The sequence below is a fragment of the Leuresthes tenuis genome, unplaced genomic scaffold (genome assembly GCF_036924035.1).
Source record: "Leuresthes tenuis unplaced genomic scaffold, fLeuTen1.0.hap1 SCAF_10, whole genome shotgun sequence".
Taxonomy (NCBI): Eukaryota; Metazoa; Chordata; class Actinopteri; order Atheriniformes; family Atherinopsidae; genus Leuresthes; species Leuresthes tenuis.
This window is the reverse complement of record NW_027325364.1, coordinates 31,948,310-32,020,398: the sequence shown is the minus strand read 5'-3', so window position 1 is coordinate 32,020,398 and position 72,089 is coordinate 31,948,310. Positions and strand designations below refer to the sequence as shown.

The window sequence follows — 72,089 nt, the reverse complement described above, 5'->3', positions numbered from 1 at the left end:
AAGAATGATTAAACACGCAACTAAATTTTTGAATCAGTTGTCATAAAGGGAACATGTATAAAGTGAATAAGGCAGGGCGAAGTATGATCTCTGAAAAACCACACAATTCAGTGGTGTCAAGGAAGAAGAACCATGAATATGGAAAGAAATCTGTCATCGGATTTTGAAAGAAAAAAGTGATTGAATTTCTAGCACTGAATATTTATGCATTGAAATGATGTATTATATGCCATCAGTGGGGTTATCTTAAAGACAAACCACACTGATACCATAAAGAAGAGTTAAAACTGTCTGTTAATGTACAAATGTCAGCTGTCTATTACTGAATCTAACAGACACAAACCACACTGATGGCATAAAGAAGAGTTAAAACTGTCTGTTAATGTACAAATGTAAGCTGTCTATTACTGAATCTTATACTATCTCATACTTATGGCATATAATAGAGTTAAAACACTCACTGAAGCCCCATTATAATTGGACATGGCTAAAATCCGGTCACCTTCCTAGCCAACAAGCTGAAGTTGTACTGGGGTGACTCATACATGCTATTTTCTCCGATCTTGAATCTAGAGTTGAATTTTTGCGGTTGAATTTTTTGAGGTTGAATATCTTTTACAGTTGATTGTTTTGCAGTTGATTTTTTTGCAGTTGAATTTTTCTAGGTTGAATTTTATTTGTTTAGTAGATTTTTTTTGTGTAGATTTTTTTTAGGTCAAATTTTTTACAGTTGAATTCTTTGAGGTTGAATTTTTTTTTTAAGGAATAATAGATCCTTTTTTTGAAATTTTTTTTATTCTTATTTTCTTCTCCTCTCTGTGTCTGTAGTTCCTTCTATTGGAGCAAATATCGTTATCAATACAGGGGGTAAAGTTGATACTATGTGAGGATTTGGACTGAAGTGGGACAGAGTTTTCAACAGCAGAGAATCAAATGTAATTCAAATGTTTAACCCCTTAACGTTTTTATGTCCCCCCGGCGTTGCATACTTCAGGACAAATCAGGGGTTTTCCTCAGCCCCCTTTACATGTACCTAAATATGTTATACACCGTTGGAATGCTAAGGGTCTTGAGATTTCAATGATGTATGTGTTTGGGTGGGTTTTCCTCCATAGATGGCAAAAGTAATGCGTAAAGAGCGTCACATAGAAGTAGGGTCTTGCTGTGTGAGTTGCTAATCTCGAACTTTTGTGCATAATTTCAGATTCTGCAGTTTAGTTGTTTATAGATAGATTCAATTCAATTCAATTCAGTTTTATTTATATAGCGCCAGATTACAACAATTGTCATCTCAAGGCACTTAAGTAATATAGTCCAATTCAAGCCAATTGGAATTCAATTCATTGTAATCATAATCCAATTAATTCATATAGAGCCAATTCAAAAATTAATATCCTAGCTAAGGAAACCAACAGATTGCACCGAAACTTGTCTTCTGTCCAATCTCCCGTCCTGAGCGTCCCTGTGGCGAGTGTGGAAAGGAACGACTCCCTTTTAACAGGAAGAAACCTCTGGCAGAACCAGACTCAGGAAGGGTGGCCATCCGCCTCGACCAGCTGGGGTTTGAGAAGACAAAAAAGAGGGAAAAGAGGGGGGAAAAACACCATAACATCATTCAAAGGATACCTGTTGGAACAGGGAAACACAAGTTAATAACCACAATAATGTCACATGTACATAAAATCAATTGAGAAATTAAACAGGGGGAAAAAGAGAGCAAAGTGAGGAAAGGTGTGACAGATGAGGTCCCCCAGCAGTCTAAGCCTACAGCAGCTTAACTATGGGATGTTTGAGGATCACCTGAGCCATCCCTAACTATAAGCTTTATCAAAAAGGAACGTTTTAAGCCTAATCTTAAAAGTGGAAAGGGTGTCTGCTTCCCGGACATTTACTGGCAGCTTATTCCACAAGAGAGGGGCCTGATAACTGAAGGCTCTACCTCCCATTCTACTTTTAGAAACTCTGGGAACAACAAGTAAACCTGCAGTTTGGGAGCGAAGTGCTCTGTTAGGAAAACATCTTACAATGAGATCTTTAAGATATGATGGAGCTCGGTCATTAAGAGCTTTATATGTGAGAAGAAGAATCTTAAATTCTATTCTGAATTTAACAGGGAGCCCATGAAGAGAAGCTAAAACTGGAGAAACATGATCTCTCCTGTTAGTTCTCATTAGAACTCTGGCTGCAGCATTTTGGATCACCTGGAGGCTTTTCAGAGAATATGTGGGACAGCCCAATAATAAGGAATTACAGTAGTCCAATCTTGGTTCCTTCAGGGAGACCTTAGCCTTGGAGTTTGCAGAGATGGGGTCTACCACCTCAGTTGGGCCTGGGCCATCTCTTGCCAGTCATCACAAACCTTTGCACATATCAGGACACAGCACAGCTGGATGCTTGAGGGGCAGACACTGCCAGACCAAGACTCCTGTGAAGTATGCCACGTGTGTGATGAGCCTTGTTGTTAATGCAGGTCAGGTTGAAAGGGGAAATTCAGCAAAAGAGATCCAGCGAACCAGAAGGTGGTGAGCCACCCAAAGAAATTTCATTAACCCAGATCCTTTGACCGCTGAGGACACCAGAACATGATCCACTTGTGGTAGGAACGTATCCATCAGCCGGATTGATACCAACGCTGAATCTTGGATTGGGGCAGAGTGCACTCTGATTAAACTAATCGGTCGATTTTATTCTGATTAAATTACCTGATTGATTTGACTCTGACTAAACTGAAAGATCTAACTGACCAGACTTACCGGTTAACTGTCATTTATCCATCTCTGACAAACTGAGATTTTACCCAGCAAACCTGAACAACATAAACTTTTACCTTGACACTCAAGGTTTGGGAACTGAATATATAACCACTGGAAAGATAATCTTCATTCAATTTACAAAGGTCTCAATTTTATTTTATTTAAATTTTTTGCCATAATGTAAATGGTTGTTAATGTTTATGGTGTTGATTGACATTTAACTAAAGTTGTAAAACAAAAGTTGTGTGTGTGTTTCTATGGTTGTTACACTCAACAAACTTATCTTTTCACGAACCCAGAGCGTTAAGCTATATTCCTAGAAGTGGTAAATGGTAAATGGACTTGTACTTTTATAGCGCTTTTCTAGTCTAACTGACCACTCAAAGCGCTTCACTACTTGCCACATTCACCCCACTCACACACATTCATACAGCATGTCTTAAGATACTTAACTACGTGCTTTTTTCTAATCATCCATACACATTCATACCCCAGTGATACACTGGGAGGCAACGTGGGGTTCAGTGTCTTGCACAAGGACTCTTCGACATATAGCCCGGGGAAGCCAGAGTCAAACCACTGACCTTCCGATTGGTGGGCGACTGGGTTACACAAACTTTGAATTGCCTTGTGTACAAATCATGCTCTACAAATAAACTTTCCTTGCCACAAACAAAAAATGCTAAATGTAGAAGACCTTCATGATGTGTCAGTCGCGAACGAGCCAGTTCAAAGAGCCGGCTCTTTTAAGTGAACGATCGGAGCCGGCTCACGGACATCCACGAGCCGTTTTTTCTTAAATTGTCTTTGAACCGGCTCGTTAGCGACTGACACATCACTAGAGTGAAGAACGACAAACAAAATGGCAAACATAACCATTTGGTCGCTGAGATCACAAGAAAGTGGCCATGACTCTGTGGTCAGTAAGGTCACAAGTTTGCGACCAGGAACATGTGTTAACCAAAGAAAATTACGGCAATGGCAGGCAAGTAGTCCAATTTATGGCTACAGCAAGCTATAGCACATGTGGTCCAGCATGGCAAAGGAAACACTTATGTGTGTGACTTATGTTTAAGGTGTCAGGTTAAACAGAGTAGAATGGTTAGTTTGCATGCAAGATCAGTAGTAATATCAACTCAATTCATGGTACACTTACAGTTTTAACATTATGACAACACAAACCTCAAAAGAAATAAATCAGTACAGTGCACCTAAAGTCAATTTTTAAAAGTCTTGTGTGTGGCATTACTGCTAATGCTAAGACCCAATGTGTTTGTTATTGCAGACGATTTATTGCAAACCCATTTCGGCCGCTTGTATTCGCGATCTCGTCTTTCAGTCACTACCCACAACTCGTGACCATAGGTGAGGATGGAAACGTAGATTGACGATTCAAGAACCGGAGACAGTCCTGTGTCCAATTAAGTGTTATGTCCAGAAATTCACGGGCTCAGGTAGCTTCAAAACATGCTGCTTTGTTCAGCTCAACAATCAACACACTGTGTTTCACACACAGGTCTTGTATAGGCTCCTACTTTTTGTCGAAGGGTCATTTCATTTGACCCTGCCGGCTGGCCACCCTGGGACCCAATGATGTTGTTGCAGGAGTTGCTCGGTAGTGCAGCAAGCAGAGTAAGTGTGCCCTGATGCCATTCTTTGGCGTCTGATTGAACGTCTGTGCCACCGTTGGCCTCCAGATGTGGGCCATTATCTGTAGTGTAACCCCACCTGGCAAACAGTGAAGAAAAGACATCTGTCACCACCCAGGTTGCGACAGATCCCATGGCCATCACTTCTGGCCACTTAGAATGAATGTCATGCACCACCACATGGAAACGCTGATGAGGCATTACACCATGGAGCTCACCACATATGTCCACCTGGATGTGCTCCCAAGCAGCATCTGGTCACTGCGCTAGTTGTTGTAGCAGTGGTGGTGGTGTGCCAGTTTTTCCACTAATGAGGTAGGCTGTGCGGTCTATCACCATGGATTCAATATCCCTGTCAATGCCCAGCCACCACACAAGCTCCCTGCAGCATTGTTTGACCTTCACAATTCCCAAATGACCTTCATGGGCTATGAACAAAATTCAAAGCCCACTGGTTGTTTGGATAACACTGCACCGACAGCCGTATTGGAGGCAAGACTTGTTGGGCTCTCAAGGTCAAAATGAGACAGGATAGTCAGGAAGGTAAGCTGCCCCTTAAGCTGGCGAATTGCTGCAGCAGGATTCCTAGGAAATTTTCAAAGCACACTGCTTTAATCAGCTCTTAATACTCAACACACTGTCTCACACTCACGCCTTGTCTCATACTGCCACCTAATGTCCTTAACTGTCACTGTGTGGCTTATACATAACATTAAGGGCCAGTCTTTGTTGGAATTTTTTTTTGTGCTCTCAAGAAGAAAGATGCTTGCTGCTTCTGTGTTCTGGTGAAGTCAGCACTCAAGCTAAGTCTGGGTCATTGAGGAATCTCAGCTCTATGTATGTCATGGTTTGATCAGCTGATGAAGGAGCCCGTTCAGGCTTTGCGTTATTGCTACAAGCGAGAGAGACTAAAGAGACTAAGGGGTGTAAGTAAAGTGTGGAACAAAAAAAAAAAAACTTGCTCTCAACTCAATGTCACATGATGGACCAAAATCTAACGCATTGTACATAGTTACACTTACAATAACCCTTCCTTGCACTGGTTTGTCATTCTCCGCGCGCTCCAAGTTAAGCTTGTTTTATAGTTGTCACATCGCTCACGGCGTGGACGGCGCATGAAGTCAAAATTAAGTATTTCAGCCTGGCGCGAGCCATGAAAAGGTGGCACGGCGCGTAGTCGTGCACCAGTCAAAATTTATAACTTGGCATGTGCGAAGAACGACAAACCGGATGGACAAATTCGAAAAAAGGCTCAGCGAGGAAGTGCGTCTGTACAGGCACTTATACGACACTGCACTGAAACAACATAAGCAAGTAAGACAACAAACAGATCTATTATTATCATTATTATTGCATCCTGAAAGGCAACGATAATTCCCCAGTGTGTCCATTGAAGCACACCATTTCATAACAAACAAAGAAAAGGTAACACAACACACTTAAAAGTCCTATAACAATATTCTAAGTACTAATTCAGACTATAGCAGTGATAACACACCTATTGAAATTTCACCTTCTGTAGGCTCTTCAGCTAGTATGTAAGCAGAGGTGAGAATGCTGATCATTGATGACTACTCTTCCTGCATTTGACGGGGGCATTGTTTTCTTCTCCACTTTCGTTGCATCGACTTGCGCCACTATATGGCCAGCATGACACCGTGATGTCATCGCAAGAGCCACTGCGATGGCTCGCATGTGTGGTGTACGACTACACGCTGTGCGTCAGGCGGAAATACATCATTTTGACGTCATGCGAGGTGAGTGACGCATCAACTATAAAACAAGTTATTTGGGGGCCAGATTAATGCCTTTCATCAGTGTTTTTGCTAAATAGGCTTTCTTAGGGGCTGCACGGTTTTACTGCTGTAATATCGGGTATAATTCACTCACCAGTATCAAGTAAAATATACTTGCCACTAAATCTAATATTTTTGAGGATATTATGTCTATTTAGTTACAGTAATCAAGTTACTCTCGTCCTAATACTAAGTAAAGCTTCCATGCATTTAATGATTCCTTTTTTTAAAAAAAAACTAAATTTGTTACAAACAAAATTTGTTAAAAAACTTTACTAGGTTTTTGGTTAGTCTTCACCTTTGAAATAATTTGACAAGGATCCCAACGCAAGGTTCACTTATTTGCTTAGCCTTCAAAAGGCTTTATTGGTAAGTGAACTGAAAAAGTAACTGAATTTTGATGACATCCATCACTTGACAAGCAAATGCAAACAAGTGCCTCAACACATTTCAGAGAGACAACATGACAACAAGTACCACTGCATTATCTGAACAATCACTTACCATAAGTGAACCATAATGCATTGATTCAACAGTTTCAAGACCATCTTCCAACCAACAAGTGTGAAACAAAGGGAACAGATGAATGGGTGGGCATGTGTGTGTATTAGCACCATTCAAGACAGCATCTCAACCCTCAAAGTGTGCACTTTTGGGGAGAGCTTGATCCCATCCAGTTCAAGGAAAAGTTTCTGAAATGCCTCAAAAGTGTAGCGCAGTGTTGCTGGGTATGCAAGATTGAGGGCGTAGACCAGCCCCATAAGCAGCAAGCACGCATTGGCAGTGTTGCGACATCCAGACAGCATCTCCACTCCTTCAAGGATGATGGATGCATCCACCGGGTCCTCTCCATCAGCACCATGGATGACCAGGACCTTGACTATATGTACAGTGACATCAAAGCGGTTGTCCTGCTGCATACAATTAACAGGAAAAATTACAAAATTGTATTAAGAAACAAACAATAAATGGTTTCAATCATTTAAAAAATGAAAACGTTTCAATCATTTGAAGTTACGACTCTTTCATCATATGGGCACAATGAATATATATGTAGATAGACCATCAAAGAGAGAAAATAGGATACTTTCGATCAAACTCATTTTGACAGGTGACCTCTGACCTCTTATCGATCAATCAAATTAATATGACAGGTGACCTTTGTTTGACATCCGTTTGCTGACATCTGGGGATATGACTTTTGACCTCTTATCGATCGATCAAGCTATTTTGACGTGTGACCTTTGTTTGACATAGATTAGCCATCTGTTGAAGAGGTCTTTGACATCTAAGGAAGGGGGTGTTTATGGCTAGGGTTAAGAATGATTACAGCTAAAGTCAGGAGGTTGTGAGAAATATATTAGTTGAATGTTTAAATAAGAGAAAGGGTTAGGGTTAATAGAAAAGGTTCATTTGTAGAAGCGGTCAACATTTTAACAGCTTCAAAGACCGGTCCCTGTAAGGTAAGATGGGAAAATAATTAGATGTGTGGGGGGTATTGTTCGTCCCCAGGTTTGAAGGCCAATGGGTGGACAGGGGAGGGGTTTCGAGTAAAGGATAAAAACCCTGAGACAGTCAGTGTGTAGAGAACGACTTTGGAGTGAAAGATAGCTGATTCAAGATGCCCAGGACAAGAAGCAGAGTGAGTGTAGAGGAGAAATCTACGCAGGTCGTAGAGGACGTGTGCTCTGCGGTCTCTCATTTGTGAGACTCCGGTAACGATATTTGAAGATCAGCCCTTGATACCAAATGCTCCCAAGAAAAGGATGGTGTTTCTGTGCAGAACTCAGCAACCGCCGCCCGTGTCTCTACGGGAAGAATAGTCACTGGAGCCTTATGGACTGCGGGGAAGATGGGGCTATGTGTTCATGTATGAAACAGGTGACCTCTGTCTGTATCAGCTTGACGAGGGTGGTGAGAAGCCGGGACCTCTGACCACTGTGGGTATGCTAACTTCCAACGACTGGGGAGTGTTGAAACTAGCGATACCGCGTCATATAGAAGGAGGCAAGGGCTCGGCTGAGGAGGTGTTAACAGTGAAAGAAGAACCCGAAGAAATCCCAGCAACGTCTGCAGCCAAACGACAGAGATTGGAGAGTCCGAGACTGAAGAATCTTCTGGATGATGCTGAGCTGGCCAAAACAAGGATGGTTTTCACTGCTGTGTGGCAATCGAAAACAGGCGTTACAGGCCGTTGGTTCTTCCGTGCGAGCCACTGGAAATCTAATGAGAATGAAGAGGGGGATCTTTTTGTTCTTGAGTGCTATAACTCTGACTGTGGTGTGTTTAGGATGCTGTTAGCAATACCTCATGCAGCCTGGGTGGAGAAGATGAATGATATAGCGGATCGAGTTTCCATGCTGTTCCGCAGTTGCCAGAACTGGTTGAGATTCTAGCAGTCAAGAAAACCCTGGCTGTGTAGACCTCCCTCCGCTGAGAACCCTCCTCCTCAACCTCAATAACCACACCCCCTTCAGGTTTATAAGGACACACTCCAGCACAGGTCATACACCGATCAACACTAGGAACAGGATGAGAACTAGCGTCCAGAAGACATTGTGCGAGGAGATCACTGACCGCGATCTGGAGAATGCTTCTCCGTCGCTATTGATGCATACAGGGACCCCTTCTGCAACATCCACATCACAGCGACAGATACTACCTGGAGCCGTATCACCCTCCTTCACCAGCGACTTCGTCTGAGTCTTTCTTCTCCTCCAACTCCTCCTCTTCTCTCGAGATCGAGTTCTCAAATTCGGCGCCTGATAACCGCTGCTTAACGCTCTACCCGATAGGATCCACCGTGGCCGTAACAACGGAGGAAGCTAAATCTAACGAAATGGAGGACTCTCAGCTTCCACCAGGCCAGGGGTCCCCTGCAGACACTCAGGATGGCGGAAGAGAGGGCGAAGACGAATTTGATGGATGGGTCCCCTCAGGTTTCATCAAAGTTGTGAAAACTGCAGTGATACACCTCTTGAATGAGACCATCAAAAAATTTATGATTGAATCATGCTACGGGTGTAGTGTCGTTCACCCTAGTTTACGCCAACATCAGTGCAAGGATGTCCTCGAGGACGACTTTTTTCATGACCATTACTACACTCTGATGCGGAGACTTTATAATCAACGATTTATTGCTTCCATTCAACATCTTCTAACTGCGCGTAACATTTGTGAAGATGATGCCAGAGTCAGGGCTGTGGCAGAAGCTTACTTGTACGAACTAACTCTGGTGAAACAAATCAACACTTCTATACATGATATGTATGAGCAGTTGATTGGAGAAGATGTAAAGAAATTGCAGCAGCTTCAAACCATGACAAAGTTCTGGGAGGGTTAAAAGAAAGGTGTAACATTCCTTCTTTCCATCAGCCGGATGTGTTTAGACTAATATTGTAATCATGTGATGTTGTTATAAAATTTTTTTCTTAAATCCTATATTACTAGCATTCCTGCTTTTTGTGATCATTTGTATGTGTGTGTGTGTGTATTATCACACATTAGAGAAAAAATAAAAGGTTGAAATATACTTGCGTTTTGTGTTTTCTGTCATTACAAGCCAGAGTTTGTATAAGGTGAGATGAAAAAGGTTTTCTACGATCCTATCCACTCTGGTAGTTTTGGGGGAGTAGAGAGGTTGCGTAAAGCTGTACAGGACGAAACGGGTAAGAAAGTCACGTATGAAAATGTGCAAGACTTCTTATCAGAGCAAGATGCATATACTCTACATAAACCTGCAAGAATACATTTTCCGAGAAACAGAGTTTTTGTCACCAGCCCCTTGAAACAATTCCAAGCAGATCTCTGCGACATGAAGGCCTTGGCTGAGTACAATGACGGATATAATAATCTATTAACCGTCATTGACGTGTTTTCAAAAAAGGCTTACGTTCGCACTATGAAGAGAAAAACCGCCGCAGAGGTGGTAAAGGCTTTTGAATCCATTTTTAGAGAGAGCGAGACCCCTAAAAAACTTCAAACTGATGCGGGGAAAGAATTTTTTAACAAAAAATTTAAGGCATTATTAGAGAACCATAGATTTGTGCATTTTAACCGCACGTTAAAAACCAGGATGTGGAGATATTTTACTGCTAATAACACACGTCGATACCTCGACGTCCTGCAGGATCTCCTGGAAAGTTACAACCACAGTTACCACACAAGCATCAAAATGAAGCCTGTAGAGGTGACTCTAGAAAACACCTTTAAAGTTTTTCAGAACCTGTACGGCTCTGCACGCGATCGACGCTGCAAGGACTCAAGGATAAAGTTTAAAAAAGGAGATCTTGTAAGAATATCTAAACTGCGAGGCGTGTTTGACAAGAAATATGAACAAAGTTTTACAGATGAAATGTTTACAGTGACTGAGCAGCTTGCACGATCTCCCCCTGTGTACAAACTCAAAGATTTTGATGGAGAAGCTATTGAAGGTTCCTTTTACGCGGAGGAGCTTCAAAAAGTTAAACTGAATAAAGACAAGATGTATCAAGTGGAGAAGATATTAAAACGACGCAGCATCAGTGGTGTAAAACAGGTTTTTGTCCGTTGGAAAAACTGGCCTGAGAAATTCAACAGCTGGGTCAGAGCCAGTGACCTTCACGAGGTATAAAGGGGGCCATCGCTACTCCTAGCCCGCTACATTACACCATGAACCGAACGGTAGAGGATGAGGGGTTTTATATCACCCTGCCCTCCAACGCTAGTCTCAACGTCTTAAAGAATAATACCAGTTCCAGTTTCCGTGTGGATTTAGCCCAGCATATCGATTTGGAAGGTTCGTGGCAGGTTGCCTTGACGGAGATTTCTTATCCGTACATATGGTATAACGCCCCCAGGGACCAGGCTTTTTTTGAATGGAGGAAAGCGGGGCTGGAAAACTTCTACCGCCAGAATATAGGATGGGGACATTTCAAGAATTTGAATCAGCTCAAAGCCGAGATTGAGGGTCACCTTAGAAAAATAGGTTCTGATATTTATTTAGTCGTGAACACGGTGGAAAATAGACTCGTGTATCAGGCAGGTGCCCTGTACCACCTGCGTTTTTATCCACTACTGAGCTACATGCTAGGTGTGGAGCCTGGCAAATGGATCGTATTTGATAAAAGGAGTGCCCCTTACCCGATGGATTTAAAAGCAGGTTTCTACCAGCTTTACTGTTACAGCGATGTGGTTGCTCCTCAGATAGTCGGCGATGCTTATGCCCAGCTCTTGCGAACAGTTAGAATAGAGGGTAAGTTTGGCGATATAATTACGCATACTTTTAACCCGGTCCACTATCTACCTGTAGCAAAGAGGCATATTGAAAACATCCACATAGAGATTAAAACGGATCAAAACACTTTTACTTATGGGAAAACCTTCCGACCCATGATATCACAACGCGTAATGAAATGATGGTCATTCACTCTGATATCACAGAGAGAGTAAGAGGGAATATATATATATAAAAACGGGTTGATCACAGACTCATTAGTCACTATCAAGCAAACGTTCAGTCAGAGGTCACCTCAGTGTCTGTGTCTGTGTCAGGAGGAGGACAACAAAACCAAGCAACATGGTTCAGATAAACATGAGGGATGATCCTCACCGCTTCGTAAACTATTACCAGAACCAGGTCGGAGGTACCCTGCCTGGTTTTTATGGAGCACCTGTAATGTACGGTGGCGGAATAGGTTCTATATTTTCAAAATTATTTAGCTTCGTAGCCCCCCTTGTTAAAAAAGGTTTTGCTATAGCTAAGCCTCATCTGAAAACAGCAACTACAAACATTGCCTCAGATGTCATAGGCAAAACCATGAGAAGGATCTCTGGTCCTGCAGAGACGGGAGGACAAGAAGGATCGGGTATTATGGTTCTGTCACGAAGACCAAGAAAGCGGCCGCCGGGTGAACGTGTGAGGAGGTCACAAATAGTGAGGCCGCTCGAAAGAAAGAAGTCAGTTGGAAGGATCAAGCCTAAAGGGAGGAAGTCTGCACGGAGCAGGGATATATTTCACTGAATCATAAATAGAGAGAGAAAGAGAGTGAAACATGGCTCTTTTGCATCACAAATCCCCTGAGTGCACCCTGGCAGAACTGGACTTATTTTCAGTCCCTATGACCCAGCTTTCTATCGAGGATAAGATCTACACGGAAATTCTGCCTCTATCCGCTATTACTGAGAATGGTCCGATTGAGTTTTTTATACCGGGAGATGGTGAAAAGTATCTGGATCTCAACGATACCTTGTTACATCTACGCGTGAAGATCACCAATGCAGACGGCGAACGACGCAACATCAATTATCCTCTCAATACACTATTCAGTCAATGCGATGTTACTCTGGGTGATAGATTAATTTCACAGTCTAGTGCCACCCACCCATATAGAGCTATGATCGAGACTGCTAAACTTTTCTGAAGACACGTTAAAGAGTCAGTTCAGCGCTGGTCTTTATTGTAAAGACACAGCCGGCGCCATAGACTCTATAGTAACCAATAATGGGCCAAACAGAGGGCTAAACCAGAGGGCTCTCTGTACAGCTAATCCCAGAGAAGTACACTTATTGGGCCCCCTCCATGGGGATATTTTTTTCTGCGAAAGGCTCCTGCTGAACTCTGTGGATATGAGAGTTAAACTAACCAGAGCCAGCGAGGCTTTCTATCTCATGGGAACCAGAGACTCGACTTACCGATTAATGATATTAGGAGCCTCTCTTTTTATCAAAAAAGTTTCCGTCTCCCCCGCTATTCGTTTAGGCCACACATCGGCCTTAATGAGAGGAAACGTTCTCTACCCACTGTCACGAGTGAATGTAAAAACATACTCCATCCCTGAAAATTCGAGGATATGTAATCAGGAGAATCTCTTTTTGGGAGCGATGCCTAAATATATTGTTTTAAGTATGGTGCACCGCGAGGCATTCACGGGAAGAAGGGACCTGTCACCCTTTAACTTTAAACATATGGATATAGAGTATCTAGCTCTTTGTCAGGATGGTAAACAAGTTCCCGCCAAGGCATTCCGTTCAACCAAGGCATTTCAGTCTGGGAATTTTACAATTTGTTCACAGCGACAGGTCGTCATTTAAAAGATCTCCCTCTGAGTATCACACGTGAAGAATTTAACAACGGTTACTCGCTGTTTATCTTTAATCTCAATCCTGGTGAGGATAGCGACGCCTTGTCACCTGTTTCTAATGGGAATTTAAGACTGGAGGCGAGGTTTAGAGTTCCGCTACCTCACACCACAACCCTCATTGTCTACGCATGTTACGATTCCATTTTGGAGATCAACTCAAGAAGACAGGTGCTGGTGGACTATTATTAAAAGAGTAAGCATGAATAACCACCAACTGGAGAGCCTGTTGCACCATCTACTGGGAGACCTATTTTGTGGCGTGTGGGCTAGTGACCAACTCCCCTTGCTCACACAAACGTTTACAAAACCGGCTTACTTTATTGTGAACACACATCCTTCTCACATGCCTGGGGAGCACTGGCTAGCTCTGACTCTGGAGGAGAACGGTCAAGCCACCTTTTTCGACTCTTACGGGCTACCGCCAGATTTTTCTCACTACCCCTCAGACATTGTGTCATTTCTGAAAGACCGATCCCTGAAGATAACGTACCATAATCGCCAACTTCAGAACACCTTGTCCACCGTATGCGGTCAGCAGTGCGTTTATTACCTCTGCCACCGGGCGTGCGGAATGTCTCTGCAACAAGTATTATCCTCCTACAGTGATGATGTTCTTAAAAATGATGTGATGGTATCTAACTTTGTGAAAAAATATCAGAGATGCATCAGAAAGCACAGTGCTACCTCATTTCATCACGGAGCCTGTTCTTTACAGATGTTCAAAGAGTGCTACAAATTGTGAATGCATGAAAGTGATGACTCTGTAGACTCTGAAAATTGGAATCAATAAAAATTTTTATTGAGAACAAATGACGGTATCATTTTATTCATTTCTTACAGAAATTTATGGTGAAAAGGTAACCCAGCGCGGAGGTTTTATCTTTTTATGCAGACTATGTTCATCTGCACCCTCGTCTCGCTCACCATGTCCAGATCTTAAAAAATGTGGGGAGAGGGTTATCTTCTTCTTCGGTTTTACAGATGGTATTTTCTCCATTCCGCTCGGCTCTGTTTTGAGACGACGATATTGTTCACGGGCTTGCGGATTATTCACAGAGGATAAAGGTATGTTCAGTTCATTCAGGACATTGAGAAAACTTGTCCAGCCTGCTGGTTGCATGGTTTGGGCTTTTCTTTTAAAAGGGAGCAGAAGGTTTTTAAGTAAATCAACCAAATGTGATCCTCTCACAACCTGCCCCTGATAAACAAATTCTCCTCTGGTGGTCCAGCCATTTCTCTCAGATAATTTCCTCAAGATGTATTCACCATTTCTGCGATCGCACTTTGGAAGGATTTTTAATACCTAACTCGCCGTTGCATCCAATTCTAGCTGATCGGGCTCGTGAACACGATCCGTCTCACGGGAATCTGATTCAGGTATTGGATCATTAAGACTGTTTCGCTGAAGAGTCATAGTCATCCGCGGCTCCTCCATCTGACCTTGCTTGATTAGGGTGAGGTATCTTTGCAGCAGGGCGTCGTATTTCTTAATTTTTTCATAAGAGGTCATTCCTGACTCGTCGAGTATCACTCTCATTTTATTATCCAAATCACCCTCCGCCGTCTGTCTGATAGAAGTCGCTGACTGACTCAAGTGTTTGAACTGATGAGGTGAGATGAGAAACATATTTTGTGCCGTCCTGAGCGACATCTTATCTTCTAACGATTCCGGCCACTAGATCCCCAATTACGGGTGCAAGAGCTGTTAGGATGGGGAGAATAAACCCACCTCCTTGACTTTTGAGAGCCAGCTGCTTACGTTTTAAACCGGTTCTCTTATTAGCCAGCAGTCTGATAACTTTCTTTTGCTTTTTCAAACTCCGATACTGGGGAAGGGGATAGCTTAATGTTACCCTTTAAAATATTCAGAGCAATCTCACACAAAGCTTTAAGAAAGTCGGGTGAACAATGGCCGAGAATGTCCCTTTCTGAGGTGTGGCGTGGTACAGAGCTCTGAGTAACGGAGCATTCCTTTTTATACGGGCTGACATGATAAATTACTATGCTTTCGGAACATAGACAACTGGCCACTGACTAGGAAGTAAACCCGTTCTCAGTCTGTATTGTTCTGGGCATGAGTGGGTCAGGTCGACGATTAAATACCCGTGCGGCTCTCTGGTGGCATCCTCAAAGCTCTCCAGGAAAATAACTTTCTCTGAGGGGAAGATTTGACGGGCTAGTATATTCACCTGCAATCTGTCTCTGGGATTCTTAAACAGCACCAGGTAGTTACTGTTCAGGCTGATGGTGCGACTGTATTTCCCTTGATGAAATACATTTTGAGTCAACATCATGACACTCATATTTCTGTGATGTCTGTACTGTGTGAAGATTTTAACCACTTCAGGATGGTCTGAAGCCTGAAAAATGACATCGTCCAGAATAACCAAGTGCTTACGATCAGGAGGGAACAGATTTTCATCTTCAAAAGAATGAGGCAATCCTTCCACAAATTTGATGTTTTTATTCAGCCGCTGCAGTTCAGCGTACAATGGTTGGAAAGAGGTATAAATCCAAACAATATTATTAGGTATATCATCCATTACATGGTTACACTTTTAACAAAAAATTATTTCCCACATCCGCTGGGCCCCACAATCAGACATGAAAAAGGAGTCTTTAGTCTGGGGTCAAAATCAATCTCCTTCATATCAGAAAATTGCGGCATTTTTTTTTTCCCCCCTCTTAACCACATTAATACCTTAATAACTGAAAGGCAGAGTTGTACCGTCAGGAAAAAGGCGTCTCTTGTCATACACCACCCGGAACTTTTTCGGGAATGTCACATTTTTTAACAGAAACCCCTTTTTATCTCTTCTGATGGTACGCTGAGGGGTCTCGATCACCGTTTCTCTGGAGACAGCCAAGTATCCCTCCAGTAACTCTTTGACGCTGTCAAAGTTGACCTTCTCGCTGCATTCATGCGTCTGAGTGATGCCTTTAACGCGCATCGATACTTTTTTCTGATTTCTGGTCTGGTAGGCGTAACTCTTGGGTCCTGCTGCAACAAATTCCTGAATTGTGTCACCCCCCAGCTCATCGGTCAAATCACCCAGATAGTTTCCCAGTTTCAGAGGAGTCTCACCTTTTTTCACAACATAGATCAGACTGTCTGTGTCTATGTAGAGAATTTTGTCCTGCAATAATTCCAGACAGCTGTACAGTTTTAAACGTGCATATGCGGTGGTAAATGCTGCAATGAATACATTGTTTACCTTGTTGGGAGGAGCGATGCACCGTTTGTTGTAAGTCCACTGTAACATGCACATGTCAGGGTTTAGAAAGTGGAAGTAGGCTATCTTGTATTTACCCGAGAACATGAAATTAAAAAATTCATTCGGGTCTGTGACGATGGTGGTCTGATGGAGGTCGTTCCTCTGCGCAAATTTCCCCCAGAAACTGTTCAGACACAGTTTAGCCACCTGTCTTTTAGCAGGGTTCACTTCTATTTTGCTGGTATCCAACTGAATACCTTGATGGAGTTTGTAATCTCTGACGTACCTCAGCTTACTCTCTTCATCAAGTGCGTCTGCGGGATATCCTGAAGCCTCTTGTTTACCCTTAAGAAATGTGTGTATGTAGTATACAAAGATTGAGCTACTGGTCCTGTCAAAGTGCCACACCTCAGTGATTTTAGCAAGACGATAACCAAGCTTTAACGCCTTGCTAAACTCCACACTCACCCACACACCTGTTAGTGCTCTCTCCTCATCGCTGTGGTTGCATGCACCTGCCTGGTTATTCATTTAAGCACAGGTGCGACAGAGAGTGAATACAAGTTTTCCGTGAGATGACTGATGTAAGGTAAAACTGGGAAAAACAGTCCACGCGGAGGATAAACAACAGCTCTTATGAAACCAAAGTAGCTGTCAGGGTCATCAAAATCTTTGCAGATGATTCTGGGATGGCCGAGGGGGTAAGGAAAGCTGCAATTTACATAGGGGTAAAGAGATGTAAAGTCAGCGTAGTGCACAGTTTCATCTACCCCCGCACTGTACCTCAACCTGAGTGCGCAGGTCCGACCACCGTACAGTGCTTGTCTGGGAGAGAGAGGTTCAGGGGCGTTAAAGCTCTTGAGAAATTCAATCACCTCCGGATGGGACTTTTTCATCTCAGTCCACTCGTGCTCCCACATGATATGCAGACGAAGACCATACACTGACTGAAGCACTCTCTCTCTCTCATGGGTCTCTGCATAGAACTTTTCAAACGGCTCCTTCCTCAGCGGACATGTGTCCTGAGGCAGATAGCAGATGGGGCAGCCGCGAAAGAAACAGCCGTAAAACTCAAAAGCTACCCTCACACAGTCAATTTCTGCATACCCATCTACGTGATAAGGACCGATTCCCTTTTCCCCTGTGTTTAACGCGTGGCTAATCTCAATCCCTCTGCTAAACGCTAACCACTCCAGCCACTGGATGGATGTGTTTGAGAAGGTCTTACTCTGCTGACTGTAATCAACGGGTGAAGGTATGGCCAGGGTTTTAGGCTGCAGAAAGTTGGCGGTAAAAACCTTCATACAGGCCGACACGATCGTGATGCATTTCAGGGGGTCCACGCGCGTCTCGTTAAAGAATTGCTCGCGGAATTTGACACACCCCTTGAAGATGTCTACGTCATTTTTGCAGTAAAGCATGCTCTGTTCACGAAAGTTAAAGGTGCCTTTACATCGTACCATCTGTAGAACTCTCCCTGCTCACTGGGGCTCATGAGTTCTACAGAGTAGTAACTCGGTGAAGGAAAAGGCCCCACATATTTCAAATTCTGTTCTGAAGAGAATCTGTGGGGAAAGAAACCTTTGGTATGATCACTGAAACCTAATGCTTTCGGCATCATACTCAGAATGACAGACTATCGATGAATCTCAAACCATAATCACAGTCTGTAAAACAGAGAATTTTACTCCCCTGTGTGATGAGAGAGGGCTTCATACCTAGTTGCACCATGACGTTAAGGATTAGATAGCTATCATAACCTCGTCCGTTGTGAGCAATAAACGTGTATCCACGGTAGCGTGGTCTCCTGAAATGGAGGAGGAATATCCTGACACAATCCAATCCGTAGGCAGACCACTCAACACCTTTCAGCGTTTTTGCACAGACCAGAAAGGGGACATGCACATCGTTCTGACCGACTAAGGATTCAAAATCATAAAAGATCAGTTTTTCGTCAAGCCGTTCGTCGGCGCTGCTAGGCTGAATGTAGCACTGATGTTCACCGAGAGTTGCTGTAGAACCGAGGGTCAGTTTCTCACCACAGATTGTACATTTTAAACCTTCACACACGTGGGGGGTTTTTACCTTAGTCATCGCAACGCGATAAAATCTCTTACACGTCGGACACCTTTTTATCAGATCACAATCACTCACTCGCATTCTGGCTCGGGGTCTCTCACGAGGTTCTTTGTGTCTGTTGAAGCACGACGAGTTACGACAGCTTCTGTTGCAATCACCACAAAATACAGGACTGAGCTCTTGATTTGTAGATGACGAGTCGCAACACACAGGACAGTAACCAGGACAGTAGTGTGAGTGTGGCTGATTGTAACTGGTGTAGCAGTGCACGCAAATGTACCTCGACCCTAAAAATCCTTTGAGGTTTTTTATTCCATAGTAATGGTTTTGGAGTAATAACAGAAAGAGAGGGCTTGATCGATCTCTGAAATCAGTCTCAAATTTACTCAGAGCTTGGTTCTGTGAAACACCACAATTTTTCTGTTTAGGATTTTTTCGAATTTTCCAACATCACTGAAAGATACGGGCGTCTGATCAGTCAGCCCTGCCTGACGCTGCCACTCTCTCGCCTGGGCCGAAGCCTCACTATCGGTAAATTTAGAGCCGGAGACGTGCGCGAGACTGATGGCGAAACAGAGCTGATTGTCACAGTTATCTGTAATGTACAAGTGACGTTTTTTCTTATGGATTAATTCGCATTCTAAGGTTTTTGAAGCCTTCCGTTTGGCGCCCCCTGTAGGGTTTCTTACTACCTGGAGGACTAACTCCATGTTAGTATCAGAGGCAATCTCTGCGTTCGATTGAGTTAACTCGTCTAAAAAGTCCAGAAAGGCTTTCAGGATTACATCAGACTCGTTTGTGACAGAAACGGTAATGTGTTGAGAAATACTCTCACCTACTAATTCTAGCTGGACGACATCATTACATCTGGCGTGTGATCGCGCTGTTTCGGCCACTTCAATAAGATTGCTCAAAACAGCTGAAGTGAACTCAGCGATGTTGGGCATTCTATCAGGGCACGGACGCGGTATTGTGACGGGACGTCTTATTTCAAGACAATTGAAACATTCACGCTCAATCGGTGGAGGTGTAGCTCTCTGATTTGGTTCAGGGATGGCTACGTTCTCCTGATTCAACCCCCTACCATGCTGCCGAGTTTGTTCTGTTGCAGCTGGAGAAGGTAAAGAAATAAGATTTGGTAAGACAATATCTGATGCTGAAGTTTGAGAAGCACTAATCGCTGAGGATGTATCTAGTGATGTGACACAAGGAGCTGGTTTTGATGACAATATTCTGTGACTCATTTTGCAAACTCAGGGCGGGTGGCGGAGGCCCGTTTAAATTCAGGATTGATGATTCTAATTCATGTAACACATCAATTTCATCATTTTCATCTTCTTCAATATTCATAGGAGATGACTGACAATCGACATTAAGGAGCGCATACTCCAGTGGTGTAAAGTAATTCCACACATGAACCGGTATGGGTATGTTTTCCAAATTTCCCACAGCCTCGGATATTACAGCCGGCACAGCTCTGCCTGCTTGATTATCCATCTTTACACAGAATTGAGAATGGCTAAGAGGGGTTAAGATATCTACTTATATATATACACACATTTACTTTACTTCGAAATCAACTTCAAGTCACGGTTAATTTTCTGTATAAGAATCTCGCTACTTCTCATGAATGCCCGAGCGCTTGATTTTTCACGTCGGATGGTAGCGTTTCTTTTCCTCCACAGACGAAGGTCGGGCCGAGTTGTAGGACTTATCCGTTCTATCGACAGATCGGCCTCTGTGGGTGAAGGAGAAATAACCATAAAAGTATTTTAAATATACCTGGTTCAGTGATTGTGAATGTTTTAAAAATAAATAAATAATAATTAAAAATGTTAATAATAATAATAATAAATTAGAAAAGAGAAAAAGAAATAAAGAGGAATAGGCTGTACCTTGCATTAACCCTCGGACAAGCGACAGTCTGTTGCGCACTCTATTGCACCGTCGATTCTTTACCACGGACCTCACAGGAACTACAACATCAGATTCTGTCAAATTGAAACAGTTTAATAGCATAAAAATAGATAAATAAATAAAAAACCTTGCTTAAGTATACACTATGTGAAATTTGCATAGATGTTACCATGTAATGCTCCCGTTGAATGCAGCACGGATAAGTGGACAGAGCAGTAATAATATATCAACTGGCTTGTTTTACAGGCACTTCACATGAGTTCTACTGAAAAAGGCTGTGCTCTTTTAACCCCTCCCACCCTCACTCTCTCCCTATGCGTCACATCCGTGTTGATGACGTATGACGCTTACGCGCTCACGTGAGAAAACAAAAACAAAGAGTGATGAGTTTGTTGTTTTTTTTTTTAAACTTACCCCGCAGATCAGGCTGTTTAGCGAGGGGTCCGTCCTCCCCGCGAACAATGCCCGGCGCCTCTAATAGCTGCGCCGATATGCAGCCTAGTAAACCGACAGCCCGTGCCCCCTCGCCCTCAACCGTATCGGTATTGAGGCCGCTCACAGGCGACTCGGGCCGCGGTATTATTCGAGGGGAGAAACGTATGCTCGGTGGTGTGTGTAACATCGATGTTTCCTGCTGTCCGTCCTCTGTAGTAGCACTCGGACACTCCGTTGAAAACTGATTGTGCTGAACAGGGAGCAGTCTTCGTCGTAGCCGGGATTTATTCAGGGAAATTCCGTTTCCCCCGCTCAGTGTGATGAAAGTCAAATCACCCTCAAACACGGCTGGGTTCTTCTTTCGGGGAAGCCCTTGCTCCACACTGTTTAATAAATCTGTAAACAGTTACATCTGATGTTATTTCATTGAAACATTTCACTTGTTAAAGGTTATTAAAGTTAAAGAAACATTACCATAATCGGCTTGCGTCTATAAGAAGTCATCCAAATCCTTCGCGTCCAACTCTGGAAATTAGCACTCTGTCATGGTGTGGTAATATAATTATACACCCATTCATATGTTTATCATCAGATCTTTTTTACTCACCGTTGAATACTCCTAAGAGTGCCAAAGAACCGCCGGTTGGTTGTGTATGGATGTCAGCTCTTGTTTTCCGTCCTAAAAAAAAAGTTGTTTGTTGTTTTTTTACTATTACAAGTACTGACCTAAGAGATCTAAACTTTTAAGGAGACTTTTGCGTACCAGAGTCCATGATTCCTGTCCTGCCTCGGTTGAGCCCCCGACGTAAATGCCTGAACCATTTTATATAGTCTTACATCCCCCTCCATAGAAATAAGGGAGTGTTTTAAAAATTTCTTGAAGTGCTAATTTCAACCCATTTGCTCTTCACACCTGGTCTACATCCATCCTACGGTTAGTAACAGATGTATTGATTCTGTTTACTTGTGAAGTAAGACATAGGATGTTTCCCACACAGCGTAATGCATTCTAGTGAACATCATATATGTTCATTTGTTTACTTGCGAACTAAGACAACGACACAGACTGTTTACCACACTGTACTTTGCATTCTTATGAACCCCTGGCCATTTCTTCCTACTGCCCAGTGCCACAGCATGCATGCAGTTGACTCTCATAGTATGAGTTGATCAGTCAGAGAGAACCAGATGTCTGTTACCCCCCACCCACACCCAAATCCTGGCAGTGCTGCATTCTTGCGACCCCCCACACATCTAATTATTTTCCCATCTTTACCTTACAGGGACCGGTCTTTTAAGCTGTTAAAATGTTGACCGTTTCTACAACTTTTCTATTAACCCTAACCCTTTCTCCTATTTAAACATTCAACTAATATATTTCTCACAACCTCCTGACTTAAGCTGTAATCATTCTTAACCCTAGCCATAAACTCCCCCTTCCTTAGATGTCAAAGACCTCTTCAACAGATGGCTAATCTATGTCAAACAAAGGTCACACGTCAAAATAGCTTGATCGATCGATAAGAGGTCAAAAGTCATATCCCCAGATGTCAGCAAACGGATGTCAAACAAAGGTCACCTGTCATATTAATTTGATTGATCGATAAGAGGTCAGAGGTCACCTGTCAAAATGAGTTTGATCGAAGGTATCCTATTATCTCTCTCATCAAGATGGCACAAAGCAAGCTTAATGGAGTCAGAACTATTTTCAAATGAACCAGCATCATCTGGCCAGTTGTGCTGCAGATGCATGAAAAATCAGATGGCTAGTGAGATGGGTTGCCATGGCCATTAGATGGCGCCAGACTTATGGCGTCACTGATGAATGACATGCCAGATGAGTGGCATCTGTCTGTACACCAGCTGCCTTCACTAAATGTACTTGTGCCTGTTAAAAAAATCATCCTTTACCAAGCAAGCTTCAAAAAGGTCCTCCTCCATCTCGCAGAGGTACAGTGTGACCACAGATAACTGCTTCACGTCTTGCTTCAGTGCTTAGGTTCTGTGGACAGATTAATATTGTGTCAATACTTAATTATTTTTCAAATACAATGCACTGTTGGGTGAGTACATAGGAGCATGTGCCATGATTTTCAGGGTGGAAGAACAATGAGTGGCAAATGGGAGCACAGCAGCCATCGAAGCTAATGTGTGCCAGGATTGGCCATTTCAGTATACTGTACGTATAGGGCAATGTGTTCTGTGAGTGAGTGAGTCAGTCAGTGAGTGAGAGACGGACACATAGAGGTTACACACCTGACTCAGTTTACTCAGGAGTGGCCTCAGCCTGGTTCCCATGCGACCTCCCTTGGTCTTCACCAAGGCAATGAGCTGTGGTGTGTACAGGTCCAGTTTGGACAGGAATCTATGCTTCAGAGGAATAGTTGTAATCCTCCTAAACTCATCCTTGATCTGAAATGACATAAGATGACAGACAGGCAATGATGGGCAGACATGACAGAAGGATTTACAAGGTTTAAGATCATAATGAGGAACTGTATAGATATCAACGGACCAACACTGCCAATTTAAGGAGTTCATTAGGTATAGTAATCAGGAATTAGGTTGTAAGTCACACCTGAGAACACTTCACAAGTGCCAAACACAACAATTACAATCAGGGGATCACACAAAAATACAATGATAAAGTTTTTTTGGGAGCATATTCAACAGTGTGCAGACGTATCCTTTTTTCTCTCTTCTCGTATGTAATTTTTTTTTTCAAACGATAACAAGGTACCCATACTACCCACTTAATGTAGGCCCCATGTCAAAGACACTGAACCGTGATGATCCATCAGTGTATGAATGTGTGCTGTGTGAAAGTCCTTTGAGTGGTCAGATTGAAGAGAAAAGTGCTACACAAATACAGTCTATTTCATACTAGAATGGTATGAAATCAAGATTCTCAAAACCAGACAAACACAAGCGTATAATTCAGCTGTGGTTCAAATCACTCCTGCATGTATTCACTTACACACACTTATACAGGGGCCCTGCACATTCTCTGATTTTTAATTTTTTTTTTTTTTTTTTCAGGCTGCTAAAAGAAAGTATGAAAAAAAGCACCCCATTCAGACAATGTGTCAACTTGTGGTCACTTGAAGTATGTCCAGACTGTTCTAACAAAATCATCATTAAAGTAACTTAAAGGCATTTTTTGTGCAGTGTATTCGGCTGGTCTTCTTGTTGGTCACTGTGCTAGTAATGATGAAGTCACCGTCTTAATCATCTTATTCAAAACCTTTTCTGCAAGTCATTCTCTAGTACAGGTTGCACTTCTCTACTTTGTCTTTGGCATTATTTCTCATTTCCTGCATTGCTTCCTTCTGTCTGGTGAATCTGGCCAGGGTATTCATGAATTTATAAGCCTTTGCTCTTGACATTTATTTTAAACTTCATGTATTTCATTTAAGTCTTTGGTTCAGGTTCTGGAGTTAGGTATGGGGTGTAAATCCAATTAATTAATTTCAAAATAATCCAATTCATTCATGTAGAGGCAATTCAAAAAATAATATCCTAGCTAACGAAACCAACAGATTGCACCGAAAGTTATCTTCAGTCCAAAGGTGGAAAGGAATGACTCCCTTTTAACAGGAAGAAACCTCTGGCAGAACCAGACTCAGGAAGGGTGGCCATCCACCTCCATAAGCTGGGGTTTGAGAATACAGAAAAGAGGGGGGGAAACACCATAACACCATTCAAAGGATACCTGTTGGAACAGGGAAACAAGTTAATAACCACAATAATGTAACATGTACATAATATCATCATATGAGAAACTAAACAGGGGGAAAAAGAGAGCAAAGAGAGCAAAGTGAGGAAAGGTGTGACAGATGAGGTCCCCCAGCAGTCTAAGCCAATAGCAGCTTAACTATGGGATGTTTGAGGATCACCTGAGCCATCCCTAACTATAAGCTTTATAAAATAGGAAAGTTTTAATCCAATCTTAAAAGTAGAAAGGGTGTATGCTTCCTGGACATTTACTGGCAGCTTATTCCACAAGAGAGGGGCCTGATAACTGAAGGCTCTGCCTTCAAAGTGCTGCCTTCTGTTAGGAAAATATCTTACAATGAGATCTTTAAGATATGATGGCGCTCGGTCATTAAGAGCTTTATATGTGAGGAGAAGAATCTTAAATTCTATTAATTCATTGAAGAGAAGCTAAAACTAGAGAAACATGATCTCTGCTGTTAGTTCTCATCAGAACTCCGGCCGACCAGATGCATTAGCCGCATTCGGACATAGAGTTCTAAGAACACAGAACTAAATTCAAGGTGGACAGTTCTTAGAACTAAGAACTGCCCTTCCCCAGGGGAACTGTTTCATTTTGCATTCGCATATCAGTCAGGGATCTTGACAGGGACTGATGTGATGCAACCGTCTGCGACAGACGTGTTACTCTAGCACCACTCAACAACGAAACAAAACCCGCGAAGAGTAAGGAGTGAAGAAAACAACACCACCAAGAAGCTAACATGGAGAGCGAGGAGGCCACCGTGTTCATGGTCTGCATGACGGTGATATCAATCATGGACGATCACATCAGGCGTCTAAGATCGAGGCTGGAAGAGCACACAGCGAGAGTCAGGAGACGAAGAATCAAGCAGCAGGCGATACTTCATTTCATGAAGGAAAGAAGAAGAGCAGAGCGGCGCAGACAAAGGCGACAACGTGTAAGTTTAACTTATTAAACCTGTGTCCGTGTCGCATTAGTATGAATAAATTTAAACATTTCAGACAAGAGGCGTAGCTACCAACCACCAAACACCTACGTCATATGTGTTCCTATGGAACCCAGAAAAGACCCTCTCTCGGAGAGGGAGCTGAAATGGTTCTAGGAACTGAGGGCCATGGTCCCTAGTTCCTATATGTCCAAATGCGCGAAAAAACGGCCCTGTTCCTGAAAAGGTCATATGAACTACAAAAAGTTCCTGCAGTGGGAATGCACCTATTATCTGGTGTTCATGATCATGCTGGTCATCAAGGTTAGCCCCGCACACTTTCGCTGGCATGATATGGAGAAGGATGTCCGCAATCATGTGACGAGCTGCCATATATGTGTCCTCAGCAAGACCCCTGACTTTTCTGCAAGGGCCCCACTGGAGAGCATTAAGACCTACGCTCCTCTGGAACTCGTGTGTTGACTTTTGGTCAGCTGAGGACAGTAAAAACAAGGCTGTGGATGTTCTTGTGATCGCCGATCACTTCACGAAGCTGGTACATGCTTTTCCCCGTCGGGACCAGACTGCCAAGAGGGTAGCCAAGAAGCTGTGGGACAGCTTTTTCAGCATTTATGGCTTCCCTCAGCGCCGCCATTCCGACCAGGGAGCAAATTTTGAAAGTGAGCTGAGCTTTTGAAGTTGTCAGGGGTTGACGAGTCCCATACCTCGCCATATCATCCTATGGGGAATGGAGGTATGGAGAGGTTTAACCACACCCTCGGCAACATGTTGAGATGTCTACCCCTTTGTTCCAAACAGAAATGACCACAGATGATCCAGACTATGACCTTTGTATACAACTGCACTATTCATGAGACCACCGGCTTTGCGCCTTTCTATTTGATGTCTGGGAGGGTCCCTAGGCTACTGGTTGACCTTCTCTTCAAGAACATACTCCATGATGTGACTGTGTGTGACTACAATGACTATGTTAAGTCCCTTTTGGAAGACCTGCATTGTGCCATGGAACTGGCTCAGAAGAACAGCACAACTGAGCAGAGACATCAGTGTGACTGGTACAACAAATGGGTCAAATGTCAGGCTCTGTCTCTCGATGACCAGGTGCTGCTGGCAAACAAGGTGTCAGGGGGAAATGTAAGCTTTCTGACAAGTGGGCGCCTGATGTTTACACCGTGGTGGCCTCAAAACCTGCACTGCATATCTACAGGATCAGAGATCAGGAGAGAAATGAATGTGTTGTTCGCTGGAACCTGCTGCTCCAGGTCAACTTCCTGCCCCTGGATCTAGCCTTGGATGGCAATGCTGCTCCTGTGTCCGTGCCTGCCTCTGGCATGACCAATACCCCTCTTGCATCTGATTGGCACAAGACTGGGATGTCTGGATTAGAAACTGCAGCTGCAACAGGTGAGCCACCCCTTGCTGGTTCCTTATCGAGTGTTGACGACTGGGATGATGGCCGCACCGCCTCATGGGTCCGTGTGCAGTCCTCCATTGATGAGTCCCCCGATTCAGACTGTCCACCACCTCCCTCTGAGATGCCCTCCCCTGCTGCTGATGGTCCTATCACCGCTGTAGATTCCCCAACAGCGGTCCCTTCTCCCCCACCGCAACCATCGCTTGCCCATACCAATCTACCTCAGGCATCAAATGTAGATAGCCAACTTACCTCACGAGTCATTAGGCCAGTGTGTCGTTTGAGTCCATGGCACAACTTGAGTCGATTCTAGGGGTTGAGCCATGCTCACGTGCGGTTATTCATGTGTGAGATGAGTCAGTGACTGGCTAGATGTGTTTCTTTTTAGAGTGTGTTCTTGGGAGACTCTTTATGTTGTGATAGTATTAAACTTTTTTTTTTCCTTGTCTCATGTACCCAGATTGTTTGGCCTGAGTGTGTGTGGTGTATAAGGCACCTCACTTTATCTATTGAGTGTCATGAGTTCTTGCTAGGCACCAGGCAGATCTCTAATTCTATTATCCTTTAAATAGGAAACTCATTTTGCTGGTGCATTCGGCTTTATTCTGTGTGTGTTTTCTCAATGGCAACTGTGTTTGGGAATGTGGATTGTTTTACAACCCAAACTTTTGCGTAATTCCAGGGGGGTGAAGTCAATTATACAGCAGTAATATGTAGAATTATAATTACACAAGATCTATTCTAATAGTTATAACCTGACATGTCCGGTCTCCTGAGACAATATGTGGAACATTTGAGACTCAGTTTCTGTACCCCAACGTTCACTTTCGAGGGTCCCTCCTATATACGCTTTTGCCTCTCCCCTTTTGCTGTTGTACTCCTTGGGAGAGGTAAGCGACACTGTGATCATTTGCGCATGAACAAAATCATAATAGATGTGTAAGTATACCAACAGTCTGCATGAGGATGTGTCAAACACTGTTGTTACAGGTAGATGTGTGCTCCTTAGATGAGTGCTCCTTAGATGAGTGCTTGTGCATTTTAAAGGAAATTGAGTGAAAGTTGCACTGTATAGCTCAAATGATTGAGCAGGTGCTCCATATACAGAGGCTGTAGTTTATTGATGCAGTTGACCTGAGTTTGAGTCATGGCTTGAGAAGCAGAGGAAACACTTTCCTTAGTATATGAGAAAAAGTTAAACCAATAAAAACATAGCTGGATAAGATTATAAAAATGGTAAATGGACTGTACTTGAATAGTGCTGTTCTAGTCTAGCTGACCACTCAAAGCGCTTTTTACACTACATGCCACATTCACCCATTCACTCACACACCCATACAGCACGTCAGAGTGTAGGCTACACAGGGCTTTCTTCTAGACATTCACATACATTCATACACCAGTGGACGCATCAGTAAGCAACATGGCATTCAGTGTCTTGCCCAAGGATGCTTCAATAGATTAATATAAAGATCATTTTCCCCCACATAAACCAAGTTAAAAGCTATATTAAAAAGGTGGCTGTTATTATAATGCTGATATATTAAGTTGTTGAACAAAACTGATATAATATAACATGCTAAATCTTGTGTTTTTGCTCAAATTCAGTCTTCCTTCAGAATTTAAGTATGTTATAATTTTGCATAATTGATCTGTTTTTCTTTATCATGGAGGTACAAAGTTGTTTTTATTGAAATCACATAGCAGTAACATCTTACATCTACATTTTCCTAAGATGGATGCCCACATGCTTCAAAGTTTTATTTGAATTCATAACTTAGACGAGCTGTCAGGGTGTCACCAATGCAATGAGTGTGGAACATGTTTAATGAGAAAAAGTCCTTTTAAAAAGAGTAGCTGAATGTGCTGATGAAAGCAGGTAGTACTTACACAACCATTAAGGAGAGCAGGCTCATAAAACTTCTCTTCACTGAGGTGCAGAATTAAAACAAACATGCATTAAAAGGTACTGTGATGGACTGGCGACCTGTCCAGGGTGTACCCCGCCTTTCGCCCGATGACTGCTGGGATAGGCTCCAGCCCACCCACTACCCGATTAACGGATTGACGGTATAGAAAATGGATGGATGGATGCATTAAAGGTACATTCACAGAGCTTGGTGCACTTCACTGTGACCTTTTTATCTTTTTATCTAAGTCAGTATTGCTGTGGAGGAAATCTTTCCAGTCTATAAAACAAAAAACATTCTTTCTGTCATGTTTCCTGTTATGCCATCTCATGTTAATCATTTAAAAGGGATCGAGGTTTAAAAAATAAATAAACTCTTGTTTGAGAGCATTCAGAAAAGGCAGTGCTTTTTTTCTGAAATATTTGAATATGTATTTTAATATGAATTGACTGAGTCCAAAAAAGTTAATATTGTGTTAGAATTGCATGCAGGGGATACTAAATGCCATTGTAGTGTGCTTGAGTAAAATGAAAGGAATCTGGCTTATAAATTTGTTCTTTTTTAAAAGCTATATATGGAAATTGCACCTCCATTGCAGTTTTAAGTTCCTATTTTTTTCTGTAGGCAAAAGCTGGTGAGAATATGTCTTCATTTATTTAAAGCTTCAAAAAGTCCATTACAGGCTGTGGCAACATGACCCAGATGATGCACACTCCAATGCCTCCCTTAATGAGTAGTTGCTCTTAGGGTTGTGTGAAGTCCTTCTGGCACAGGCCAGACAGTGCCTCACACACCAAGTGAGACAAAACCTACCTGTACATTTAAAGTGTTCATGATAGCAGATATTGAGGGGGATGAGTTGCAAGTTCTATTAAATACAGGGACAGTTACACTAATTCAATAGTGGTTGTTTGAAGAAAATTTGTCCCAGGCTAAGATTGAAAGGACTACAATACTTTTTGTCTACGAGCAGCCAATGGCAGTGAGATCTCTTACACTGGCTATGCTGTGTGAAACTTCAAAGTAGAAGGGATAAAAATAGTTGTGGTTGTTCAAAATGAATGCTGCACTTACTCTTTCGTCATAGGCATAAATGTTGCGTAACCCTGTATACCTTGAGGTTTTTGCCATTTGCCATCATTGGGTGTTGAGGTATACCTTTAGCATGATGCTAAGTCTTAGAATGTGGAAGCTACTATAACAGAGGAATAACTGGTATGTATGGCCTGTCACAAAGCACAATACTAAATAATGAAGCTGCCAATCTTAATATTCACATGAGCAGGACTTATAACTGCTCCCAGGCAGCTTCTCTTCTATCAGCCCATTCATTACGCTCACAGCTCCTAAAGCTGTGTGAAGCTAGGCACCTTGCCAGCAGTCACACCATGACTCATTCTTCTCTCTTCTGTGAGGTTACTGACAGTCCAACATGCACTTTATCCATCTGTGTCTGCTCTCTCAAGCTGCAGGGCTCTCATCTTACATCCGTCTCTGGGAGTCCAGTAAAAAACGTCTTTTTTCCTTAGGAAGGTCACAGAATGAAATGACCCTGATGTGTCGAAGCAGCAGCCGTCATAACACGTGTTCAAATTCTCTAAATGCTGTGGAAAGGAGTTTTAGTGCTTCCTTTTTCTCCTGACACGTTAGGTTACAGGTAACATGTCATTCTATGCCATTTTTTCTAAAAATATTATTTAAATTTTCTAAAGACTTATTGAAATGTCTAGGAGAGGCTTTAGTGAAAGTACCTCTTGCACAGTGGCCCTACTTTGACCTCTATTTCAACACCTCTCTGATAACAGTCTGTCTGGAGGAGGAGAGAGGGAGCAAGTGCCCACTCCCCACCCCTCTTCTGCTGAGGTCAGCAGCTACTCGAAAGAGAAATTGTTCAGTGTAGCTGTAAGTTAACAACAGATGCTTGTAAACAATGCTTTTTCATCAACAGTAATGGACCAAGCTGGGGATATACAGAGCATAACTCACAGTAATGCATGTGTTTCATTAATGACTGCATTTAAACATTTTGTAAATATTGACATCATCAAATAATTGTACTTGGAGTTCTATAACTTTAGTGGAAACATGTCGATAATGTAATGTTAACACATCTAGTGCAGTACATAGCTTTCAATGTAGCAACAAGTGAGGAGGGGACAGGTGTGCTGAAAACACACCAAATCCACAAAGCTGTGGGGTGTCCGAATTACAGAACGTAACAGTTCAACTAGAAAGCTTCAGTTAAAAAAGCAACAATGTTTATGTTTATGCATTTGGCAGACGCTTTTATCCAAAGCGACTTAAACTGGTATATTATCCTGATGTTGTCACAATGATGTAACAATAATGTTATTCTTTCAAAAAGTAAAAGCAATAACTCTTTAGAAGTTGGTGTATGTCATCTTCATAACCTAAGCTGTTAGCATTAGCTGCTGCTAAACAAATTAATAAGTAAATAAACCTTCTATTATTCCTCACATGCTAACATTTCCCTCATCTGAAGTTCAGGCACAGAGTTGGAAATTATTCTGTTTTGATCCCCCTTCATCTTTGCAGATGTTTCGGAGGTTGTTAATTTAAAACCTCCTTGACAGTCGGGCAATTTTTACCTGAAACTCCTAAAAAAAAAAAAAAAAGCATACCCAAAGTAAATTGAAAGCTGTTCTTGAACCACTTGGAGTAGAGGCCTGGTTGAGGTCTCTTGAAAGAGAACACTGAATCTTCACCCACAACAGTCAGAATCTCTGTAAGTGCTACTGTCACAGAGTAATATGAGCTTGAATATGAGCTTAAAAGAGATGGAATTTTATGTCAGCCTAATTTTTCTTCCCAAATATGTCTTAAAAGTGACTTTAGCATAGGACTGAAATACACAATGAGACTACAGCCTGAAGTCTTACCTAGTCTGTAATACATGTAATACACACATTGACAATTTGACATTAATACGACAAAAGCTTTGTATTTTGTACAGGTTTTTCTAAAGTGTGCCATTTGGAGAGCCTTGGGAAAAAAGGCAGCTGTCCCTGAACGCTTCAACATACAGTCATGATCTTGGGCTCTTTTTTTTTTTCTCCTTGTCCTGTCCGGCATTATGGCAGCAGAATTGTAGTCTGAATACCTTGTATGCCAAACAGATTTGCTTTGCCAAGGGAAGCTTTATAAATGTAGAGCTCTCCTTGATGCCCATTTATTTATTTTTGTTTACAATATATAACATGTAATAGAACTGAACCGGACCGGGGGACAAGGAAAGAAGAAGAGGAAAGAAGAGGAAACAGAACAAAAATAGAAACAAAAACCAGACAACCAGCTGCTACACCTGTAAAAAAACAAAACAGACAACAATCCATGGCTTCTGTTGCGAATCCAGTCTTAGCGCCACCAGGAGCACCTGAAAGCAGACAAGCAGAGAAAAAACAAACACACAAACAAACGAAAACAAGCACAAGTAGCAGCAATCGCATACATCACAACTGTGGATATAGATGACCTGAGACGACATGATAATACATCAACTGTTTAGCGACCATGCTACTGGACTAATGAATATGTGTGTCTGTGTGTGTGCGCGTACGTGCGTGTGTGTGTGTGTGTGAACATGCAACACCCATGGCACAGGACCTACATGGTAACCGTGCTTAGTTATGAGTGTATAAGTGTACAGGGCCACAATCCACAGCCCCCCCCCCAAGCAATCAGAAGCAGGCAGAGAGGGCCACAAGACCCAGGCCACCAGCAGCCCCCACAGAGCACAGAACCCAGGAAGCCCACCGCAGGGACAACCACGCATCCACCCAGAAGACTGCAGAGGAAGCCCCCGGACAGAGCCCCCATAAGCATAGGGCAGAGGCCCCCCGAGAGCCAGGGGCAACAGCCCACCGACCCCGCCAGGCCCCAGCCGCCCAGACATGGGCCGTGCACCGGACCCAGGCCCCAGGAGCTCGAGCGCCCCCAAACCCCCCCGCAGAGGCCCCACCCAATACCTGGGAGGGCCAAGCGCCCCAGACAGCCACACAGTGGGTCAGCGCCTGCCCCAGCGCCCCAGGCCAAGTGCCCTGGGAGTCAAGAAGTGCCCACAGGTGGGTGAAGTCGCGAGCAGCGGGGAGAGGCAACGCCGCCCCCCCATCGGAAGAAGCACAAGCAGGCCAGGCGACAGCAAGTCCCAGACCCAGGCCCAATCATCACCACACACTCTTGCACATCCCATACATCCACACGTCCTCCCTCCCTCAACTCCGCTGGGGTGTAGCGCATGAAGGGATAGTGAGGATTCTGCAGTGACTGAAAGTAAACCAGGAAGCTAAATACTGTGGAGGGAGTGATCAGTGAATGAGGTGCAGCTGTGAACAATGAGACAGGTGACGTGAGTGAACTGAACGTGACAGGGGAAAAACATGACTAGAACAAAACATGATTAAACATAAACTGTGAAATGACATAGACTGACATAGACCTGACAATGACCGACTGTGACATAGATAAATTAAAACAAACAAATGATAATTTGAGTTTCATGTTATACAAAGTCTTTCCAAGAAGGATAAACAAAAAAAGAAATATCTCAAGCTCAAATAGCTTACATAATGCACTTTTCTTGCAATATGCCTTTTTTAGATGAACTGAAACAGGTAATATTAACCATTGCGAGCAGCACTTTAAATATGTGTAAACATAATGTAAACATCACTCTGCATACCTCATTTGCAGCATTATCTCAATGGGAGTAAGACAGGAAAATTCAAACGTTGAGTCACATCCAAATCTCCGTAGCCTTATTAAGCAATGTCATCTAATTAACATCCCAGGTAAGGTGCTCTGTTGCTCGTGTGCTGAGTAGAGTGCATCTGAATAATGCCCCGCCCCTCCACAGCATAACAACATTCGTTCCGCTATTGAATACACATCTGTCTTTGTCTGTGCATGAACTTGAAATACATTATTAACAGAAATATGATCTATTTACAACGTAAAATATTTAATTGTTGATTCAAAAGTATAAAATGAACTTAAACTGTATAACTGTCTCTGACGGCAGCTACAGATATGGTGTGATGGTAAATTTCATGTCTCAGAGCTAAGAAACTCTCCAATCCACATTGACCATTTGTCTCACCCTTCGAACAGTACACACCCAAAGAATAGGGCCCCGCTCAGGTATAAATGCTCTGGTTTCCTTTTGTTTGTATCTTTTCATACCATTGCCGCTGAATGGTGTGGACTGATCTTTTTCCTTGCAACGAAAAATAAAACTTAGCCGGCCGTTAGAAAAAGAAAAGTTCTCTGTTTCATTGCTCATCAGAGGTATTACGAAGGAAGCATAAAAAACTTCCATAACAATGGTCAGAGAGAAGATGGGGAATCTAAACAGGGGGTACGTCATTGAACGTCATTGTTACCCAATAGGTCACATGACCTGGAAGCTGTCGAGCTAAAATGCTCATATTTATTCAAAAATTTGTGTAGGAGCATAGTACTACAATTTTTTATGAAACACACATTAGAGGGCTGTATTGGGATGTAGCCTACTTGTGTTGTCATTAATATTTCTTATTCAATCACCTCAATCACTGCGTGATTATATAAAGGTAGTAAAATAAATAAAATACAGAGGAGGAGAATAGAATATGAAACAGCCTTTACTTAATTAAAAACTAAATGAAAACAATGAAATAGGAGTGTTATTCCTGACCAGTGCGTCAAAAAACATGCTGGCCAACCCCTTGAATTTCTTTATTAATAGCCTATAAAATGACGTGTTTTCCCGCGCAGGGATATAACACCCACTCTTTTTTTTTTTTCAAATAACATTTTAACAGTCCTCATTCATTTTTAAATCCGTACGTTTCCACACGCTGTTGTAAGTTAGCACTGACGTCCCCAAAAGTATGTCAGCCTACCGTGAAAATGCTCTATTACCAGTCCAGCCATGACATAAGTTAATAACAAAGTTAATAACTAAAAACACAGTGTATCATCACAGAGAGCATAGCATATTTTACTTCCTTCCTTGTCTGTCACAAATATTGCAAAATAGCACATTAACACAAAAGAAAAACCTTGCTTACTTCCATTCTGCAAATTGTAATCTTCGTCTTAACAATATTCACTTCTCACTATTCACCAGTAATACACTAATCTTTTTACACCGCTCTTCTTCTTCTCTTGCACAGATTCTTCTTCTGCGGTTCAATGCAAGTACACATTGAGCCCCGCCCCGATCTGCAGTCTGCAGTCAGGGCTTACCACCTCAAAGGGCCTTGGAGCGAGATGAAAATTAAACTTTGTGTGTAGGACAGAAGTGATGACATCATTGGAAAGGTCTTGATTCAGGGAGTAACATATGTCAGTATGAAAATTGTGGGCTGCTCCTGCTCCTCAGAGGTGACCTTTGAACCTTGAACCTGAGACACTTTTGAAGGCTTACAGAGCAGCAACAAAATGGGCTACAGGCCAGTTTTAAACAGTTTTGGAAATCTCTTGACCTATACTACCATCATCTGTGGGACACCTGTAGGGGGCGCCACTAAGTAGGGTCAAAACCTAGAAAAAATTTGATTTCTCCCCTTTAACTATAAGCAAGATCAAGTCTGACCAAACAGATGTACTTCACAACCCCAAAACCTAAAATAGGTCTCATGGCCACAATTTCACATATTAGAGGAAACACATTCAAACTACAAAACGTGTATGGCAATTTAGTACTGTAGTTTTTATATCGTGCTTCCGGGTTTCGGTCAGGGTTGTTATTAAGGTTTAAAAAAACGTATATCTGCACATTTGTCAACTGAAAAAGTATAACCCTGACCTGTACGTTTATGTCGTGAAAAAAGCTATGTTATGAAAGCATAAAAATATGTTTCAACGACGGAAAGGGGTGTGTTAAATAGCTGAAATGAATGGAAGCCATTTTTCACTGCAGGGAATTGTCCATGCGTATTTGTTGCTCGTGTCATTGGATATTCGTAGGATAATGCACGAAAATCTGTACATAACTTTTCCTAAGTTTTCCATACAAACCCTTTCATGAGAATACGTTGCTATGTTGGAAGGATTCATCTGCAGAAAATAAATGGCATCCTGTTTCCCTGATCATTCAAGCCAGTGTGATGCCTTGTTCTTTCCATGGCTACGGGTCATCTTGCCACAGTTGGTGTCAGAAGTGGGATTTCTGTGCCTGTAACAAGTGGATGAAGGATACTGGCTAAATGAGAAGAGTAGGACATGAAAGAGGCCGTGAAACTAAAGAAAAACTATGGCAGCTATGGCTGCAGAATTTGGAGACCCTGAACCAGTGGTACGGCCAAAAGTAAATGCAGTCAGAGTTGTGAGTCAGGCACTTTCTAGACCATATATTTTTGAAGAAATAAGAGAGTTTATGCAACACTCTAAACGTACAGAAGCTATTCTTTTTGAACAGATTCAACAGTTGAGGAGTGACGTACCTAATGCTAGATATGATGTTCTGTCTGATGAATATTATGAGCATTCTGTCCAAAGTGACCCATTTTCAACATTATTTAGTGTTCCAAGGAGGGATTTAAATGACTTACTTAAACCTTCAGTAGAACGACATCAAGGAGTCACCCCACACCCAGACGAGCCAATTTCTTTATCTCACCTGTTGCCTGCTCTGCTACAACAACATGCTGTCCCTCCACATAGGACTGAAATATCTCATGGAGGCAGGGTTTTTCCTGCATATTGAATTTGGTGGTGGAATACACATGCATTTCAGATCCTAGAAATGGGCTTGTTCCATTACAGTTTTGCCTTTTGCAAAACCACCCATCCATGTAAGACCTATATTGGTAAACACAATATAAAGTTACTATAAAAAACAATGTAACTTCAAACTCTGTGGGTTACAAAAGAGAAGCACATTTTAATCAAAGTTATTAAACATGCATAAGTTAATTTGAATTCTCATCTAAAATGTGAGCTGTTTTGGATATACCCACTGGATATTTTAGCCTCAAAAATGTACAACAAGGAGTTTGATATTGGGCTTATGAGTAATCTAAACTGTTTCTTTAGTACTTCAGAATTTTCAAGTGTAAATTTGACTGACTTTCGATAAGGAGAGATTAACTGAAGTTCAATATAATGATGCACAAAGAACACTGATGGGGTATCTTGGAAGATCATGACACGATGGAGAATGGGATAAGAGTTCCCTAGAGTCCAGACACTGCCCCAATATACAAAGCACAATGATGAGCTGGGACTACATAGTGGTGTGGTGATTAGAACTGTTGCCTCACCAACAGGGTCACTGGTTTGAATCCCAGTTGGGGCCTAGCATGTTCTCCCTGTGTATGCGTAGGTTCTCGTTGGATTCTCTGGCTTCCTCCCAGCACACCAAAACATGCATATCAGGTTAATTGATGACTCTAAATTATCCCTAGGAGTGAGTGCAAGCATGGATGGTTGTTTGTGTCATTTGTGTCTGTGTGGCCCTGTGATGGTCCAGGGTGTACCCGGCCTCTTACCCAATGACAGCTGGGATAGGCTCCAGCCCCACTGTGACCCTGAGTCGGATTAAGCGGGTATAGAAAATGGATGGGTAGATGGATTTTGAGCCATCTCAGACAAAAGATGATCATCATTGTCAAACAACTGTGGCAATTCTATTAGTTGTGGCCCCTAAACCTTGTTTTTATGTTGGACTGTGAAACAGGTTTAATGATGGCCGGTGTCATGGTCTTGCAAGCAAAAATAGCCTGAAATAATTTTCTAACACGAAATAATTTTCAGAAATTTAGGATGGTCATTATACAGTTATCTTCAAATCATCTGATAGCAGGGTAGCATGAAGTTATGGCTGGTCAAAGGTGATGCTGGGGCTGCTGTAAAAAAAACTTTACATATCTGTGAAGCTTAGAATCTGTGTTGGTCTTTACAGTAGCAGCCCACTATGATTCAACAGATATTGCCATGTACATGTCTGCATACATGTTGCTGTAGCCAAGCCCATCAAATGCTTGCTGCAGAGTGTAGCTTACAGTGAACTTATACAAAGACTATGTGTAGCCCTAACAATGTGTAGCCCTAACAATATAAGACAAGAAGACCATTGGACCTGTGCAGTGATGTCAGAATAAAAAAAACTGAGAAACACCATAGTGACAAGTCTAAATAGTAGCAAAAGGAGCATACATGAGAAAGCAGATTAATTAAAGTTGTGATGTACCAATACATATTTTTTTATGTATATCTATGATCAAGTGTGATGTATCCTGCGTTTTGATGGTTTGCGAGTGGTTAAGATGACAACTCTGAACACAAAACTACTTCTCTAAAGAAATTCAATTTATTTATATAGCGCCAGATTACAACAATTGTCATCTCAAGGCACTTAAGTAATATAGTCCTATTCAAGCCAATTGGAATTCAATTCATTGTAATCATAATCCAATTAATTCATATAGAGCCAATTCAAAAATTAATATCCTAGCTAAGGAAATCAACAGATTGCACCGGAATTTGTCTTCAGTCCAATCTCCCATCCTGAGCATGCCTGTGGCGACTGTGGAAAGGAACGACTCCCTTTTAACAGGAAGAAACCTCTGGCAGAAACAGACTCAGGAAGGGTGGCCATCCGCCTCGACCAGCTGGGGTTTGAGAAAACAGAGAAGAGAGAAAAGAGGGGGAAAAACACCATAACGCCATTCAAAGGGTATCTGTTGGAACAGGGAAACACAAGTTAATAACCACAATAATGTCACATGTACAAAAAATCAATAAAATTAAACAGGAGGGAAAAGAGAGCAAAGTGAGGAAAGGTGTGACAGATGAGGTCCCCCAGCAGTCTAAGCCTATAGCAGCTTACCTATGGGATGTTTCAGGATTACCTGAGCCATCCCTAACTATAAGCTTTATCAAAAAGGAAAGTTTTAAGCCTAATCTTAAAAGTGGAAAGGGTGTCTGCTTCCTGGACATTTACTGGCAGCTTATTCCACAAGAGAGGGACCTGATAACTGAAGGCTCTGCCTCCCATTCTACTTTTAGAAACTCTGGGAACAACAAGTAAGCCTGCAGTTTGGGAGCAAAGTGCTCTGTTAGGAAAATATCTTACAATGAGATCTTTAAGATATGATGGAGCTCGGTCATTAAGAGCTTTATATGTGAGGAGAAGAATCTTAAATTCTATTCTGAATTTAACAGGGAGCCAATGAAGAGAAGCTAAAACTGGAGAAACATGATCTCTCCTGTTAGTTCTCATCAGAACTCTGGCTGCAGCATTTTGGATCAGCTGGAAGCTTTTCAGAGAATATGTGGGACAGCCCAATAATAAGGAATTACAGTAGTCCAATCTTGAAGTAACAAATGCATGAACTAGTTTCTCTGCATCACCCTGAGACAGGATGTTCCTGATTTTAGCAATATTACGAAGGTGAAAGAAGGCAGTCCTAGAAACCAGTTTTATATGTGCGTCAAATGATAAATTCTGGTCAAAAATAATAATAAAGGTTCCTCACTGTAGAACTAGAAGCCAAGGAAATACCATCTAGAGTAACTATATAACTAGACAATTTCTCCCTGAAGCGCTCAGGTCCAAAGAGAAGAGAAGTAAAAAGAATCGGTCCAAGCACAGAACCCTGAGGAACTAAATGTGTTGAGTTGTGAAAGTGGAGATGAGTACCAAACAGGGGAACTGTCACAGTCTGTTTAATCATGTTATGTTCTAGCCATGTTTTTTCCCTGTCACGTTCAGTTCACTCAAGTCACCTGGTTAATTGTTCACAGCTGCACCGCATTCACTGATCACTCCCTAGACAGTATTTAGCTTCCTGGTTTACTTTGAGTCACTGCAGAATCCTCACTATCCCTCCATGCTTCGCTGCACAAAAGATAATTCTGGTTTTCCTGCCTCATAGTCTTGTGTTGTCATAGTCATAGTACCAAGAGAGCTGCATCTGGGTCCTACCTTTTCCTCGATCCTGACAGGAACTGAGAATATGAGGGATAATGACAAAATCTAAACACAGAGTTTAAATGAAATACCAACTAAGAAAACACGTAAATAAAAGAACTATGAACAAAATCACCAAACACAAAAAAGTCTTCATAGTGAATAAGACAAAAGATTGGACATGCAAAGTACCCCTAAGACAAGCTGACAATTCAGTGAGGAGCAGACTGCGGTAGTTAAGACACTGAGAGGTAAAGGGCCACAAGTAAGCGTAATGAGCAATCACTGCCCAGCAGACAACCATGCCTAGTAGAAAACAGAGGATGGGTCCAGTCGAATGGTCAAAAATACTCTTTTACTAGTGCTTTTAGTATTTCCTGTCCTCTTTTCCTTGACCTCGTGGAAAATTCTTAAAGCATTAGGAAAAGACAACCATGCTGCAGTGGAAATTCAAACACAGCGGTGGTGTGGGTCTGCAGAAGTGAAATTACAAATGTTCAATCAATTTTCAACAAAAAGTTATTTAGGCTAGGCAAGGCAAGTTAATTCATATACCACAATTCAACAACAAGGTGATTTACAGAGACATTAAAACAGAAGAAAAAAAAATTTAAAAGAAAGAAATAAGAACAATAAAGATAAGATTGAATAAAAATTTAATAAAGTGATATATATATAAAAGATCAAATAAAATAAACTAATAAAAACATAAATGATGATAAAATCAGTAGTTAAAATATGATTACATTTTGAAACTTTTCAAATGCAGCTGAAAATAGTGTTTCAGCTGATCTGAGGCTTTCTGGGAGTTTGTTCCAGACATGTGGAGCATATAAGCTGAATGCAGCTTCTCCATGTCTGGTTCTGACTCTGGGAACTGATAAAAAACCGGATCCAGATGACCTGAGGGGCCTGGAAGGTTCATAGTGGGTCAGGAGGTCACTGATGTATTTTGGTCCTTGACCATTCAGAGCTTTATAGACCAGCATCAGAACATCAAAGTCTATCCTCTAATGGACAGGCAGCCAGTGTAAAGACCCCAGAGCTGGACTGATGTGGTCCACTTTTTTGGTCTTAGTGAGGACTCGAGTAGCTTAGTTCTGACTGAGCTGCAGTTGTCTAACTGACCTTTTAGGTAGTCCTGTAAAGATGCTGTTACAATAATCAAGCCTACTAAAGATGAATGCATGGACAAGTTTTTCCAGGTCCTCCTGAGACATGCCAAACATGGTGTACGCTCAAACCTAAACGCCCTCCCACACACAAAAATATCCGGTTGTATCAATGTGTGCCCACGCATGAATCCAAGCACCTTTCCTTTATACATCCCAATCAACGTAGAATTGAGCGCACATGTCGGAGTACCCGACTCCTCCCTGTCCACGTCCCGATTTAAATATGCAAATAATATTTAAATGAATCCTGCACCTGCGATTCCTCTCTCTGCATGATCAGAAAATAAAGAAAAAAGAATGAGTAAGACGGGAAAAAAGAAGAACTTAATGGAAAGCAAGACGGAGGTGCTACTTTCTGAAGTGGAGGCACGCAAAAATGTGCTCTTTGGCACGCTGTCCTACGATATAAGCAGCAAACGTAAGAGGAGTGGGTGGGAGACTGTGAGCGAGGCCTTTAATGCTGTGCGGTCTGAGAGGCGCACACAAGCAGAGGTGAAAAAGGAGTGGTCTGATATTAAGGTGGATGTGAAGCGGAGACTGGCTGCCCACCGCCGAAGTGTGGCCAAAACAGGCGGGGGTTGAACAGAGACTTGGCACAACTATGGGTGACACTGCTCTTTCAGGTGTGGTGGGTATTTACCCCCAAGGTAAATACTTGTATTTGTGTAACTCACAACAAACGTGTTCATACAGTAACCTATAGCAGAAGTGCGCCGGGGAAAGGGTGAGGCTGATTAAGACATTTCACACTTTAAACACAGGGTTATTAACATTTGCACACAGAGACGATCAGGGGCTTGTTAGACCAAGCCACCTCGCCATAATGTTGGTTAATTGCATTTGTGCCTCACATGGCATCAGCACACCACTCTGCAACTGGTTACTGGACTTTCTCACAAACAGACCACAGACAGTAAGAGTTGGCAAAAACTGCTGTGGAATCAGTGAAAAGCACCAAGTTCCTGGGAGTGAACATCACTGATGACCTGACATGGACCACCAACACCACCGCCCTCGTCAAGAAAGCACAGCAACGTCTCCACTTTCTGCGCAGGATGAGGAGAGCCAGTCTCCCCCCTTCAGCACTCACCACCTTCTACAGGGGAGCCATTGAGAGCATACTCACCAGTAGTCTCTCTGTCTGGTATGGCAGTTGCTACATTGCCGACCAGAAAGCTCTACAGAGGGTGGTGAGAACAGCAGAGAAGATCACAAGATCAGCACTACCTCCCATTCAGGACCTGTAACCATCCCGTTGTCAAAGAGGAGCCATCAACATTGTCAAAGACCCTACCCACCTTCTTCCCACAGGCCATCACACTGCTAAATTCACTCCTGAGGGCAAGACCTTACCCTCTCCCCTCAACACACACAAACACACTCAACCAAAGGACAACCACTCTATACACACTACCCTATATCAAGTGTACAACTTTCATCTCCTTGATGCTACTTGCACTATGCACTCTGCCTCATTGCACCTTGTTGTAACTCAATACTATTGCACTCCAGCAACATACATACCTTAAGGACTCTTGAAACACTGACAGTCTAGGATGTATGCTCATAGTGTCTATGTTTGTTGCTTTTTATATGTTACTGTCTACTATTAGCAATATCTCTATCATGCCTGATATCTGATATCAATTGCACTTTATGTTCTAGTGTGTTGTAAGTCTCAATACAGTTATACCTCAGTTGTATGTCAAATTTTAACTCGTGCACATTTGGAGTTAGATAAACGAAATTTCAGTCTCCTTGCAATGTACTGTTGTAAGCTTGATTGACAATAAAGTTTGATAAATAAATGACTTTGACATATGATCTGTGCATTGATGGAATGACAATGTTTTCTGTTGACGTATACAAATTCATCATGTGATGGCACTTTTACATATAGAAGGTGTCTAATCAGGGAATGCTGTAACCAGTTTTAAAGAGTTGATTTCATCATCCTTTTCTTCACTGCCATGCTCAAATATTACAGTGTTATGACTGAACAAGGAAAGCACAACTCAGAAGACAAAGTACAAATAAACAATTATTTAATGTAAAAATGTAAACAAAAATCAGTCTTATGAGGAAGGAAACTATAACAAAGTAGCAAAATAACAAAGTATACAAATCCTGAATGATCAAGAAACTAGAAATGGAATAATAAATGGTATATGTTCTCTGGCTAGAAAGACAAGCGGAACTGACAAAGGGAGACACAGACTATTTAAACACAGGGGTGATGGGGAACAGGTGGAAACAATCAGGAATCAGGGTAGGACAATCAGACGAGGGAAGGGCAAGTGACCTGAAATGAGAGGAAAGTTAAAGGGGAACTCCGGTATTTTTATACTTAGACCTTATATCTGGCATGAAATACTTTATCTACTCACGAGAACAGTTTGGCAAAAGTCGCGTCCTTCGAAAGCTATTTAGATAACTCGCGATCGGCGTATATTCATATAACGGAGTGAACAGGGCAGGGACGATGCAGCCTCTAAATAAGGCATTATCTGTCTTTATTTCACCAATACTTAGACCAAGAATGAATGAACGAACGTGTACTATAGCTCTGTTAGCACATAGCTACTGTTACGTGGCTCAGGAGGAAGAGCTGTCTCCCACCAATCGGAAGGTCGGTGGTTCGACTCTGGCTTCCTCTAGATGGTATAGATGGTATGGTCTAGCTTATAGTGCTACAGGACTCCCCCCCCCCACCTGTATCTTCATTAGGTAGTCGATATAGAACAATCATGACAAAGATATTCCGTTGCCCAAATTACATTATTCTAAATACACTAAGAAATAATATGTACGCTAACTTTCTCAGGCCCCCAACATGAGGGCTGAAAATGATAAAACAAAACAAATACAAAATTCACAAGAAAACAAAACCAAGTCAAAATTTAACATATGGGAAGAGAATATACTGAAAATTAGTGTATGTTGCATCTAGGCCAGCACAAACAATTGTATACCCTATGTTATGATAATAGTTCTAATTGCTCAAATAAACAACTTAATGGGTTTTGTTAATCACCCAAAGAGGGCAATGCATTAACATAAGAGAGAATGTGATCCCAAACTCTCCTAAACTTTTCAGAGCAGCCCCTAATACTGTACTTTATTTTCTCGATATGAAGAAAAGACAAGCCAAGAATAGGCAGAGGGGGGCTTCCAATCTTTCCAGTGGTGTAAAATACATCTGTGAGCTGCAAGGAAGGCAAAAGCTATAATACTGTTTTCCTTGTTTGTGAAACTGATAAATTCTTGAGGAACTCCAAAAATAGAAGTTAAGGGGTTGGGGGAAACAGGTCTATTGAAGACTTTTGATTAAAAGTAAACACAAGAACCTTGTGCTAAAAAAGAGGACCAGACTTAGTGAATAATTCCTTATAATCCCTATATAGACCAGTTAGCAGTGCTGACCAACATGTCATTGGGGCCTCCTTTCATCAGTGTTTTTTCTAGCTGGGCCCAAAACTCCTCCAGGAGGCTAGGCAATGATCACTGTCGCCCAAGAGTCATTCCCCTAATGCCAGGGTGCCAGAGGTGAAGGCAGTACAAAACACACAAGGAGATTCAGCAGACAAACTCACCTAAACAGTCCTACAGTCACTAAAAATGCCAGCAAAAACGAGGCCATACAAGCCAACTCACCTGAAATGTCTGCTTGGTTTCAAAAGACTCACATCCTCCACTTAAATACATCCTGGATTTCTTCCTTGCTTCTCTCTGTTTACCCTAAGTGCTCCTACTGCTGGGCCCCCAGCTACTATTGCTTCTTCTGATCCTAATCCACTGACTGGACTTTACTGCCTCATCTGACACTTCTTTTTCCTTTCATATGCTTCTGCTACTAAGTCCCCCCAAGGAACAGTCAGCTCTATGAAATAGACTCATTCTACTCCATTCTATTCTAGAGGCTATTTCCTGGGGAACAACAAGCTTTCCTCATAAATCTACCTGCATCTCCCAATCACAAACATCTTCAAAGCTGCCTTGCCTCCTTATTGTCTTATTAACTTTCTCCCCCTCTTGAACATAAGAGCTTCCACTCTCTTGGATTTAGATCCTCCTAAATTTACCTGCCTTCATTTATCTTCAATACCTGCAGCTAAGCTTCTTAATACTTGGTTATGTTGCCACGTATAATGGCCTTACAGCCTGACAAAATATGCCTTAGAGTTGCAGTACCTGCACATAATGAACATATCGTGTCTCCATTTACTCAGAGTGTTAGATTCTGGGGAGTTGTCAATATATCATATGTTGCCCCTAACAAAAATCAATCACTAATAATTTTTTCTGCAACAGATAATGGAATCTCATACACAGACAGTGGCCACATCAACCGAGGAAACAATCCAAACTGCAGACACCACAGCTTCAACTTTCCTGGAAGCCCTGATTTATCTATTCTATTCAGTCCTTCAGCAACATCTTTCCAAAACTGCACTGCCTGGTCTCCATCTTTCATGTCTGCCTGGTACCACCTACTCTTTACTGACTTTTCCGTAATTATTGGAATTTTTTCGTCATCTATTACAAACGTTTTATCATACCTTTCTATCATGATTTTCATACCAGCCCACTTACTGAAGTATTCTCTTCATCAATGGCACTGTTGTAGTCACCAGCGTCATATCATCCATGTAGGCCCTAACTGGTGTAAAGTGCATGCCATCCTCACGTCTCTCTCCACCTACAACCCACTTGGAAGCTCAAATAATTATCTCCATCGCCAATGTAAATGCTAATGGAGAAATTGTACACCCTGCCATAATGCCTATTTCTAGCCTCTGCCAACCTGTTGTGAAACCTACTGTACTTAGGCACAGACTAATATCCTGGAAATATGCTCCAACTAAGTTAACAACTAAAAGGCACTCTAAAATAATCAAACGCTTTCCAAATAAGGCTACATGGCACTGAACCAAATGCATTTGCTAGATCCAGAAATATCCCGCAAAACCTGGTATTCCTGCCTTCTGCACAGCATTATCTATTAAGCTATTCCTTTCAAAATAACTAAAAAATCTCTGTGCAACTACACTAAAGAAAATCTTTCCCTCTACATTTAGGAGAGATCATCCGGAACTGACTCAGGTTCAAGGATTCTTTCTCCTTTGGAATAAGAACGCCTCCTGCCCTACACCATACTCTAGGAATAAGCTGTTTCTCCCAAGCTATTCTTAATTGCCTCCACAAAATCTTTAGGATATCAGGAGCACTTTTATAAACCCGGTAGGGGACTCCATTTGACAAGAGGGCCTATGAAGCCTTTGCACGCTTGACTACCTCCTCAACCTCCTTCCACCTAGGTGATCTAACATCCATCTTATGAGCTATCCATCCTAATGGTGGCATGTCAGTTGGAAGGCCTACTTCTCTACACTGCTCAAGATCTGAATATGTATTTCTTAGATACTCTTCCACCTCTGACTTTGTTGCTTTAAGCTGCCCTCCCTTCTCCTGGTTAAACAACCCTTTAACAAACTTGAATGGGTCCCTGTAAAACGCAGTCCTTACACATTCTTTCTTTTTTCTCTTTTCCCTTTTCAACACTTCTGAGTATTGCCTGCTTCTCGATTCTTCCTGCAAAACAGTAATTCCCTCCTTCTCTCCCTTTGTAGCTCTTTTCCACTGCTTTCTTCATTTTCTTCTTTCCTTAACCAATTTGTCTAGCTCTCTTTGCCGTCTAGACTTAACTAAATGTAATCTTTCAGCCCTCTTTCTATCTTGCACCCCAAATCTTTCTACACCATAGGAGTAAATTATATCTCCAATCTTCTCTAGCCTACCGGTTACATTTCCTCCTAACCTACCTTATTTCATCAACAAATCTTTCACTGGCCCCCATTCTTTGTTGCTATTTGCACTAGGCCACTTAACTCTAGCTTTCTGCACCATATTTCTCTCTCTAACTGGCCTATTCACCTCATTATCAGCTGCATCCGTTCTTAGAACCTCCTCCTCCACCTCCGTAGCTGTGTTATTGATATCCTTCGGACTGTGGTTTTCTACCTGCCGCTGGACTTCATCCGACTTGCTCAATTGACTTCTTAAAAAGTACTGATTGATGCGGCCACACCGCCCTTCTTTTCCCACACATCTCTTTCTTCCCTGATGCATTTTAAGGCCTCTAACTGATGTTACTTTTTGCCAGCCACAAGGGAAAAATCTGGACCTTATTTCCCTGTAGTCTATCACTTTTATTTTTTCCAGCTACGCTCTCTTTGCTTTGAGAACTATTCTCCCCAGCTCTAGCCCGAGAGAATAGGTCACATCTCCATCTCATAGTCATGTTCATTCCAGTGTCAGTTGCCATGCTATTGGGCTAATTAATGTGTGTGTGTGTGAACATGCAATAGCCATGGCACAGGACCTACATGATAACCCTGCTTAGTAATGAGTGTATAAGTGTACAGAGCCACAATCCACAGCCAATATCCGAGAGGGCCAAGTGCCCCAGACAGCCACACAGTGGGCCAGCGCCTGCCCCAGCGCCCCTGGACAAGTGCCCTGGGAGTCAAGACGTGCCCACAGGTGGGTGAAGTCGCGAGCAGCGGCGAGAGGCAACAGGACCTACATGATGGGGAAGACCCCTCCCCTCACCCTTCTTGCTCCTCAATATTTTCTAATAGTGAGCGATTAAAACTGAGGGGCAGCCAACCTTGTAGATCAGGACTGTCTAATTGCTCTAAGAAGTGTCCCACAGCCCTGGTGGTTTCAACACCACTATCTGCTCACAGCAGGACAAAAGGAAATGTCTAAAGCATACATACAAGATCCCTATTAGCTTCTTAATAAAAGCTTCCTGAAAACTCTGTATCTTTGAACATTTGCATCACTACCTCTATATGTAAATGTTCCCTTGTTGCAATATAATTAATTGTCCTATGCTTTTGAATTTCAAAAAGTATTCCTGAATATATTTATTAATTTTCCTAACAGTAATCTTAAGGAATGTTTCTCCACCCATTTTAAGGACATTCTAAAGCCCAAAAGTCTTCTTTAGATAATTTTAGGGAGAACTCCATGACACTTTTTTCACTTTACTTCTTGTTTAATCTGGCGCACCTCAGCCTTTTCTCTGATTTACCTTTATTAAGAAATACTGATGTACCAACATAGACGCAACTAAAAAAATGGAAACAAATCGTGTTTCTGCAAAAGGTAACACAAGTAATGGGCACGACTGCTTTATATATTACAAAAAGTAAAGAAATGAGGATTTTATCTAAACACTAGGTTGTCATTCTCTTCACGTAAACATGACCCATGGGATTGTTTTTCAGGAAAAGAACATTCAGCCTCCCTTTTGTTGATTGTGTAAATAAGTCTCACAGTTAGAGACACATAGATTAATTGGCTGCACTGTAGATCCCCCCCCCTTCTCTTTTACTCCTGTCTCCAGTTAGCCTTTTTTAATGTCACCAGCCTATGGGCTGCTTAAATCATGTGTTGTGTTCGTTGTCCTCCCAATGAAAATTGCACACTTACTGTGATATTCAATCACAAACACATTCCATTACAATGGGTTAATGTATTTTTTACAATGGATGTTTAATTTTTCTAACTTTTACTCAGTTTTTCTCTCATCCCCCCAACATCACACAAGGTCTTCATGGAGAAGATAAGATATTAGATTATCTGAACATTGAGCTGTAATTACATGTGGATGTAGAGATTACAGACTAGGCATCTCTTGATCAGCAAGCACTTTATCAAAGGATTATCAAGAGGCAATCAAATAAAAAACGGCCATTGCTCAGGGGTGAGATTAAGCCAAAATGAAAAAGCCCAAATGAAATTCCAAAGGTGAGGAAAACACAATGAATCACTGTAGTGATGAGATACTGTTTAAAATGTTAATACAATTCATTATTTGAAAAGTCATGAACCAATACAGACCTACTCACTGCCTTAATCATACCCTTGACCTTGTGCTGACTTATGGCATTGAGAGTGAACAGTTAACAGTGTTCCCTCATAACCCTGTCTTGTCTGACCATTTTTTAATAACTTTTGAATTTACATTACTTGACTACACGGTTTCTGAGAAGAATTCTACATATAGAAGGTGTCTGTCAGAGAATGCTGTAACCAGATTTAAAGAGTTGATTTCATCATCCTTTTCTTCACTGCCATGTGCTGATATGACACAGGATGGCTACCTAAATTTTACTCCAGTAGAACTTGACTCTCTTGTTGACAGCACTACAGCTTCAATGCGTACAACACTGGACAATGTTGCCCCTCTGAAAAGGAAGGTAATCAGTCAGAAGAGGTTGGCTCCTTGGTATAATTCACAGCTGCGTGCGTTAAAGCAGACTGCAAGAAAGCTGGAGAGACAGTGGCGTTCCTCTAATTTAGAAGAGTCTCAATTAGTCTGGAAAGATAGTTTAATAACGTATAAGAAAGCACTTCGTAAAGCTAGAACTGCGTATTATTCATTATTGATAGAAGAGAATAAGAATAATCCCAGGTTTCTTTTCAGCACTGTTGCCAGACTGACAAAGACTCCGAGCTCTGTTGAGCCATGTATTCCTTTAACTCTCAGCAGTGATGATTTCATGAGATTCTTCATCAATAAAATTGTTTCTATCAGAGAGAAGATTAATGGAATCCTTCCCATTATTATCACTGATGTATCATCAAGTAGAGCAGCTTTAGAAGTATCTTTCGAACCTGAATTGTATTTAGACAGCTTCTGTCCAGTTGATCTTTCTGAGCTAACAACAGCAATAGTCTCTTCTAAACCATCAACTTGTATGTTAGACCCAATCCCAACCAGACTGTTCAAGGAGGTTTTCCCCTTAATTGACACTTCCATATTGGATTTGATCAATCGGTCTTTGTTGATAGGATATGTACCTCAGACTTTTAAGGTTGCTGTAATTAAACCTTTACTTAAAAAACCTACTCTTGATTCAGAAGTGTTGGCTAATTATCGACCTATATCCAATCTCCCTTTTTTGTCCAAAGTTCTTGAAAAAATAGTTGCAGTTCAACTTTGTGATCATTTACATAGAAATAATCTGTTTGAAGAGTTTCAGTCAGGATTCAGAGTGCATCATAGCACAGAAACGGCACTGGTGAAAGTTACCAATGATCTCCTGTTAGCTTCTGATAGCGGACTTGTTTCTGTGCTTGTCCTGTTGGATCTCAGTGCTGCATTTGATACGATCGATCACAGCATTCTGTTACAGAGACTTGAACATGTTATTGGGATTAAAGGAACTGCATTAGGCTGGTTTAAGTCATATTTATCTGATAGATTCCAGTTTGTTCTTGTAAATGAGGAATCTTCCTCACACGTTGCAGTAAGTCATGGAGTTCCTCAGGGTTCTGTGCTTGGACCGATTCTTTTTACTTTATACATGCTTCCATTAGGTAACATTATCAGACAGCATGGCATAAATTTCCATTGTTATGCTGATGATACTCAGCTGTACTTATCTATGAAACCAGATGAAACCTACAGGTTGGTCAGGCTACAAGCCTGTCTTAAAGACATAAAGACCTGGATGACTCAGAACTGTCTGCTTTTAAATTCAGACAAAACTGAAGTTGTTCTCTTTGGACCTGAGCGCTTCAGGGAGAAATTGTCTAGTTATATAGTTACTCTAGATGGTATTTCCTTGGCTTCTAGTTCTACAGTGAGGAACCTTGGAGTTATTTTTGACCAGAATTTATCATTTGACGCACATATAAAACTGGTTTCTAGGACTGCCTTCTTTCACCTTCGTAATATTGCCAAAATCAGGAACATCCTGTCTCAAGGTGATGCAGAGAAACTAGTTCATGCATTTGTTACTTCAAGATTGGACTACTGTAATTCCTTATTATTGGGCTGTCCCACATATTCTCTGAAAAGCCTCCAGCTGATCCAAAATGCTGCAGCCAGAGTTCTGATGAGAACTAACAGGAGAGATCATGTTTCTCCAGTTTTAGCTTCTCTTCATTGGCTCCCTGTTAAATTCAGAATAGAATTTAAGATTCTTCTCCTCACATATAAAGCTCTTACTGACCGAACTCCATCATATCTTAAAGATCTCATTGTACAATATTTTCCTAACAGAGCACTTCGCTCCCAAACTGCAGGTTTACTTGTTGTTCCCAGAGTTTCTAAAAGTAGAATGGGAGGTAGAGCCTTCAGTTATCAGGCCCCTCTCTTGTGGAATAAGCTGCCAGTAAATGTCCGGGAAGCAGACACCCTTTCCACTTTTAAGATTAGGCTTAAAACTTTTCTTTTCGATAAAGCTTATAGTTAGGGATGGCTCAGGTAATCCTGAAACATCCCATAGTTAAGCTGCTATAGGCTTAGACTGCTGGGGGACCTCATCTGTCACACCTTTCCTCACTTTGCTCTCTTTTTCCCCCTGTTTAATTTCAAAATTGATTTTATGTACATGTGACATTATTGTGGTTATTAACCTATGTTTCCCTGTTCCAACAGATATCCTTTGAATGGCGTTATGGTGTTTTTCCCCCCTCTTTTCCCTCTTTTCTGTCTTCTCAAACCCCAGCTGGTCGAGGCGGATGGCCACCCTTCCTGAGTCTGGTTCTGCCAGAGGTTTCTTCCTGTTAAAAGGGAGTCGTTCCTTTCCACAGTTGCCACAGGCACGCTCAGGACGGGAGATTGGACTGAAGACACATTTCGGTGCAATCTGTTGGTTTCCTTAGCTAGGATATTAATTTTTTTAATTAGCTCTATATGAATTAATTGGATTATGATTACAATGAATTGAATTCCAATTGGCTTGAATTGGACTATATTACTTAAGTGCCTTGAGATGACAATTGTTGTAATCTGGCGCTATATAAATAAAATTGAATTGAATTGAATTGAATATTCAGCTTACAATAGAACAAAAACATAAAATGTTGAAAGTCAGACATTTTACTTTGCAATGGCAGCAACACATCTCAAAAACGTTGAGACAAAGCCATGTTTCCCACTGTGTAGTATACCTTTTTTCAACAACATTTGGAAACTAGAAGACCAGTTACTGCACCCTTGGTAGAGGAATGCTGTTTTATTCTTGTCTACTATTCGAGGTAAACACAAGAAACTTGTGCTAAAGAAAAAATGTACCAGACTCAGTGAATAATTCCCTATTATCCCTGTATGGACCAGTGAGCAGTGCTGACCAACATGTCATTGGGGTCATCAGGTGGGAACCTCCTTTCATCAGTGTTTTGTCTGGTTGGGCCCACGACACCTCCATGTGACAGTGATCACTGGCGTCCCAGAGTCCCAGAGCTCCTCACACCACAACAACCACCTTTCCTTTCACAAGCAGCATTATTATCAGCTACCCCAGCCTCTCACCAACTGTACACCAGTCATAGCGGGGTGGGGATTCAAACCCTGGTTCGGGTAGGGTGTAATGAAAGTAAAGAGGGTGCCAGAGGTGAAGGCAGAACAAGACACACTAACAGTTTCAGCAGACAAACTCACCTAAACAGTCCTACAATCACTAAAATGCCAGAAAAAACGAGGCCATACAGGCACACTCACCTGAAATATCTGCTTGGTTTCAAAAGGCTCACATGGGCCACACCCTCCACTTGAATACTTCCTGGATTTCTTCCTTGCTTCTCCCAGGAGTCTGTTTACCCTAAGTGTTCCTCCTGCTGGGCCACCAGCTACTGTTGCTTCTTCTAATCCAAATCCATTGGCTGGACTTTGTTGCCTCGTCTGACACTTCCTTCACTATTTTCCTCAAACTCTGTCCACTTACACCCAACTCCCTTAACAATGAGAAAACAGACTTTACAACAAATCCTCTACATCCTACTTCCACTGGACAGATCCTAACTTTCCATCCTCGCTGCTCTGTTTCTGGCCCTAACTCTACACACCTAAGCTGTTTCCTTTCATATGCTTTGACGACTAAGTCCTCCCATGGAACAGTCAGGCTGTTTCTTGGGGAACAAGAAACTTTCCTCCTAAATCTACCCGCATCTCCCAATCACAAGCAGCTGCCTTGCCTCATTTATCTTATTAACTTTCTCACACAGCGTTATATACCACAAACAAATCTACTCTCATGAACTGGAACACCAAGAACAATCTGTGTATTAACCAGTTTCAAAAAAGTTTCTTTAAGATTATATTAGCATGGAAACAATGTCTGCCTCCTCAAAAAATCAATTGGCAAAATTTCATTCTCTCTGGTCCCCTTTGATCAGCTCAATCCCTTAGTGGTGGCAGAGGGTTGCTGTCCTGCGGTTCTGGGTGATTGGAAGTGTGCTGGCCCTCCACACTCAAAACCGAGCACAACTCATGTAAAACCTGTACCATGTATTTTGCATGTTCATGCACGCACACACACATTTGTAGCGTTCGAGCTATGATATTAATTCTTAAGACCTCGTTTAGAAATAGGGCACCACCTACCATTTACGCTAGCAGGAACGTCTGAAAATATTTATATTAAGAGTCGTTACTGAAGGTTAGAATTCTCTCTGAATTGACCGGAATTACTCTCCCCTGGCCCACAACTTTTCTTAGGTATACCGCGGTAGCCTTAGCAAACTCACATTTTGTTAGATTTACGGTCAACCGAGCATCACTTAAACGACTAAACAAACTGTCAATATGGGCTAGATGTTGCTCCCACGTATCACTGTAGATCACCACGTCGTCCAAGTATACTGCGCAACTGTCCAACCCAGATACTACCATGTTCATTAATCGCTGGAATGTTGTTGGCGCGTTTCTCAAGCCAAAACTCAACACCTTATAAGCAAATAACCCAGAAGGTGTAATGAACGCAGAGATCTCTTTTGCTCGAGCAGTTAGAGGGATCTGCCAGTATCCCTTCAGGAGATCGAATTTGCTCACAAAACTCGCGGCACCAACCTGGTCTATGCAATCCTCCATTCTTGGTAACGGGTATGCATCAGGTTTTGAAACTGTGTTTACTTTTCGGTAATCCGTGCAAAATCTAGGATTTTGTCAGATTTTTCAGCAAGCAAATATGGTGATGCCCAGCTGGAGGATGACGTGTCTGCAATCCCATTTTCAAGCATGTATTGAATCTCGGCATCCATCACTTTGCGCTTTTCCTCTGACACTCGATAGAACCGCTGGCGAATTGGCTTTGCAGTACCCACGTCGATGTCATGTTCGACTAAATCACTTTGGCTTGGTGTATCACAAAACAGATTAGGAAACCTCTGAATCAATGCAGACAACTGAGAGCTCTGCTCCTCGGTCAAATGTGCCAACAACAACGGTAGATTTTTCAAAGTCTCACTGTTCGACAGTCGGCCACGGAGCAGCCCGTCATCAGGGGCCACCACCTCGTCGTCTCTATACGTTTTACGAACCCCAAGATGTCCTAATTTGTCCTGAAATGTCTTAAGGATCTCAATACAAAATTTCTCTGGAACCACAATCTGAAACACCGGCTCACCCATAAAGTTTACACCATGTGGCATTACACCATTTCCGCACCAGAAGACCCTCCTGCAGCAGGTAACCACCCACAGCACTTCTCTCAGCCTCCTGGGAGAGGACAGACTCAGACATCTGGCTCAAGGAAGGATCAGCTTTCTCTTCTGCCCCTAACACACTGCGAGAAACAGACAGCAAAGAGTCAGGGACATTTACATTTACAACATTTCAGCCACTTCTTCCTCAGACTCCGCCTGGTGTGAACGGCTAATAGCCCATGTCACAGCACAAGCTGTAAACACTTCAGGTAAGCACTGCACAGTCTCATCCAAGTTACCAGTTACCACAGGTGAAGATGACACGATTGGGGGTGGTGGACCATCAGCCAGACCGTTCCCCAAAATGACATCCACCCCACTGATTGGCCACTTGGGGTGGACACCCATGACAACCTCTCCCTGTATCAAACCACAATCAATACACAAAGAATGCAATGGAACAGGCTCAACATTTAATCCCATACCTCGCATCAAGACAAAGTCCCCAGTATCAGAGTCTCCAGAAAAAGGCAAGACAGAGCTCAAAATATATGAGTCATATGCAGCAGTGTCCCTCAAGATTTTTATCGGTACACTGTTACCTCCGACCAGTGACACGCGGCGTTCAGAGATGAATGCTGAGAAATCAGGCCGTCTCCAACACTTGAGCTGTTGAGGTGATACCGAGGCAGGTGCCACAGACACAGCACCAACACCAGAATTCCCCTGGCCCCAGTTATTTCCCCGCCAAGCATTAGCTTTTGGGCATTCCGCTTTCCAATGCCCTCTTCCCTTACAAAAGTTACAAACCTTTGACAAGTCAGACTGAAACTGTCCCTGTGCAGTGTACTCGGACTTAACATGGCGTGGAGGCCGGTTCTCTTCCCATTTACTTGGGGCCCGATACATACCTCCCTCAGAAGCCCGGATGTCCCTCCTGTGTGTCAAATCATACTCATCAGCCAATACAGCAGCCTCGGTGGCGGTCTGCACCTTGTGCTCACTGATGTAGACTGCAATGTGGTTGGGAATAGCCTGTTTAAATTTTTCCAACACAATCATATCACATACAGAATCAAACGTGGCAACTTCCGAAGCACTACACCGCCTCAGGAGCCAATTCATAAATTTTTAACACTGCAGCTTTAACAGTCAAATAGACCCTACCTTCCACCACTGACAGAGCCGAATAGGCTTCCTGAGCCTTACCTGTTAAAACACAATGCAGCAGAAGTGTACGCTCAGAATCAGACCAACCCCTGCTCTCAGCTATATGCTCAAATAAGGAGAAAAAGATGTCAGGATCTCGTTCACTGAACTGAGGAACTAAACGCAGATTCTTACTAACATCAAATGACGAACTCGAACCACCAAGGTCACCAGCAGCCCCTCTAGCATGCAAGCTCAACCTCCGTTCTTCCAGCTCCAGCCTTTTAAGTTCGGTCTGCAGACACAATAGCTCCCTCCTCTGCGTAAACGTCAAGGTTGCATCTTCACAAACAGACACACCACTGTTCCTCACAGGACCAGGAGCCAGCATTTCTGGACCAAAACAGCCCCGGTCAGCCAGATTAGCTCTGATAATGTTTTTCATATTTTCCTTCATCCTCTTATCACCAACATCCAGGTCAAAATGTTCTGCCACACTGATCAATTGTTCCCGAGACAAATCCTCCAGCAACACCTCTGACGGCTCTTTAATAAACTCCTCCACACTTGCCATTTCGCATCACCACTCACTCCGTCCACTGCCTATTTGGCCACTGAAAAAACAACCTTGCAGCACACCGAGCCCAATGAAGCCCCCGCATACACAGCCTGAACGCCACCGTAGCACTGTCCCTCTAACTTCCTAACCAGAATAACTAAAACTCCCCACCTAGTCTTCAGGTGCTAGTTGTGGTGGGTACTTATGCACTTGAAAGCAGTCAGATGAGGTGGCTCGGGCATCTGGTTAGGATGCCCCCTGGACGCCTCCCTGGTGAAGTGTTCCGGGCACGTCCCACTGGGTGGAGACCCCGAGGAAGACCCAGGACACGTTGGAGAGACTATGTCTCTCGGATGGCCTGGGAACGCCTCGGGGTCCCCCAGAAGAGCTGGAGGAAGTGGCCGGGGACAGGGACGTCTGGGTTTCTCTGCTCAAGCTGCTGCCCCCGCGACCCGACCCTCGGATAAGCGGCAGATGATGGATGGATGGATGGACTTACGCACTTCTTACCGCAAACCCGGTGAAGCAACCAGCAATTGGCAACCTCACCTGTAGACTCGGCCGTGCCCCCGAGCAAACTGCTCCAACCACTTTCACACGACACTACAACCCCCCGATGTGGACACCAAAAGGAATCCGCACTTCAGCCTAACAGGGACATGAGCCACGGCAACTTACGATGGCCGCGGCTGGCTACCGGACCCACTGCGACTTCGACAAAGCCAAACAACTGACAGGCCCACCATTAACTTACCACTCCACGCAGCGACTTCGACAAACAGACACACTTACCCCTCAACGCTACTCCCAAGCAAACAGCTGAGTGTCCATTCACAAACACCGCAACCAGCAACAGCTGTGCGATGACATCAGGCGACAAGCACCACGGACTTCATTCATAAAAACCCCAGATATTCGCCGACAGGTCTCACTTGAGCTCCGAAAATAACCGGGTCAACCATCCCGAACGGACAAGCCCCCACTTGTTACAACCCGGCTCAAGGACTGTAACCAAGAACGGCAGAGGAGACGAGGTTGCAACAAAAGTAATACATTTATTACTAAAAAGAAGACAAAAGATCAGTATCAGTAGTGTAGGCGTGTATGGATGTGTGTGTGTGTGTGTGCGGAACGAAAACGACACAAAAGAGCAAAGCCGCGGCGCGGCATCCCCCCCAGGCGGCGTGCATGGAAAAAAGGGGGTCTCCAGGAGCCAGCCAGCATGAGAATAAACACGCTCCACCAGGCCCAGGTGTAGCGCATTCATTTACGATAGTCCCGCCTCCGTTGAACCTGGAAGACACACAGAGACCAGCCAACAACCAGCCGGAAACTCCCTGACATATAGGGCGGGCCCGTCACATCATTATATGATAAAGCTGCATTTTAAGGAGGATAGAAGGGATGATGGTACTTGAAGCTGGGTCAGTGTAAACTTATCTGTAGCTAGAAAGGAAATGTAGATAAGAACGCTCAACTATATCCAAGGAGCGATGACACAACAATTTGCATTAAAACTGAATTGTATTTGCCTCAGTGGTCAGAGCAGCGCTGTACTTTGTACTGTGTGGTTCTCTCTTGCAAGATATTATTAAAAACATCTTATCTCCTCAGAAAAAGAACTGACTCTGTGCCTTCTTAAAATTTCGTCCACACATAACACGGTATTCAGATTACAATTCTGCAATGATGCTGGACATGTCATGATCATGTCTGGCTGTTGTTGTTTTTTGGTTTCTAGGTCCTAAGCGGGGCTGAGCAAGTCTCCCAGAGTCTTGGGTGGAGACTGAATTGTTCCTGCTACCACAGGAGCAACCAGTCTTCAACAGATTGTTCTCACTTCATAGTGATAATTTGGCCGACTGCAATGGTTCATTATGAGTTTTTCTTCCCTGTGAACACCTTGAGTTTGTTTTTAATGCACTTTCCAAACTAAAGAGGTTTATAAAACCAAACGGAAACCAGAGCAACCTTAATCACAAAATGAAAAACAAGAAGCATATATAGTGGGAGGTGATTTGATCAGTGGGCAATGAGCAACTAGCAACAGATGGCAACGGGTGGCAACAGGTGGTGGCAGAGATCCTGAGAGAATATCAGGTAACTATGGACAGCAGGGACAATGGCAGGTAACAGATAAAACTAACTCAAATACAAAGACTTAAATTAAGGACACCAAACAGACCACCTAAGCTCTTACAACATAACCACAATCATTTTCAACTGACATAAAGAACATAGAACATGACAGTTTCTTTTTAGTAGCACTTACTTCTTCAGCCTTTTGTTGTCCCATTCCAACTTTTAGAAGTGTTGCTACCATCAAATTTAAGTTGAGCTAATATTTTTCATGAAATAGTTAAATTTCATAAAAAACATTTGATATGTATTCTATTTTCTAACATGAATACAATTGTCATGCATGAAATTTGCAAATCATTGCATTCTGTATTATTTTTTACAAAGCATCCCACCTGTGATCACATCACTGTGTAACTGTCTGTCTGCATAATTTTGAATATTCCAGAACAGTAGATCACTATACCTGTACGATGTATACTCTTCTTTAAGGTGAAATTATGATATTTAGGTTTAACATCATTAACATCAACATCAGAGTGTAAGTTGGAAGAGCATAATGTACAATGAAAATTGATTGTTTGATTTATTCAGCTTGAATTTGCATGAAAATAATGTAAAAAGAGCAGGCTGTTGTTAGAGTGTTTCTTGTTTAATAACTTTCTTTTAAGGATGGTGTGATGGGTCTTTCCATTCTAAGCTAAAAAATCCTGTTCACTTTAGGTACTCATATCCATTTATATGCAGATGATGTCCATCCCATATCTCAGCCTGTCATAATTGGGCCCATAATCTGTAAAGGAGTGGAATACACACCTCCATTCTAATCATTCAGAGAGAAAGTATAATCAGAAGTGTATGCACCAATATGTGGCAAAAATACATATTCAAGCATGTGACTATATTTTGATCCATTTGTATATGTTCGTACCTCAACAAGAGTGGCAAAGAAAAGCCTTCTCATGTCCTGTAATTACAGACCAGGCACATCTCAGATGGTATCTTGTATACTATTTCTTTGTCACTGTTAACCAACTTTTCAGGTCTTGAGAAGGCTCTCTATATCTGAGAAGCTTTTGGATTAAATGTAGCGGTTAGTTCCCTGGAAGAACCAACTAGTGTAGTGGAAAAATTGCCACCTTTCATGTGGGTGATGTAGGTTCAAATCCCCTACATGAAAGTTACTATTTCCAGTAGGGGTCCTCAGGCAAGAACCCCTTATCCTATACACCTACCAGTGTAAATTGTTTTGGATAAAAGAGTCAAATGCATGCCAAACGCAAAAAAGTACAAGCTTTATAGAAGTTGATTATATCAGTTCCATGAACAATGCATAAGCATTTCCATGTTTTTTCTCCATTCTGTATGGTTATTTAATTTCCTATGTGCTATTTGTTCTATTGCGGCATCAGTAGTTTCAGGAAATGTAAACACAGTAAGCAAGACTCACATATTTTATGAACCTCCTCCTGTTTAAGCTATTCTTCAGCTGTATTGTTCATTTCTTATGCCCAAGGCAGTATCGTGGGTATGTAGTTACTGTTCTACATCTTTACTTGCCATCTCACATTCTTAGTTTGACTTGTGTCACGTTACCAGACTTAACACTTAGCATAGCTATGTTTAAGCTGTGTTTCGTATGTTTCAATTTCACACTTTCCTTGCATGTCAATAAATCTGTGGTGTGACTGTCAGAAACAGTCTTCAGAGTCTCGATGTTGGGAGAGAGTTTAGCTAGCTGTCAGTGTATAGAGAAGTTATACCGAGTTATCAGTTGTTATAAGTTCTACCACTTTGCTGTCCACAGTGAAAGTCCATGACTATCAAGCAGGCAAGAAAATGCAGTAGAGGCTGGAAGCTAACTGTTAACTCGTCACATGCACCCAGCAAACGATGAGCGGGGAAGGATCAGCGTCAGTCATGGAGACAAAGACAACTGAGGAATATCTGCAGCATAGGGGGCGCCAGGCAGCCAGTAATTTCAGATGAATACTTCCACAGTGTATCGCTAAGGACAAGCTCTCAGGCTTGGTGCTCAAGACGATCTAGTGCATTATCAATGGGGTCGCAGCAGCCAAAGTAAGAGCAAGAGCAGAAGTAGCTAAAGCACGTCTGGTCTATGCTGAAGAAGATGAAATGAGTTTAAAGTTAGAAAAAGCTAGGTTGGAAGCATCTATGAAAGCACTTAAGCTGATGCAGACATTACTGAAGCAGAAGCACCAGAAGCTGCTGTGGATGCCAGTTACAAGCCAAACAGTTGTGAGCTGAACACACACTGAAAAATATGTGATTGAGCAACTGAGAGAAAGGGAACCAGAACAGCAATTAGGTGACAAAAGTGACCACCCCCACATCTCAAAGTTGGCGCCAGACCTTTCGTCCCACAACAAAACAATCCTACTTCACCTAATCTTACCTCCCAGCAGCCTTGTATTGGTGTGGATGAAGGTGTCTATGATACAGTTACCAGGTATTACAGGGATGTTTCCACCCCACACGTCAGGTTCAAGGATGAACATGCCATTCCTGTGTACCAGTTCACACCTAGAAATTATAATGGGCATCCTTCTCCTTCACACTATCCTATGCTACCGAACTGTAATAATGGCAGCTCACACATAAATGACTTTGTAAGATATCTCGCCCACCATGAGATGGTGGCCACTGGCTCACCCCAGTTTAATGAGAAACCCCAAACCTACAGAGCATGGAGACATTCCTTCCAAATCGCAACCAGGGGCTTAAAGCTGACACAAGTGAGGAAGTGGATCTTCTGCTTAAGTGGCTTGGGCAAGAGTCACTAGAACAAGTTGTGATCATTTACATAGAAATAATCTGTTTGAAGAGTTTCAGTCAGGATTCAGAGTGCATCATAGCACAGAAACAGCACTGGTGAAAGTTACCAATGATCTCCTCTTAGCCTCTGATAGCGGACTTGTTTCTGTGCTTGTCCTGTTGGATCTCAGTGCTGCATTTGATACGATCGATCACAGCATTCTGTTACAGAGACTTGAACGTGTTATTGGGATTAAAGGAACTGCATTAGGCTGGTTTAAGTCATATTTATCTGATAGATTCAGGTTTGTTCTTGTAAATGAAGAATCTTCCTCACACGTTGGAGTAAGTCATGGAGTTCCTCAGGGTTCTGTGCTTGGACCAATTCTTTTTACTTTATACATGCTTCCATTAGGTAACATTATCAGACAGCATGGCATAAATTTCCATTGTTATGCTGATGATACTCAGCTGTACTTATCTATGAAACCAGATGAAACCAATAGGTTGGTCAGACTACAAGCCTGTCTTAAAGACATAAAGACCTGGATGACTCAGAACTGTCTGCTTTTAAATTCAGACAAAACTGAAGTTGTTCTCTTTGGACCTGAGCACTTCAGGGAGAAATTGTGTAGTTATATAGTTACTCTAGATCAGCCATTCTCAACCTTGGGGTCCCGACCCCAATTGGGGTCGCGAGATGATTTCTGGGGGTTGCCAAATCATTTTGGAAAAATATAAAAGCACAAAATTAATGTAGCTTCCGACTGAACGTTAAAAGGACGACAAGCGGTTGGTCTTAAACAGGCATTTTATTACTCAAAACCAGTTACTGTCGGTCGTAACTAGGCTACACCAAAACAACAACAAATAACCTGTCCACTAGTCTCATGTCTGCCGTTGTCATCAACACATCAGAGCAAAGAAACGTTTTTTCTCCTCGGTCTGCTGTCAGCAGGAGCTGCGGCTGCAGAAAGCGTTCATAGACAGTCTGAAATCGCAGAACGTAAACTTAAACATTACGCTACTTAAACATTATAAAAGTAAGCATTGTTACATTCATATTAAATTACATAATTTCAAACAGAGAGTTGTTTTCTGCTTCATTGTTTGTCCAAAATTCATTGTATCAACGCAGCGTTTGTATGCGATTCTAATCTGTGCGGGTCAGATTCTGGTCAGTGAAGCACTCTGTGGTGGGGGGAGGGGGTTGGGGGAGAACGAAGAAAAAGATTTTTTTTTTTTTTAAAAACAGGCGCGTTGTTGTTTTAGCCACATCTGCAGCAACTTTGCTAGCTGGAAAAATGGAGCGATGGCTTAAAAGAAAAAATGTTCCAGACAGTCAGCAGCAGCAGGGGTTCCAAGATCAGCCACCAGAACCACCACCAGAGAAAAGAAGGGCACTGACCGGGCCGACACGGCGGCTGATAAAGGTTCGAGGCTCCATAAATATCAGCCCGACTTTTTGAAATATGGCTTTTCCTGCACAACAAAAAAACAGCGTTGACTACCCACAATGTGTCATTTGCTCTGAGGTGCTGGCACACGAGAGCTTGAAGCCGATAAAACTTAAGAGACATTTAGAGTCAAAACACAGCAGCTAAATTCATAAACCAATTGATTTTTTTTCAGCGCAGAGAGCAAGAACTAAAAATGCAAATAACAGTGGTGAATGAATGTACTACAGTCCCTGCAAAAGCCCTGGCAGCTTTATATGAGGTGGCATATCTATTGGCCCAATCGAAAAAGGCTCGCACGATTGCAGAGAGTCTCATCCGTCTCGCAGCTGTAGCGATCACGACTCCTCAGAGTTGAGAGTGATCTTCGCGTGTCTAACATAAAGCCATGTTTAAGCTCTCAGAAAAATTAAGCATGGGCTGTTTTTCTACTGTGTTTTGTTAAAGTTTAGCACGCGCGGTTATCGTTTTATTTCATTAAAAAGAAAATAAAGTTTTCGTTATTTGTTTAGGTACATTTTAACCACAAAATGATGAGATGTTGCGACCAATGTCGGTCCGTTACTCGGAAAGTTAGCCTCTTGATGTTACTTTGCTACTTCATGTTTTTCCAAAAATCCCAACGTGTTTCAAAATAAAATGATAAAGAAACTAAGTGCTTGTCTGATTATGTAAATGCGACGTATAAGGCGTATTGATCGGGCATTGTTTAGTGTAGCGTGCATGTGTGTGTATGTGTATGTGTGTGTGTGTGTGGGGGGGGTCGCGTACAGCAATGCATGTTAGTGAGGAACAGTGAGGAACCTTGGAGTTATTTTTCACCAGAATTTATCATTTGACGCACATATAAAACTGGTTTCTAGCACTGCCTTCTTTCACCGTCGTAATATTTCTAAAATCAGGAACCAGTCTTAATACCATGAATTGCAGGGTCAGATCTGGTCGCTATTGCTAATGGTTCCATGGCTATTACAAAAAGTAGAGGTGAAATTAGTGACCCTTGCCTTGTGCCACAAAATAACTCAAAAGGCTGAGAGATGAGGTTATTAATAGATACCATTGCCATAGAATCAATAAGAAATTTTTTTAACCACCTACGAAAGTACTCACCAAATCTGAAACGCTTAAAGGAGAATTCCAGTATTTTTTAAACCTTGACCATATGTCTGGCATGAAATACGTTGATCTACTAACCGAGAACAGTTTGGCAAAAGTCGGCGTCCTTCGGAAGCTATTTAGATAACTTACGATCCAAATAACGGAGTGAACGGGGCTTCGACACTGCAGCCTCTAAATAAGGCATTATCTGTCTTTATTTCAGCAATTTTTTAAGACAAATGAATGAACGAACGCATACTATTGCTCTGTTAACATATAGCTACTGAGACTACAAAGACTCCAAATCATATGTTTTTTAAAGGGGAACTCCGGTATTTTTAAACCTGGACCTTATTTCTGGCATGAAATACGTTTATCTACTCACCGAGAACAGTTTGGCGAAAGTCGGCGTCCATCAGAAGCTATTTAGATAACTTGCGATCCGTGTATATCCATATAACGGAGAGAACAGGGCAGGGGCGATGCAGTCTCTAAATAAGGCATTATCTGCAATACTTCAAGAAGAATGAATGAATGAACGTGTACTATAGCTCTGTTAGCTCATAGCTGCTGTTATGTGGTTACTTGCAGCTATAGGAGAGCTAACGGAGGGAATTCTACTCACACCTCTACTGGAACGACTTCATCCACACGCCCCCCTGCAGCACAGTACAGCACGCTTCATTCATATGAACGCATCTATGGGCAGAAAGTGTTCCAATTCCAAAACATTCCAAAAACAATTTACACTTAGGTTTATTTTATTCATATTTATATTTTTACTGTAATTCTGTATTTTTCCCACATTTAAAAAAAAAACCCATGTATTAGATTTTATAGAGATGCATATATTTTTCATTTGCCGTTATTCTTATATAGTGTGAGTTTTTGTATTTTTAAAACGTCCTTGCGTGAAAAATATTTGGAATACAGTTGTTTTAGATGAAAGATAATTGTAGCCAGCTCAGTTTTTGTTGTGCCAAAAAATGTTTTGGTCAGTAAAAATCCAAAACGGTGATCTCACTGTCATAGCATGGGGATATGGTGCCACCTTATAAAACACTTATAATGAAAACACAAGATTAATGAAAATGATGACCAATAATTAAGAATATTTCTCACCAACTGAGTATATATTGATGGGGTGTGTAAGTTTTAATCATTCAAATCGAAATCTTGCCTTATAAAGTGCGACTAGTGATTATATACCTAATAAAGATTAGTTACTGTTGATTAAATTCTAAAATAAAAATAAATAGAAAATAAGGACGAGCCAGTCTTTTGATTGGCTCTTTAGAAGGAATGACTCCTCAAGATCCAGCTCGCTTCCAAGAGCCATAAATCCCATCTCTAGTGTCCAGGTGGTCAATTATATGCCACTGCTGTCATAACAAAGCTTCAAAATGATGGTACCCTTACTCAGTATGAACAACAAAAAACGGTCAAAACGAGTGGTATACTTACTTAAAAGCCCATTTACTTTTGATTCTCCAGGACCGTCTTACCCTCTGGCACTTTTCCATTTTTCCAAAAAACCACTGCGTTCTGACACTTCTCTGAGCTGAAGAACTCATCAAAAAGCAAGTGGAATAGGCGAAGGCAGTCCTTCTTTGCCTCTGCGTGTATTGCAGCCAAGCGGGTCGATGACACATAGAGGCCACTTTCAGGGTACAGCTCTTGTTTTGCAGGTCCAGGTTTTGTCGGTCCAACACCAACTTCAGCTCGTAGTTTCCCAGTACTCTCTAAACAGTTTTTAAAAACATGAATTTGGTCACCCCCTATAATGGACAAGGTGATGAGAAAAGGAAGGAAATAGTTTTAAATTCCAGACAGGATTTGTCAATAAAGAATTCACAACATACACACTTACTGATACTGAAGAACACCTCCTCCAGTTTCTTCTTCTGCTCCATTAGTTTTGTGATCTCTCCCTTGCACTCTTTGCATGGCTTCCATAGTCCAAACTTACAATTTGGCTCTCCGTATTCTAAAATTGGACTTCGCTCAATAATGTAAGTATCATCAGAAGAAGTAGAACTATCAAAGTTGGACGAAGAAGAAAGGGTCACTGGGGCTGCATAACATTTCAAGAAAGCTGTCTCTCTCTCTCCTATTTTCTGTGAAGCCACTGGATATGGCTACTGATTCAAATCTGGTGTTTGTTGAGAAGGATACTGATGGAGAGGCTGCTGAATAGGTGGAGGCTGGTGTGGTGGCTTGGCTGAAGAAGAGTCGTACTGTGGTTTGGTATGCAGAGGCTGGTAAATTGGCTGAGCCATTGGAGCATAGTATTGTAGCTGGGTAGGTGAAAACTGGACAGGCAGATGGGTATATAAAGGCTGGTATAGTAGCTGAGCTGGTGAAGAGTGGTATTGTGGCTGGGTAGGTGAATGCGGGGTCAGGACCTCATTTGAAGGAGAGTGGTGGTGTGGAAGGGTAACTATATGCTGAGTGACACCGTCTTGGTCAAATATTCAATTGAATTACATTCAATTCAATTTTATTTATATAGCGCCAAATTACAATTGTCATCTCAAGGCACTTAAATAGTATAGTCCAATTCAAGCCAATTGGAATTCAATTCATTGTAATCATAATTCAATTAATTCATAGAGAGCCAATTAAAAAAATAATATCCTGGCTAAGGAAACCAACAGATTGCACCGAAACTTGTCTTCAGTCCAATCTCCCGTCCTGAGTGTGCCTGTGGCGACTGTGGAAAGGAACGACTCCCTTTTAACAGGAAGAAACCTCTGGCAGAACCAGAACCGGGAAGGGTGGCCATCCGCCTCGACCAGCTGGGGTTTGAGAAGACAGAAAAGAGGGAAAAGAGGGGGGAAAAACACCATAACACCATTCAAAGGATATCTGTTGGAACAGGGAAACATGCGTTAATAACCACAATAAAGTCACATGTACATAAAATCAATTGTGAAATTAAACAGGGGGAAAAAGAGAGCAAAGTGAGGAAGGGTGTGACAGATGAGGTCCCCCAGCAGTCTAAGCCTATAGCAGCTTAACTATGGGATGTTTCAGGATCACCTGAGCCATCCCTAACTATAAGCTTTATCAAAAAGGAAAGTTTTAAGCCTAATCTTAAAAGTGGAAAGGGTGTCTGCTTCCCGGACATTTACTGGCAGCTTATTCCACAAGAGAGGGGCCTGATAACTGAAGGCTCTGCCTCCCATTCTACTTTTAGAAACTCTGGGAACAACAAGTAAACCTGCAGTTTGGGAGCGAAGTGCTCTGTTAGGAAAATATCTTACAATGAGATCTTTAAGATATGATAGAGCTCGGTCATTAAGAGCTTTATATGTGAGTAGAAGAATCTTAAATTCTATTCTGAATTTAACAGGAAGCTAAAACTGGAGAAACATGATCTCTCCTGTTAGTTCTCATCAGAACTCTGGCTGCAGCATTTTGGATCAGCTGGAAGCTTTTCAGAGAATATGTGGGACAGCCCAATAATAAGGAATTACAGTAGTCTAATCTTGAAGTAAGAAATGCATGAACTAGTTTCTCTGCATCACCCTGAGACAGGATGTTCCTGATTTTAGCAATATTACGAAGGTGAAAGAAGGCAGTCCTAGACACCTGTTTTTGGCGCATCCGTAGAAACGTGAAAATAAACACTAAAGATCTGTAGGAGTGAGTGTTAGAATAAAACGTGTACAAGATAGAGTTATCTATGCAAAAATGTCAAACTGATAGAAGAAATTGAGGGATTTTTAATGGTCCAAGAAGCTCCATAGAACACAAACATGGTAAAAGGAAGTGATGCAATATGTCTTACCACAAAGCGTCAGAGCATCAAAGCATCAGCCTAACAGACAAACAAAAATGTTGGTAGAATATAAATCACAGGCTGGTGTGATTTACCTCCACTATCTCGGATATACAACCTCTAAGTCATACACACTGACTGGTAGTCCACTGTCAGTCAATTATCAGGCAGTTAAGGGGCATCTACTTCTCTTTTCTGGAGCTTCTTACATAGCACTGCAAGATAAATTGTATGAAAAGCAATTCAAAGAACACAATATTCACAATGTGAGAGAGTGTCAGCATGACAGCCAGTAGATTTAGCCTCACCCTCAAATAAACTCAATATTTAGGAGGAGGACACAAATTTCATGCTGTTGTGTTGTAGAAATTGGAGCAAAGTACTTTTTTTTCACAGGAACAGTAAAAGTACAATTATAAAAAGTTATTAAAATGTTTCAACTGAGCCTTTTTCTTAGCAACAGCAAGAAAAAAACAAAAGTGTACGAAACCGTGTTTAAAATATGGAAGGTGCTTCTCAGAGGATACATCCATGCCTCTTCTTGATTGCGGTTTTTATCCAAATGAACTTTTGTAAGTTTAGCACATTATAATATATTGTGATCCTTTGTTGAGAGCAGTTTGTTCACAATGTAAAAGGCCCCTGGCCTCCATAAATGTCAAAAATGGAAAAAGAAAAACTGTGATTACATCTTTCAGACCTAATATTGTGGCTATTAAATAAATTCTGACATTCATTGAACTTATGCAACCTCTACAATTAAATTTTTAGCCTGGTAAATTGTACTTATTTAACCTGATATCTCTTTTGAGACTGCAGTAATGGATGGATGAGAAAGTAGTGATATTTTGCTTCCTCTGAATCAGACACTAACACGTGTATCTTGCTGATTTAACAGAATGAACTGCATATTGAGGTATCTGTTTCTGTCAGTTTATCTGCAGACTACAAAATAATAATGAGCTTTTCTTATCCCAGGCAACCAAATGTGACACCTCATTCCATGGCCACAAACCAGGGTAGACACGACTGTTTGTTTCTATGAGGGAAAGAACCTGAGAGATAGAAATTGCCTGGAGAGTTACAGGGAGGCTGTTCTCTATCTAATGCTGACCTTGACTTTGTTGATTTTGTCCTTTATTTTCCACCACTTTGTTCTCTTTCGAAGGGCTTTACAATGAGATCTTTAAAATATTATACATTTATCTTATATTCAAGATACACATTGAAACTACAGTTTCAATGTGGCATTACTCTAACTTAGAAGAGTCTCAATTAGTCTGGAAAGCCCTTCGTAAAGCTAGAACTGCTTATTATTCATCATTGATAGCAGAGAATAAGAATAATTCCAGGTTTCTTTTCTGCACTGTTGCCAGGCTGACAAAGAGTCCGAGCTCTGTTGAGCCATGTATTCCTTTAACTCTCAGCAGTGATGATTTCATGAGATTCTTTATCAATAAAATTGTTTCTATCAGAGAGAAGATTAATGGAATCCTTCCCACTATTATCACTGATGTATCATCAAGTAGAGCAACTTTAGAAGTATCTTTAGAACCTGATTTGTATTCAGATAGCTTCTGCCCAGTTGATCTCTCTGAGCTAACAACAGCAATAGTCTCTTCTAAACCATCAACTTGTATTTTAGACCTAATCCCAACCAGAGTGTTCAAGGAGGTTTTCCCCTTAATCAATACTTCCATATTGGATCTGATCAATCTGTCTTTGTTGACAGGATATGTACCTCAGACTTTTAAGGTTGCTGTAACTAAACCTTTACTTAAAAAACCTACTCTTGTTGTGACTTTTGTGGAGTCCAAATTACCTAATGTGCTATACTTAGTAGATAAAGATGAAAAGTCACGAAGTGTCAAAGATGAGACAGATTCAGCTGGTTCGCGGTCCAATGATGGTTTTATTGCAGAGTTACAATTCGACCATACATGAGAAGTAGCCTGGGCTAAGTCTGAAAACTCTTCTGAAAGTACCCCTCTTTTATACAAGTTGGGCCTGTGGGTGCTCCTCCCCGGGGCCCCTCCTTTCATATGGCGTGTTTTCCCTAATCTTCCACCGTTATGTCTTAATCAATTAGTTTACCCGTGGCAGGGCCCTTTGTCCTGTCTTTTTTTTAAAACCTTTATTCATGTAATAGTCCTTCCCACTACTCCTGACCTCCCCTCTACATCCATATTTCCTGTTTACTATCTTTGCATTGATGCGTGACTCGACACTAACCTTTGGTACTTTCCATGACATTAATGCCTGACTCGTCATTACACAGAGCTAAACTTTGGTACTTTCCATAAAACCTTATTTGTGTTTTTCCAGCTTTAACTTTCGTAAGCATGCCTTCATATTCTATTACTTTTAGGGCCCGGTAAACTTACACCACATTTCTCCCCTGTGGTCCTGATAAGGACCACCCATCAAAGAAAACCATGTTTCAGTAGATATCGTGCACACACAGAATAATGAAGTACAGCACACTGATTATATTATAGAGGTAAAAACACCACACCAACACGAAGTAGTCAGCACATATGCATCCCACAGTGAGGATCACGAGAAGATGAAGTTCCAACTGTAAGGACAGCTGTATGACTTCACCTTAAAATCCATCCTGGGACTGGCCCATCCAGATGGCTCTCGTGATCGTCCCTGACGGCTCCTAGCTGAACCTTGCAGACATGGCCAGGGAAACATCCTCTCACATGTAGATTGTGAGAGGTAAAGCCCTCGCCAGGTGGCAATGTCAGCAGTACAACATGTCAACACTAAACTAAACGTACCATAAAAATCACACGTGAACATGCAGGGTAAATATACTTGTGAAATAATGATAGTTGCAACAGCACACACCAAACCATGTCCATTTCTGCTCACGCAGCTATTTACCTTTGGTTTGTTCTAAGGGTGAACCCTTGGCACACGTATGAGGGTTAATCCTCTGAAACTTTTTTTTATAGAAAGATTTTTAATTATTGTTTTCACTAACTTCATTGCCACTAGGACAATGCTTAAATTGTACCAATTTAAAGTCACTCATCAGGCCTGTGCCTATGACACAGGCTAAGCTTACAACAGAGGGTTCACACCCTCGCTACTTCAGCATGTATATCGCTATAGAGCATCACAACATAGTGCTATGTAGCAATATACTTATTCACGGTGCATATGCACTCGTGAATACATCATTGAACCATGCCTACATAGCAAGGTTACTAATTTACAAATATTAATCATTATCCCCTTTATCCATAAACAAGCACTAATTGTATATCTGTACTTACTACCTTTGTCTTAATTACTTTCATCCCTTTAATCCATCGTAATATGTTATACATCCTCTCTCTGATAGTCCCATTTCTATTGTCTTAATCCTCCAGCCGGTCCTTCCTGGGGTAAGGTGGGTTCCCCCACCCCCCTTCTCAGTATGGCTTCCATTCCATTGACTGCAGTGGTTCCATTGACTGTTTGTACTTGCCTCTATGAGCGGAGCTTCTGACTTTCTGGATCTGTTTGCGGGCCATAGGAGTGAGACCTGCTCGCAGCGCAGAGTAGACTGTTTTTGTCATGGTCCCAATCTCACCCCGAAGATCACTGAGTTGTATGTACTGATCGAAAGGCCGGGTCAGGAATGCTGAGATATGAGCCCTATCACCCGGGCCGACTTGAAGATAGGTCGGTCTGACAGATGGAGGTCTTGCCATCGGTTGGATCGCAACTGCTGGTTGGTTGATGTGGATCTCCGAAGGATGCCCTCGTTCCTCTGGATCGTCTGGACTTTGCGGGTTGGACGGAGGTCTGCGGAAAGCTGGTGGCCACTGGATGTCGGGCAGATCTGCTGCTGGTCTCGCTGGATTCCCCCTTGGTGGTGTCTGGGACTGGCTCCACTCAGGCCCCCCTGACGGCGGGTTGAAGTGCCTTTCGTCCTGCTGGGAGTCACCAAGGTGCCTATTTGGAACAAATGGGTTGGCAGCTAGGGGTGGGTGTGTTCCTACGGGTGTGTGTGTGTAGTCCCCTCTGCTAGAACTGTGACCAAACCAATCATCCACGGCCACATGTGGTCAGGTAAAGAAAGCTTCCGCCATTTCCAACAGTCTGTGATGGAGTCATGGTAGGTTTTAGTGGTTATATGAGTATAACATGTATACGAGAGACTTGCCTTCCTTTGTATATATGACGATCGACAACATGTACGTGAATATTTACAACATGTATGTGAGTATTTACAACACGTACCTTGTGGGGAGCAGGCGACGACCATCTATTTTCCTACATTTCATACAGCACCATGCGTTCTTCCACGTCTGGGTGATTTTGCATCAACACTACAGGGAATTGTCCAGTTATGCTAGCAAAAAGACGTGATATTAGGAGATGGAGCAAAGGTATGACACAGCAGATCACCAGCAGCATCACCAACACAATTCCGGCCAGTACTATTCCAGACATTTTTAGGTATTTTAGCCATCCTAATTTACCTAGCCAGTCCCAAAAGCTTGTAATTTGCATATTCCAACTGGAATTTTTCACATGTTCATCTCGCAGCCGCTTCATTTCTTTCAGGACTCCTGTCTACTACCGTTGGCGCCTGTGTGCATTGGAATCAAGGTGCAACACTCTTCCCCAATTACATCACAAATTCCCTGATCCTCTGCCATGCGTGTTTCTATCACAA

At 42.1% G+C, this 72,089-nt stretch overlaps 1 protein-coding gene across 1 annotated transcript; it reads left to right on the top strand.

Moving 5' to 3' along the window:
- Nucleotides 1–41,665: 41,665 nt before the first annotated feature.
- LOC140316991 (uncharacterized) lies at nucleotides 41,666–51,338 on the top strand. The gene is made up of 4 exons (XM_072395070.1): nucleotides 41,666–41,711; nucleotides 42,010–42,254; nucleotides 46,310–46,382; nucleotides 50,389–51,338. Exons 1-4 carry the CDS (start codon nucleotides 41,666–41,668, stop codon nucleotides 51,336–51,338), a joined length of 1,314 nt encoding a protein of 437 aa, XP_072251171.1.
- The last annotated feature ends 20,751 nt before the right edge of the window (nucleotides 51,339–72,089 follow it).

Coding starts and splice junctions, on each gene's coding strand:
- LOC140316991 (XM_072395070.1), top strand. CDS start 41,666: ATGGGTGACACTGCTCTTTCAGGTGTGGTGGGTATTTACCCCCAAG. Junction 42,255..46,309: donor AGAAAGCTCTACAGAGGGTG/GTGAGAACAGCA, acceptor TAAACCCGGTAG/GGGACTCCATTTGACAAGAG. Junction 46,383..50,388: donor CTCAACCTCCTTCCACCTAG/GTGATCTAACAT, acceptor CACACGTTGCAG/TAAGTCATGGAGTTCCTCAG.